Consider the following 72,089-nt stretch of genomic DNA (forward strand, 5'->3'; position numbering starts at 1 on the left):
TGTAGAAAGGATAGTTTAATAAATACTGTTGGATCAACTGTGAAGAACTGAAGTTAAGCAACTTACAACATACAAAAATAAGTTTCAGATGGACTAAGGTATAAGTATAAAAAGCCAATCTATTAGAAAAAAATTCTAGGGAATAGATTTAAAATCATGGTGTGAGGGTATTCCCAAGTCATAAAAATAACATATCCGATTGCCTGAAAATTTTAACATCAGATTAGTGAAATACTGGGTTTCCCTGGTGGCTCAGTTGGTAAAGAATCTGCCTGCAAAGGAGAAGACCCGGGTTGGATCCCTGGGTCAGGAAGATCCCCTGGAGGAGAGCATGTCAACCCTCTCCAGTATTGTTGCCTGGAGAATCTCATGGACAGAGGAGCCTTGTTGGCTACAGTCCAAAGCCAATGGGGTTGCAAAGAGACACAACTGAGCGACTAACGCTAGAGAACACACTATACTGAAAGAAGGTTAAAAAAACAAATGACAGACCGAGAAAAATAGATGCCACACATAAATGAGACCAAGGAAATGACAAAGACACGGAGATAGGACGTAGGTGGAAGGTTAAGGAACATGGTTTACGGTCAACCCACCTATAGGAAACAAGGTTTCACATGTCCTGTTCCAGAATGGGCCAAGTGATGCGATTTAGGTGATTATATTCTCTGTTTTCCTGAAATTTTCCATTTTTAAAATAATGATTGCGTGTTGTTTGTAATTGTTTTTTTGTTTGTTTGTTTAACAACTAAAAAATCTGGCCTGCCTTACATTGTTCCTTGTTTGGCGTGTCAGTGTTCCACCAGCTTGATTTTAGATTTATGACGGGGAGGCACTTCCCTTGTGTCACCACGATACCTATGGTAAATATCTGAAGAGTCTTTACGGAAATTAGAAAAGAAATGCTCACGGGTTAGATAAAACAATGTTGATCCCGCAGGTGTGGGAGACCAGAGGGCCTTGCACTTCCTCATTACACGTCTCCTCATCCTCTATCCCAGTTACAGCCGCATACCTCACTCCATCCTGCCAGTCAATGACACGCAGGAATTCATTCCTGGCGCGCGCGTCAGCGCGACTCCCGCGTCTCCACGTACCTTGCTCGCCTGGGCACGCCCCCGCCCCGCCCCGTCGCTTGTTGTGTTGTCCTCACGTGGTCGGGGCGGGTCCCGACGTCAGCGTGGGGGAGGGACTGCGCAGGCGCGGAAAAGGGGGCGGGGGACTCGGCTTGTTGTGTTGCTGCCCGAGAACCGGAGGCGGTCCTTGCTGCGGGGCTGCAGCTCTTCCAGCCGCCAGACAATGTCGTCTCACTTAGTAGAACAGCCGCCGCCCCTGCACAACAACAACAATAACTGTGAGGAAGGCGAACAGTCTCTGCCACCGCCTGCCGGCCTCAACAGTGAGTGCTGGGCCAGCGGACTCGGTAAAGGAGATGGGGGAGGAGGAGCTGCTCGGGTCGCCGCCGCCAGCTCCGCGCGGGAGGCGGGAGGAGAAGACAGCCCATTGGTCAAGGCCGAGGATGTGCTGATGACTGACAGCTCCCGTCACCGGTCAGGAGGAGTCGCTTCTGTCTTCCTCCTAACCTGGCTCCGCTCTTTCCTGAAGTCTTGGATGGGGAACGGCTTGGGTTCGCGGTTGGGGAGGATAGTTGGGTGGGAAGACGAGGGGTCAAGCAGATCCCACCTGTGGTGGGCCCCAGAGAGGAGCCAATCGGGGCGTGGAGGGGTGGGCCTTGCGGCGCGGGAGGGAGGGTGGGCGGAGCGGGCAGCAAAGGGGACGTGGGCAGAGATGGGGACGTGCGGCTGGGACGCCGGGGGATGGACGCGGGCAGCGGGCCGAGAGGAGGGGGCGGCCGAGGGCGGGCGGGAGGTCAAGGGTGCTGGGAGCTTGGGCCAGGCCCGGCTGACCCCACCTCTCTGGGTCGGCCTTTCCCCTGGGCTCGGAACGTGAGTCCTCTTGTTGCGTTCTTTTGTTAGCAAAGGCTGGCCAGGAAAATTATTTGGTAATTTAGTGGTTACTTGTATCACGTGAGGGTGGGGGTGAGGAGGCTATGCTACTTTTTTTAAAAAAAGATGTTTCAGAGTTGCTCAAGTAATTTTTTTTTTTTTAACGATCGTGTTGTGTGTCCTGTAAACCTGATTATAAACAGCCTCTTGAACCGTCCAAGATTGCACAAATCTTGGTGTCTGGGGCAATGGGTTTTCAGAGACGGGATTAAAAACTCATTCGTTTTTAATGTGTTAAAAGTGGGCTGTTGAAAGTCAATGCCAATATCGAATTCCGACCAAATACAATTGCTTTTCCTAACATTCTGGTGTTTAGACATCTTGTTCTGAGGTTTTTTCCAGTTGCCTTTAAAGGTCGCTGAAAGTCCTGGGAAGGTTCTTGCCTAACCTTCCTGTAATTTACCTTTTGAAAGAGGTAGTTGGGACAGTTAGCATATGGCCACATAAAGTCTTTTAAAAATCAGTTGGATGCTTAAATGACATTTAAAAGCATTGCAAGATCTTTGATCAGGGAGAGGTGTTCAACATGGCCCAACAATTATTTTAAAGAAGAGTTCCTTTCCTCACAATATTGAGATAGAATTTGAGTATTTTAAAAATGTAATGTTGACTTCAAGAATTTGAAGTGTCTTATGTTCTGGAATGTAAGGTTTATGTATTATTTCCCACAGTAAATTAGGATTAATTTCTTTGTCTTTTAATGTTATTTGCCACACATATTAATATGCATTTTAAAATTATTAATTATTTTTTTTAAAAACATACTCTTTTAGAAGCATGTGATTTTAAAACGGGAAGAAACATTAGCAGTAGCTGTCCACTGTTCTTTACTGGTAAAGAAACAGGTCTATTTAAAACGTATGAACAACAAAGTCCTACTGTATAGTACAGGGATCTATATCCAGTTTCCTGGGATAAACCATATTAGAAACAAATGTAAAAAGGAATATATATTTATGTGTGTAACTGAGCCACTTTGGTGTACAGCAGAAATTAGCACACTGTAAGCCAACTCTACTTCCAGTTTAAAAGAGAAACAAGGCTAGAGTCAGGTGTGTTGTCCAAGTTCACCACAGGCTAGATCCTAGAGCTGAGGTTTAACTTTCACCCAATCTAGTGTTCCTTTCAGGACACTTCTCTTCAGTGATCCACAATCCCCTGATCTTGTGTGTTTCTTATTTATTCCCTGTGTTATCCCACCTAATGTACAGAGGTGACCTGCCTATGGATCTCTTTGTAGTATACTGTTTCTTGATTGCACTCCAGTTTTTCTGTGATACAAATTAGCTATTTGGTTAGTATATGTCCCTGACATCACAGAAAGCAAAGGAATTTTTCTTTACCCTTGACCATGTAACAGAAAAATGGGGTTGCACTCCATGTGATGATTTTCCTCCCTGTCCTGACAGACCCTTGAGGTCTTTGATGTCCTTGACCAATCAGGAGCTGATCCATTTGTATTAGCTGTTACAGAAGTGCAAGGATGCTCAGCCTGTGTGTATAGTATCAGAATGTTGTTTCGGGACATCTGCTAGATAGAAAGTATTTTGTTGGAGCTAGGGTGAACTGCTTTGAAATGTTATTGAAAAGCTTTTAGATGGTGCCACATTTCATTATGCTTCTCTTGCCTTTCACTCTTTTTTTTTTTTTTAAGCCTGATACACAAATCTGGACTGAACAAAACAAGAAGGCTTATTGATTCCTTCAAGTGATTTTTGGACACTCTGCAAAACAACTTATTCAGGCATCTAATACTACCCAAATTGCTGATAAGTTGAAGTTCTTTGTTGGGCAAAGTTGCACAAGTCTGAAAAACAGGAGATGAACTCATTGTACAGATAATCTGTAGCTTGGGATTTTATCTTTAGTTCAGGGGTCAAAGCGGAACTTTAATAGCAAATTATTGAAATTTTTGGAATAATGAAACCTTTCACTGAGTTTTTAAAAAAAGTTTATCCGTGTAGAGGGACTGTTTGCTTTCATTACAAATCAGTGGAGAAATATCTGAACTACTTCCAAAGTTAAAAGAATATTTTCCGGTTGCTACTTTTAGTTTAGAGAAAACTATCAATTTACTTAAGAATATTGGACATTTATGTCATAAAATTCAGTAGGTAAGATGAGGAAAATTACAGTAATAATCCAGTTTTTGTTATTGTTTCATGTAGACAGTACAGGTTTTTTTTTGTTTTTTTTTTAAATCTTGTAACCATCTTCAGCTATGGTGTACTTGGTTCCACAGGACTACAAGAAGGCCTTTAAGGCTATGATACATGACACTTCAGTGCTTTATAATACTGTTTTTTTTGTTGTTGTTGTTGCTGTTTTAAAGAAAAATCTCAGTGAATGTTCTCAGCTGGATTCCAGCATCAGGTACTTGAAGTAAAAGAAAGGTTTTGAGGAAAGAAGATAAGACATAATGAAATGTGTTAGAACGAGTTGCACGTGGGATTGGAAAATTGGGGAAAGAATGAGAAAAACTCTTTTTCCTTCTCTCCCTTCCCACATTCTCTCACTTTCCCATTTCCCTTCTTGCAAGAGAATTGAACTGGTGGTTATAAAATTATAAAGAGTAAACACACCATGCAGTCATGAATGTAATCACAATTACCGGACCAGCCTTCACAGTGAACTGTGTTACACACTGTAGAGGCATGCATCTCTGAATCCTCTTAGCAGTTCTCACACTTCAACTAGAAAATAGCTCCTGTAGTGTGTAGATGTGCAACCTGACACAACAGAACCATGGTTAGTTTGTAAGTAGTCTTTTAGCATAATAGAGCCTCCAGTTTTTAATTTTAAAGCTTATTTATTAGGAAGAGAATTCATTGAGGTTTTTCTTTCAACTTTGTGATACTTGGACAGCACAGTGCTCATATCTCGCCATGTTTCCTTTCCAAGAAAAAAGGAACTTGGTAACCTTAGACCAGGCAGGAATTCTGAGGCTGCAAATCAGGCATGAAGTAGGTAAAAAGAAAAAGAAAAAGGCATATGTAGCTCATCTATTGAGAAAGAGAAGTCTGCCTTTTTTCATTTTTACTCAAAAGATAAAGCTACTAAGTAAACATTTAATGAATATCTGTGTCTAACTTGCTCTTCACTGAATATTTCCATAGATGATATTTCTGGAAGAGAATTAAAAGTTAACGGCAGTCTCCTTTTTTAAGGCTTTTACTGGATATTGCCAGATTCCTTGGCAGAATGTTCACGGAAGTCCTGGTTGTAAACAAAATATGAAGAGACAGTCATTTGGGTAGTGATTAACCATTGCCATGTGGATAATGGTTAAAGCATGGTATACCTTTATGATGGGATGCAATGCATAAGAATAAGGTAAAGCAACATATATTGACATTGAAAAACATCACGTTGTTAGGTAAGAAACACTAGTTACAGAAAAGTAGGTGCAGTACAGTTCCTTTTTATTTTTTTTCGTGAAAGCAAAGCACAAAAATTGAAATATTCTCTAGAAGTCCCCATATGAAGTTATTTAGTTTCCTTTAGGAATAGGAATGGGAGGCTGGGAACAGGGGTGAATTTGTCCTTCATGTACTGTTTACATTTTCAAGGAATGAATTAATTTTGTAATAAGTGTTTTTTAAAAGATAATTAGTAGAACTATAATAGTAACTAACACACAGCACTTTATTTTTATTATCCCTGTCATCCTCCCAACAACTCTATGAGGTAGATGTGTTTTGTTCTGTTTTTGCTTTTGCACTGTGTGCAGGCAACCGTTCTGTATTCTTTTAATTTTTTATTTTATGTTTGAACATAGCTGATTAACAGTGTTGTGATAGTTTCACATGGACAGCAAAGGGACTCGTCCATACATACACATGTATGTATTCTCCTCCAAACATCTCCTCCCATCCAGGCTGCCTCTGTGTGTGTGTGTGTGTGTTTTAAATTGAGGTGTAACTGAGATACAACACTGTGAGTTTCATTTGTACAAAATAATGATTTTATTTATTTATTCTGAAGTGACCACTACAGTTGAGTCTAGACAACATTCATCATCACAAAGTTACAAAAAATATTTTTCTTATGGTGGAAACTTCTAAGAGCTACTCTCTTTTCCTTCAGATGCACAATGCAGTTATTAACTATAGTCGTCATACTGTTTATCACATGGTGATATTACCAGGACTTAGGCCAGAGGGTTCTTCTCCCTTTAAGATGATATTCACGCAGTAGAGGTGGTTGCTTCCCAGCTGGTGCTAGTGGTAAAGAACCCGCCTGCCAGTGCTAGAGACAGAAGAGACACAAGATCCCCTGGAGGAGGAAGTGGCAAAACACTCCAGTCTTCCTGCCTGGAGAATCCCATGGACAGAGGAGCCTGGGGGGCCACGACCGAGGGACTGAGCACACACACATTAAGACCGTTGCAGGTCATTTTCACCAAGCCTTTCTAGGTGTGTCTCCTCAAGCTCCTACACTCTGATTATTTACATACGTTTAATGCAGAAAGTGGAATTTACATATGGGTTTGGAAGTCCTTCAAAAAAAAGCAAGGTCTCCAAACACTGATATTGTTAGAGCCTTTTTTCTCCCAATCAGCTGCTTCCAGTGAACGTTAATAATTATTTTAGGGAAGACTGGCTTTCACAGAGACCCTTCTAGAACTCCTGGTTCCTTAGTTCTACTTCTACCAGAGCAGCTCTGGCCTTTTGTTTGTCACATTGGGCTTCTGAACAAGAAGAACTGGTCTTATTGGTGTAAATTAGGTTTTTTCAGTCCTAGAAAAGAGTGGGAGTAGAAAACAAAACAGTTTGTTCATCATACACCTTTCTGTGTCACTCTTTTCAGTTAAAATACTTTCTTGTTCAGCTGCTAAGTCATGTTCGACTTTTGCTACCTGTGGACTATAGCACGCCAAGCTTCTCTGTCTGTCCTCCACTATCTCTCTGAGTTTGTTCAAATTGATGACTCAGTGATGCTATCTAACCATCTCATCCTCTGCTGCCCCCTTCTCCTTTTGCCTTCAGTCTTTCCTAGCATCAGGTGAGTCAGCTTTTTGCATCAGGTGGCCAGAGTGTTGGAGCTTCAGCGTCAGTCCTTCCAGTGAATATTCTGGGTTGATTGCCTTTAGGAAAGGAAATATTTTGACAGAGCTGTAAACTTAAGGATGCTTTTAGTGTATTTCTTGTGCACTCCAGATGCCCTCCAAGCATAAGCATTTAGTTAAATGACCTCCAATGTTAGATCTTTCTTAGCTTTGCTAGTGGAATTTGTTAATCTGTTTTGAGTCCTGTCCAGTCTGTGTACATTTTTGTGTGTGGACAGAAGACGACCTCAGAGATGTCTCACAATTGTGTTGTTTGACAATACGACGCCAAAGACTTGGTGGTGGTGATGGGATTCTGACAGCCACTGGGACTGCCTTGGAGGGAAAGGAAGGAAAAGGGAACTTCATTTTTACGGAGCAAACACTGTACGTTACAAATACCAACTCTTTTAACTAGTGCATAGACAAGCATCTCCTCTTTACGAGACACTTCTCCTGTATTCCTCTATTTACTCCTCACAGCAAGGCTGGGAGGAAGGTACTTTGTTATCATCTATTTTACAAATGAGGCAACTGAAGTCACAGTAAGTGAGAAAGTCAGATTTCCAGCCAGGGTTACCTTTTGAGCTTTTCCTTTGTAGACCGGTCATATTGAGTTCACTTCTGGGTCTGGATTACCCATCACCTCATTTAGGGTGCAGTTTAGGGATTGAGCCTGTTATTCTGACTTACTGATAGGAGACTGTTCAGCCACAGAACTCTCTCCAACACTTCTGCTTGGAGTTTACAGGAACGGTTCCACCAACTTGTGTGATTACCTTTTCTAAAACAAAATTTGTTGTAAGGAATGGAAATTATGAGAAAAAATTCACCACTCTTTCCTTTTGTTGTGAAGTGGCTTTATTGGCTATTGTTGTCAATTCTTACTAAAATTAAAGGACCTTGTGGTCAGCAGACTCATGGAGCCGTGCTTTCAAGACCAACCCAAACGTCCAGGGCCCCGCCCAGTTCCTGTGGCTCCACCCTCTTTTCCATCTGAGGCAGTCGTGTTGCCCATGCGCACTCCCCGTCACTGGCTTGGCTTCATGAAAACCCTAGGCAGTGGGACTTGTGGGAGCGGAGAAAGAAAAGCCAAGTTTGCAAGGTATGTTTAGTGCATAGAGAAAGGAGAAGGAATAGAAAGAATAAGGTATAAAGGAAGGGAAGAAACTAATTTGTGTGACAGGAAAGCGTTTTTTAGAGTTTTAGCATTCTCACCTGATTTAACAAGGAGCCAGCTGCATTCATTTTTATGCTCCAGACTTGCACACAAATTGACATGTTTATGATCAGCTTAAGTTGCCTCTCCAGGAGCTTCTCAGTTGTTTGTACTAATTAGGGCACAGTTGCTAACTACTAAGATAAACTTTATGAAATTTCTAAGTCAGATAGAGACTATACAACTAAATAGATACAGACAGACTATGGAAAATACATATATATGTAACTAAAATATTAAAGGTAAGTAGCCTATCTGCTAATAAAATAGCTATTTATTTTCTGAAAAGCAACCTAAAAGTTCTGCAGTGTTTATTGTACATAAGTTTTAACCAGAGAGAAAACTGGCTGAAAGACATGTTTCTAAGTTCCTCATTTTAGAGTTCCAGCTTCTTCTACGTCGGTGGATTGCACAAGAACCTTCGGGAACAGAGCGGTGTAGATCTTCTGACTTTTATTGCTCTTTATTTATTTTCTTGAGAATACTTGGACCTCTGGTTCCAGGCAAGCCAGAATTCTTATCTGAATTCACCATGGCTGCATGGTACATGCACACTTGAGCCCGCCGTTTGCTGTGGTTGACGGCAGTTATCTGACTTGTCCAACAGGTTCCTGGGTGGAGCTCCCCATGAACAGCAGCAATGGCAATGATAATGGCAATGGGAAGAATGGGGGGCTAGAGCACGTACCCTCCTCATCCTCCATTCACAATGGGGACATGGAGAAGATTCTTTTGGACGCACAGCATGAATCCGGACAGAGCAGTTCAAGAGGCAGTTCTCATTGCGACAGGTGAGTGAGATCCATGTTCTGGTAGAGTTCCAGAACGGGTGGGCTGCCAGGTTAATTCCCATTAGAAAAAATAAATCACTTCCATCCTACTTTGACAAAAATATAGCTCCTGATTTCTTGGCAGCATGTATTTAAATCAGACAGCCAGTTGACAAGGACATGAATTCCCACTTTATTGTATCATTTTCAGATGTTTACCAGGCAGTGATATATATGTTTACTTAGAGAAAGAATCTTTCTCCCATTTTCCTTTGTCCTTTCACAGGTCTCTTTCTGCCTTGAATACAGTTACCTTTGTATGTATCTGTCCTCCCTTACATAGTCTGTGAGGCTTTAAAAGGCAGGGGTCCAGCTTCACTCTTGACAGTCATTGTATTGGCATATAGTAGCCACTCACTAAATGTCTGAGTTGCAGGAACTACAAGCTGATTCAAGTTATACCAGTATTAGTCTGATGGAGGCACCAACCACGGTCTGTAAAGATAGTTAATTTTGAAGGCTATTGAATTTCCTTAAAGCTCGGAAGAAGTTTTATTTCTTGTTTTCCTATATTTGACTTGGGGAGACTAGTTCTGATGAAGGACTGCTTATTGTGAGGGAGTTCAGAATACAAATACATATGAGGAGAATGGAACTGAGTTGTTAGTATACTTCTCAGTACAGCCTTCTCTTTTTTCCAGAGGGACTAGGAATTAAATGACATTAGCGGTATATTGAACAATTCTTAGACTGGTGACTGCTGTAGTATTAGCACTTTGGGGTATTGGATGGTCTTCTGGCTAATGAGAGTTCACTGACACTGGCCATATAGAAAATGCAGACACACAGGACGTGGATTAAGGAGCCGCCTTGAAACGTAAACAGTGATTATCTGTAGGGGATGCAATGCTAACCATCGGTCTTCTTCAGAGTTTTTATACTTTGTAAAAATTGTGCATAGTATATGCTGTTGTTTCTTACCAGAAAAAGTAGAAAAGGAGAATCAAAAGTTAAGTCATATTCAGAGTTCCTGCATGACACGTGATCCACTGCTATTACTGAGGCCACAAAGGACTGGTGTGATGGCCTTGTGGCACGCCCCTCATCCCCAGCACCTCATCACATCGCTCACATGTCCCTGGGCTTCTGAGGAGCCAGGATGGCTCTTGTTCCGAGCAGATGGCGTGCCTCTGAGCAGCTTGCCGCCAGGTATAGGAGCTCCAGCAGAAGTCTGTTTTTGTGAATCCCATTTATGTTATGGTACATTTATGTTGTGGGACTCACTGATGGGCTTCTGAAGTTTTCTGCTGGTTATGGGCCTGCTGATAAGGCTTTTATTATATGTTCAAATATGCGGTCCTGCATCAGGGGAACTGGCGAGTCTTTTAACCTGCCATTCCCTTGGTGATGTCATTGAGCAGAAAAAAGATCACCTGCTCACCCTTCTGGTCATCTTGTGTCATTTATGTGTGTGTTTAGTCAAGAAGTCATGTCTGATCTCGTGCGACCCTGTGGACTGTAGCCCACCAGGCTGCTCTGTTCATGGGATTCTCTAGGCAAGAATACTGGAGTGGGTTGCCATCTCCTCCCCCAGGGGATGTTTCTGACCCCGGGATGGGACACATGTCTCGTGCATTGGCAGGTGGGCTCTTTACCACTGACCACCAGGGGTTGCAGTTATGTTTGTGATCCCGTGAACGTGTTCCAGTTGGGTTTCTAAACATGTTAATTGATGTGTGGTAGGTGCTCTTGGACGCTTTTGTGTTCTCACTGACTCATTTTCAGGCTCTGGGTTACCAGTCACCCCTCAGAGGAGGCCTCGGACTCTAGCTCAATGATGCTTTCTAGGGATATCTAACACCTGAACATTTAAAAACATCTTTACAGCTCATGTCATCAAAATTGCCAATGTGTCTATATTTGAAATTGTTAAGAACTGTTTCTTGTAGGCGGAAGTGTTTTAGGAGTGTTGGCTATTAGTTCCAAAGTTAACTTATGTGTATATTTATTTTAAAATATTTATTTATTTTTAAACATTTATTTATTTATTTGGCTACATCAGGTCACTGCAGAGTGCATAGGCTCAGTAGTTGTGGCACTCAGGTCTAGTTGCCCTGCATCTTGTGGGATCTTAGTTCCCGGATCAGGGATCAAACCCACGTCCCCTGCTTTGCAAGTTGAATTCTTAACCTCTTGACCACCAAGGAAGTACCTATGTATATTTTTAATTTAAAAATTATCCCATAGCTATATGATTGCCACTTGGGGAAGGAAATGGCAGCCCACTCCAGTATCCTTGCCTGGGAAATCCTATAGTCCATAGGGTCACACAGAGTCAGACATGACTTAAACAAACAAACGTGATTGTCACTGCAGTGATTGTTGGAAAATAACCTCCGTGTGTTTTCCTTTGTGTTCCAGCCTCTTGTTGGAGTTTCCAACCTATACACTAGATTCACCCTGGGAGCTTTTAAAACAACTAGCATAGAGACCCTGTCCCTAGAGATTCTCATCCTGTTGTCAAGACAGGAGAAAATTTTAAAAGCTTCCTCAGTTCAGTTCAGTTGCTCAGTCGTGTCTGACTCTTTTCGACCCCACGAATTGCAGCCAGGCCTCCCTGTCCGACACCAACTCCCGGAGTTTACCCAACCTCATGTCCATGAAGTTGGTGATCCCATCCAACCATCTCATCCTCTGTCGTCCCCTTCTCCTCCTGCCCCCAGTCCCTCCCAGCATCAAGGTCTTTTCCAGTGAGTCAACTCTTTGCATGAGGTGGCCAAAGTATTGGAGTTTCAGCCTCAGCATCAGTCCTTCCAATGAACACCCAAAACTGATCTCCTTTAGGATGGACTGGTTGGATCTCCTTGCAGTCCAAGGGACTCTCAAGAGTCTTCTCCAACACCACAGTTCAAAAGCATCAATTCTTCGGCGCTCAGCTTTGTTCACAGTCGCAACTCTCCCATCCATACATGACCACTGGAAAAACCATAGCCTTGACTAGACAGACCTTTGTTGGCAAACTAATGTCTCTGCTTTTTAACATGCTATCCAGGTTGGTCATAACTTCCCCTCCAAGGAGTAAGCGTCTTTTAATTTCATAATAGTCATTATCAATTCCTTTGAGCAAGTTAACCCTGGAGCATCCTTCATGCCCACTTGAGTTTACATGTGGGGAGGTGGGTTGTGTAGTGAAAGATGTAGTGACTCGCTATGGTTACACAAGGAGTCATCAATAGAGCTAAGAGTAGCACTTACCAGGTTGAACTCATGATCATGTATCTTTGTCTAAAAGTTTATAATTCTTGGAATACATCTTGTACTTGTTAAAGGTTATCACTTGGTATAAGCTTTTATAATTCACTCTGAAATGTCTCAAAGAGTTAATATTTCTAAAATCAAGTAAAATAGTGGTTCTCAAACTTTTTGGTCTCACTACTCCTTTACACTCATGAAAACTATTAAGGACCCCAAAGATCTTTTTATTTATGTGGGTTATATGTTTTGATATTTACTGTAGTAGAAAGTAAAACTCAGAGCATTAAAAAAATATGTATTCATTCAGTCAATAATAACAAACCTACCATACCAAACAACAAACATTACTGTAAGTAATTGGAAAAGACTCTGATGCTGGGAGGGATTGGGGGCAGAAGGAGAAGGGGACAACAGGATGAGATGGCTGGATGGCATCACCGACTCGATGGACGTGAGTTTGAGTGAACTCTGGGAGTTGGTGATGGACAGGGAGGCCTGGCGTGCTGCGATTCATGGGGTCGCAAAGAGTCGGACACGACTGAGCGACTGAACTGAACTTTTTTAAACAGAAAGTAACTGTTTTCCATAACCAAGAAATTTGTAAGAATAGTGGTGGTGGTTTATATTTACGCACGTCTCTTTAATATCCGACTTAATAGAAAACAGCTGGATTCTCATGTGCTTTTGCATTCTCTCTGTCATGATATTATACATAATGCAGCCTTTGGAAAATTGCACTAGACTCTCATGAGCAAATGAGCATGAAAGAGGCAAATAAATCCTAATGGTATTGTAAAAACAGTTTTAACCTTGCAGACCTTCTGAAAGAGTCTTTAAAAGCTGCTTTCACACTTTACTGGTGAATTATTTAATGATGAGAGAGTGTTGAGAAAAAGAAGCCCAAACTGGAGTTTCTGAATTTGAAGATCCTTTTACTATTATTGAGAAAAGAAGTGAAAATAAGAAAATGTGACAGGCTTCTGTCTTTAGGTAATATTTCCATCACATGTTTATCATTGTGAAGGAATTTAACACCACTGAAAAATTTTAGATCGTTTGGACAGTAAGAGTGCTCAGTTTTAACTTTTATTACACAGCATTATGGTATACTTACTGATTTGTTGCTTTTTCAAAGCCATACTACTGTAACTTTTAATTTTCTAATATCCAATAGAGGCTAATTTATTTGACAAATTGAAAGAAAACTAATGGCTCAATGTCTTTTTCTTCCAGCCCTTCCCCACAAGAAGATGGGCAGATCATGTTTGATGTGGAAATGCACACCAGCAAGGACCACAGCTCTCAGGTGTGTGTGTGTTTGTTTAATTTTGTGATTAAATAATTAGGAAAATGCAAATCTCTAAGTCTGTTTTGCTAGAATATAGTAAAGAATATGAGTAAAGACTTTAAAAAATAGTTTGAAGCTGTTTTAACTTACTGAGGTTCTGATGTTGAAATTTACTTATGCCTATGGTCATGAATGTGCTCCTTTACAACCAAGAATTTGGGATCTTGTCACCTAAAAGAATTGGGAAATTCTTTTGTCTATATCATTCTGATATTCTAGGCTACTGTCTTGAGTTTATAAATATTTGAAAACTGAGAGTGATGACTTATTTAAGGTCACGGAATAAATGAAAGTTGTTGTAGAACCAGGTGTGAAGCTTTTTTTGCACCTAGAATCAAGTCAATGACTGTTGGCGATGATTTTCAGCAGCAAGAGATAAAACTCACCTAAATTACACACGCCAAGTTCCTTAAGGTGAAGAAGTTAGATATTGTTTCACTAGGAGTTGACACTGTTGGAAATATAGATGGATGTAGTACTGAAAGCTTACAAAGGTTTTTATTATAAACCTTGTGATAAATAAGTATTGATGTTAATGATGTAGAATGTTCATAACCAGCCCTTGACTTTATTGACATGTCAGATCACCTTCCAGTGTCAGAGTGCAAATTCTTGAGAACAGGAAGCATTGTTTTTTTACTCCCACGTTAAGGTACTTGAAGAATGTATGTTAAATGAATGTTTCAGTGAATGCTAACAAAAACTGTTTTGTGGGGTTCTCACTCTGCAGTGTCCTGACTCCCTTTGCACTGGAAATATTTTGCATGTTACCTGGGATCCACTCAGTGTTCTTTCTGTTTGAGAAGCTGCACACTTTCTCCCTTTGTTGACTGTGCTTCATTTGTGCTGTTTTCTGAAACCTAGAAAATCTATGGGACTGACTACTAACGATTTTACAAGGAGCTTTATGTTGTAGAGACGCTTGTAGCAGCAAGGCACTCATGTAGGGAGCTGGCTGCCTGTGATTGTGGAATTGCTTGCCTCTGTCCAGTTTTGTTGTGTGCAGTTAGCTATAGCTAACAACGAGGAGACCATATGATGCTTTCATGGGGGGAGGGGGTGGAAAAAGTGTACTAAGGAATCCCAAGATGGAGAAGTGAAATTAATTGTTTGCTTCAGTCTTTTCCTGAATTAGCTGTCTCCATCCATATAGCCTTTTGTACAGACAAGTTGAAAGTCCAGAGTTAGTGTTTCCTTAAAAACATTTTGAGGAACATTTGCTCAATGGGAGGTTCCATGAGGTAGTTCTGAAGTCAGATATCTGGGAAATACACTGCGATCCCCAGGTTCACTCACCTTCCCTCTCCAGTGGTACCAGGGCATGAGAAACACATTAAAGGCTCTGGAAATTCCTGCAGTAAAGAAGTCTGTTGATGTCCATCAAGTGCTGGCGTTCCTCGGTATTCTCAGGGGACTGGTCCCAGGACCACCACCACCTACCCCCAATACCACAGTCCACGGATGGTCAAGTCCCTTATGTAAACTGGTAGTGCAGTCAGCTTCCACATTCGAGGATGTGTGACCCACCGATACTGAGAGCTGACTGTTTCCCAAACTTATTTGACCTTAGACCTCCTTCCCCCCCACACACCCCTTTTCCCCCTAGTAATCTACCTGATAACTAACAACCACAGAGAAGAACAGTCCTGGCTCATGGGGTGGCAGGTGTACTATTAGGCTCACCTGGGAATTGTATTTTAAGTGGAATTGTGGAGCTGACTGCATCCATCCTAGAATTCCAAAGGAGTTTGTGAAATTCAGGAGAGAAAAGAGTTTGGTCTCCTGTCAGATTGTGATAGGATCGCTGTTGTGATCCCTATTCAGAAACAAGTATCTAAAAGAACACCGGTTATCATCAAGCACTGCGTAAGTGATGCTAACAATCAGATCAATCTCTTTAAGCCAGGCTATGTTTTTCGAAAAGCAGTCTAACTCCTGTAGAAAAACATTATATCCTTCAGAGTAGGACTCTTAGTAAGGCAGAAATCAATAGGTGTAATTTACTTACACTTTCAAAAAGCTTTTTATATTGCTTGTTTTTAATTGAAGAAGTGATCATTTAATTACTTTAGGGTTTAGAAGGATGAATTGTCTTTCATAAATGGGAAAGAAGCTTAGGGTTAGGAAACAGTACAGTTAACAAAGGCCTATTACTGGCTCTTATTAAATATTTTTATATCATCCACATGAAGAATATGACTTTTTAGCCTTTTTAGGAAGACAAAGGAAAGGTGCTCATTTATTAGAATTTTTTAAAAATTTTAATTGTAGGCTAATTGCTTTACAATATTCTCGTGGTTTTTGCCATACATTCACATGAATCAGCCATGGGTGTACATGTGTTCCCCATCCTGACCCTCCTTCCCCATCCCATCCCTCAGGGTCATCCCAGTGCACCAGCCCTGAGCACCCTGCCTCATGCATCGAACCTGGACTGGCGATCTGTTTCACATATGATAATAGACATGTTTCAATGCTATTTTCTCAAATCATCCCACCCTTGCCTTCTCCCACAGAGTCCAACAGTCTGTTCTTACATCTGTGTCTCTTTTGCTATCTCGCATATAGGGTCATTGTTACCATCTTTCTAAATTCCATATATATACGTTAATATACTATATTGGTGTTTTTCTCTCTGACTTACTTCGCTCTGTATAATAGGCTCCAGTTTCATCCGCTTCAATAGAACTGATTCAAATGCATTCTTTTTAATAGCTGAGTAATATTCCATTGTGTATATGTATCACAGCTTTCTTATCCATTCATCTGCCAACGGACATCTAGGTTGCTTCCATGTCCTGGCTATTGTAAACAGTGCTGCAGTGAACATTGGGGTACATGTGTCTCTTTCAGTTCTGGTTTCCTAGGTGTGTGTGGCCAGCAGTGGGATTGCTGGGTCGTATGGCAGTTCTATTTCCAGTTTTTTAAGGAGTCTCCACACTCATTTATTAGAATATTTTTTAAAGCTTTTCCCACATTATTTTCAGTTCAGTGAAAGAGGTGACAGTATCTCCATGAAAAAACTGGAAAAACGAAGCTTTGTCTTAATTAAGTTCCTTACCTAAGATCCCCAAGGAAGTAAGTGATGGAGTAGGGCTGAAACCCCGGCTGTCTGGGCCTGTGGCCCCTGTTGTACTAAAGTAAGCTGATGAATAGGATTGATTCCAGGAGCTCTCACAAGGTCATGAGAATGAACTGAGACATGTCAGGTGAGTTGTTCATGGTACAGGGAAGCCTAAGATGTAATGCGTTTAGGAGAAAGATTGTTCAAACTAGACTTTTAGAATGCTGGTCCCCATGAATCTCACGTTTGTAGCAGAAAACGGACCACAAATTGTCTCTCAGAGGCAATTCTCAATGTGTTTCTGGGACCAAAGAGGCCAGCATGGGTTGGAAGATGATACAAACTGAAAATGCCTTCCTTTTCTCTCCTATAAAACTGTGGTTTATCTGTACCGTGGTATGGAATTTAATATCCATGTTTAGAGACCTCAGAGAGCTTGGGGTGGGCCAGAGAAGGAAAATGTAAGCAATTAGAAAGTGAGGGACTTCCACATGATGACACACTGAAACGATCAGAATCTTCTATCATAATAGACGTAGATGTGGGGCGAAGGGTATTGATTTGGATAAAGGCATGACTCTTACTTCATTAGATGAAGCATATTTTTACAGTATTCTAAAATTCTAAAAATCAGAAGGCAATTTAAAGCCTAAAACTGGTAAATTTAAGGTTAATAAAAGTAAGCGAAGGGTAGTGAATGAGGAGAGGTTACAGCCCTTATTCTTAAGGTCAGCTTTCTAAACTGATCAGGGTTTTGTTTTTTTTTTTCCCCTAAATCATAGTCTGAAGATCATCATCTCTAAAAATTAGCATAAAGTCTTATTATATTTTCATTCTTTTGGAAAGTATGAAATATTACCTTATTCACTAATTTAAATCTAAATCTTTGAGTGGTTTTAAAAGAGGTGATTGAGACCAAGGTTGGAAACTGAAGTGACCCACAGTATGTTGAATGAGACATTGTGACAGGCTGATCTCTAAGTAAATTGCAGCAGTTGATCGCTTTTGATTTAGTGTTTTCAAATTTACTCCAGAGAGCCAACTCATGGTTCCCAGTAATCTCAAAACCCAGTGGGAACAAGCTTAATCCTAACCGCTACATTGTGTCATTCAGTGGAATTTGTCAAGCCCAGCAGAACTAAGAATGATAGTACCAGAGTAGCAAAAATCCACAGGGATTTAATTTCCGTTTGAGAGCAAAATGGGCCATCTATACCTAGAGATTCTCTGAAGTTACCTTCCTGGGGCAACTGTTTCATAGAGAATTTTCATAACTACCTACTGAAAAGAATGAAAGTTTGGGTCAAAAAGTTAACTCTGTCCAAACAAAAGAACATCAAAATAATTGTTAGCCTCGAGATCCTTTGGTTTCAGGTCATTTGAGACCCTTTGGTTTCGGGTCTTAGCTTCATATTCCTGAACACTGAATAAACGAATCTGTCATTTTTCAGAAATTGGTCATCCGTGTGGATTCTGTTGAAAGAGAAGCTATTGGAAATTTTGTGTTCTTACGCCGAAAGTTTAGGTTCTCATTAGCAAGAAAAAAATTTGATATGAAAGATGTCAAATTCTTAGTATTAAATACATTACTTTTTAAAACTTTTGACTTAATGTAGTTTGTTGTTCAGTTGTTCAGTCATGTCTGACTCTGTGACCCCGTGGCCTGTAGCCTGCCAGGCTTCTCTGTCCATGGAGTTTTCCAGGCCAGGATACTGGAGTAGGTTGTCATTTCCTTCCCCAGGGGATCTTCCCGACCTAGGGATTGAACCAGCGTCTCCTGTGCCCTCTCATTGGCAGGCAGATTCTTTACCAGTAGTGCCACCAGTTTTGAATAAACTTTGGGAAATATTTGGATAGCAATTTGTCTAAAAACTATAATCTTCTTCCAGGGAATAAAACAAAACCTAATCCCTAAGAGTAGGGGCTCTAGAGACGGTTTCCTGGGTTTGAATACAGCCCTGCTACTTACTACTCATATAGTCTTAAGCGGTTATTTATGTCTCAGTTTCCTCATCTGTAAAATGGAATAGTAATAGTTCCTGTTTTTAAATAAGGTTGTTTTAAGTAAAGGTTAGTACATGGAAAGTGCTTAGATCAATACTTGTCTCTTGGTAAATGCTTAATAAATACTATTTATTTTAAATTACTTGTTAATAATTATTTAAATTGTTTCTGCAGCACAGCACCTCTCCCAGTTTTTTTCTTTCCTATTTGCTAGCATATACTTTTTGATATGATCCCTTTAGTTTTTAATTGTGAAAATTTTTGAATGCATACAAAAGTAAATAGAGCCTATTATGATGGCCATCCATACATCAGATTCAGCAATTATCAATGCTTTCCACATTTAACATGTCTTAATGTACACTTTTTTCAAATTCATATTATTTTTCTTAAATTGAGATATAATTCAAGTTTCAGGTTCATTTTATGTTTATATAGCCACAGTGAAACTCACTCAAGGTTTTCTTTTTTAAGATATTAAATACTCTGATCTTAGATTATTTTATCAGCCTTTTTAGAAACATAGCATGTTGCTTACATAAAAATTACTGATGCCCAAGTTTATGATTCTTGCATATTTTCTGTCCATATTTGTCTTCTGTAGTAGGAAGGCTCTATCTTCCTTTTCTCCCTTTTTAAAGTGTGCATTCTCCTCTACAGTCAGAAGAAGAAGTTGCAGAAGGAGAGAAAGAAGTGGATGCTCTGAAGAAAAGCGTAGACTGGGTGTCCGACTGGTCCAGTAGACCTGAAAACATTCCACCCAAGTAAGTCGGTACATGTCGCTTTCCAGTGGACGCAGTGCAGTGGCGTGGGCCCGCCAGTGCCCGAGACACATTTATCAGACGTGTGTCTGACACCCTCCTCTGCGTTTCTTCCCCCAGGGAGTTCCACTTCAGGCACCCTAAGCGTTCCGTTTCCTTAAGCATGAGGAAAAGTGGAGCCATGAAGAAAGGGGGGATCTTCTCCGCAGAGTTTCTCAAGGTGTTCATTCCATCTCTCTTCCTCTCCCATGTTTTGGCTTTGGGGCTAGGGTAAGTACTGGTCAATAGCTGAAGTTTTTTTCCATTCGTTTTTTGCCCAGATTTTGTTCTCAGAATGTAAGGAATACATGTGAAACCAGTTTGTGTTGTTTTCCTTTTCATATGTTAGCACAAGTGGAGTGAACTTACAAGAATGAGTCGATACGATACACTATTGATACACACATTCCCCCTACCCTTCCCCCACTCTCTGAAAGTAGAGCATTTCTAGGAAACCTTCCATAGCTGAAATGGTAAAAGGTGAAGCAGCAGTCACCTGAGGACACGTCTTGCTAGCGGGTGCAAGATAAAGCACAGATGTTCACAGACTCGGTTTGAATCTCTGGAGGCTGGGTGCTGAGATGCTGAGTGTGGTCCCTGGGAAGGAGCTTGGCAGGGCAGTTCTCACTGCTTGGGGTGCCCTGTCTGCCTAACAGCTCTCTTCAAAACCAGCCCTAAGTGGTATTTTCACTTTGCCTTTCTTTTTTTTTTTGATACAAGTGAAACTCCTCTTCAGATTTCTTTCAGTGAACAAAAACAAATACTAATGTAGGTCTAACGTAGTGAAGTGACATAAACCAAACTTTTGAAAAGTGGGCTACACCTATCCCAACAAGGATTTGTAATGGTAGAGTTTTTTTCCTCATTTAAAAACAAGTTGTTTCTATGATTTAATCCCTGAAATGATCATTTTTTTAAGTGAACTCTTCTGTATTTGATTTTTCTTTTTGGGTTTTGTTGCTGTTGTCTATAAATTACTCAGGATCAGCTGAGTTTGAAAGTAGATGAACCTTTAGTGTGTAAAGCTGGAGTTGGTGTGAATATTTCTTTTTCCCAGGTGGGAAAGCACACTTCTATTGAATAGTCCTTGAGTGAAACTGGAAAATTGGTTGATACTATTAGTACGATTCTTTTCTCCTTATAGTCTTTTTTTTTTAATTCTTCTAAAATTGACCCCACATTTACCTGTAGTTCATTCATTTTTCTGGCATGTCTTTTAAATTCTTTTTTTTTTTTTAATTTGAACAATTGAGGAAATATATTTTTTAAATACTGGGTTGGCCAGAAAGTTTGTTCTTAACATAACATTTTGTGGACAAAACCCAAACAAACTTTCTGGCCAACCCTATATTTTAGGAGTTAGGCACTTGCTGTTACTTACATTCAGGATGTATCCGGCCTTCTCTTTGAGCATGCCCAGTGGGTCATTTTCTGTGTAGAATGCACAGAAGATATAGCGTCTCTTAACTTCCCTATAAGGAGCTCAGCCTATGGGAGAGATGTTCACAGTCGTGAACTTGGAAACACACCTGACTGTCTCACACACCTCTTCTGTCTTTCTGAGTGCCTGCTCCCATGAGGGTGAGGACAGCCTCAGCACACAGCAAAACAGGGAGTGTGTGAAAGTTATGTGTGGTTGGTGCGGGGGCAGGCTCAGAGCCCAGACTCCCCACCCCCCACCCTGCCCCAGGGTTGACTGCACAGCAGTTCATTTGCCCTCAGGAGGTTGGCTGGCTTTTGTACCTTGAATTATCTTCCTTTTATGAATCTTTGGACTGTTTCTTTTGCTGGTGTAACTACTGATGTAATCAGATGGAGGAAAAAAGGATTTTGAAAAGTATTATTGGGGGACATCCCTGGGGGTCCAGTGTGTAGAACTCTAAGCTTCCGATGCAGGGATCCAGGTTTGGCCCCCAGTTGGGAAACTAGATCTCCCACATGCATGCCACAGCTAATAAGTCAGCATGCCACAAGGAAGATCCCACGAGTTGCAACTGAGACCCAGCGCAGTTAAATGTAGAAAAAATTACAGTTTTATTACATTGGGGTGTGGGCTGGTTCTGTATTTTTCCTTAACTTAACTTCCCTTCTGCTTTTGTTCTATAAGGGTAAAACCCTTGCTTGGCATGGGAAAGTGATATAAGGCCCTTAAGAGTTAAACTGGTATATTGCGAGGGAAGGAGAGGGGTGAGATGAATGAAGAGAGTGGCATGGAAACATACATCACCATATGTAAAGTCAGTAGCCAGTGGGAATTGGCCGGATGATGCAGGGAGCTCAAACCCAGTGCTCTGTGACAGCCTAGATGCGGTGGGCATGGGAGGGGGAGGTTCAGGAAGCAGGGAACATGTGTATACCAATGGCTGATTCATGTTGATGTATGACAGAAACCAACACAATATTGTAAAGCAATTAACCTGCAATTAGAAGTAAATAAATTTAATGAGAAGGAAAGAATCATGGAACAATTTTTTAAAAAAGAATTAAACTGTTAGAACATTTTAAAGCACAGGCAGCTTTGTAGTTGGGTATATTGCTGTATTTCTTAGCTTAAATATCGGTAGAATTTTTTGTCCACCACAGCAGACCACCTCAAAGGAGGTTGGCTCTGCTTATCTCTTCAGAAACATCCGTTCTCTCTGGCTTGACTGTGTCTAATCACTGCCCTGTGCTGTGATTACTCCAGTCCTGCCCCACGAGTAAACATAATCACATAAAACCAGTTTAGCTGGCTGGTGACTAGCTTCAGGTAAGTCAGTGATGATTTCAGGGTGTCCGGGGACTGTGCACGTAGACCTTTAGAAAAGCCCTTTTTCACAAACGGCTGAAGACATTCCTTTGTACAGTGCAGTCTGTGGACAAGTTGGTATAGAGCTGTTGAAACAGATGAAACACGACACACTCTGTTTCCCTTTCAGCATCTACATTGGAAAACGACTGAGCACGCCTTCTGCCAGCACCTACTAAGGGAGGAGAAGAGTCCCTGGGCCAGCGTGTGACTTGTGAAGTGGTGTCTTGTCACAGTAGTTTATTTGAACTTGAGACCATTGTAAGCATGACCCAACCTACACCCTCTTTTTACGTATCCAAGTTCCAGTAACTCTCAAATCCAGTATTTTATTCCAACTCTGTTGAGGCATTTTACTAATACCCTCATTCCCTTTTTGGCCTGTAAAACACTTTAGAATTTCCTAATAAGAGTTTACTGTCGTTTAGAAATTTGCAAGGGCTTCTTTTCCGCAAACGCCACCAGCAGATTGTAATTTTGTCAAGAATGCCATTGTCTTCTCTCAGTACCACCAGACCTAGACCTGCACCATTCGTGGTATAAATCTTACTCTTACAAGATAACCCACCTGTCTCTTCAAATGAGACCAGGTTGCAAATGATATGAAAGCTTCGTTGTTTTGTTTTTCAAGACAAAGGCAAGCTTCCCTAAGCTTGAATTTATAGTTATGAAAAAAGAAAACAAAAATAAAACAGACAAAATATAACACAAGGAAAAAGAAATATCCTGGGCAATAAAAAGTTATTTTAAACCAGCTTTGGAGCCACTCTTTGTCTAAGCCTCTTAATGGCGCCTTTTTAATTTGTCGGAGGCAGGCTACGTAAATGATAGGTATAAAGTACAAGAACTAGAATACATTAGCAGATTTTAATACTAGTAGGTTATAATGCTGTCTTTTCTATAGTGTAGAATCTTTATTTCTGGTAAGGGATGTCTCAGGCCTAGAAATCTATGAAATTGCTTTGGGGGTTTGTGTGTGTGTGTGTGTGTTTGGTATTTTTATGTTTATTAGCTGCATGTGAATTTTTCACGACTTGGAATTTTCTTTCCTTTTTTATTTTTTCCTAAGAGGCTTTGGAATGAGTTCCAATTTGTGGTATAAATACAGGCTTCTTGTTTTAGGAAGCATCACTTACACTCTGAAGCCTTTCAGCTCTGAAGACAGTTGTCTCAGAGTTATTTCAAGCTCTTGGGAAACTTGGAAAACCAGACCTGGGTTGTGGGAACAGTTGACAGAGTTTTGAAGAGAAGCCATCAGTTTTCTTCTGCTCACTCCCTTTCTCATGTTTGCCATACAACCTGCCTGAGACGATTCCTGTGATTCCACAGGCGCTGGCCACTTCCTCCTCCCATAGCCATCTTTCCAGTTCCGCTCTGCAAGTCCCAGAACACTCAACAACTTCCTCTCATGATACACTTTTGTGTTCATTTCTCAAATGTGAAGCTTTAGGACCAAATTGTTAGAAAGCATCAGTTACCATTTATCTCAAGGAGGTTGATTGGCCCTCTGAAAACACAGCATGACTCTGAAGGGATGCTGTTATATGTGTCATATATAAATAATTACTGTTTATGGTATAGACATTGAATATTTGGAGAACCATAGGGAAAACCAGGTCGACTTGAATAAAAGCACTCTGAACCACCAGGTTTGCTAGTTTGCAGAAACTATCTGTCTTCTCTCTCACATCAAGTTTTGTAAAGTTGATGTGTTATAGTGGAAAATAACGTATAGCTTAAACAAAAAAAATTAGTTTCTGACCTCTTTATTCAAGAATACATCTGGATATCTTTAAGGAAAATGGTATATCCAGGTAGTCTTCTGAATTCTTCGACTTTTTCTTTCTAGTTTTTGTTGTCGCAACAGTTTTGGCCATCTTTTTATTATGCCTTGTTTCTGTGTCTTATTCACAAATCTAATAACACCTGATTTGCCTTCTATAACCTATTTATTTCAAGTCTTCATTTTTCTTTGGGAAGAAAGTACATCTGCTGGCTCTTTGGACTTCGAAAAGCCTTGAATAAAATTGGAAAGGCTGGTAAACTTAAGCAAACTAAAGAGCTAAACTGTTCTGATAACACAGTTTGTATTACATTGAGTATCATGGGAGGGAAGAGTAAAATTAGAGAAAAGCAAGTTTATAGAGAACACAGGACTCTCTTTTGAAATTCAGTAGTAATCCTATAAGGAGTGTGATTGAGTACATTTGTGGGGTTTTTTTGTTTGTTTGTTTTCCAACATTGAAAATAAATGTAGTCCTGCCCCTTTTCTTCAAATAGCTGTGAGATTTTGGACTATAACTTAGAACATGAATACACGATCACAGTAGAACTTAATCATAAGATGAAATCATGCAGTATTTATCAGTAACCTTAACGTGTGGGATAAATGTTTATGCTCCTCCCCAGATTTGTTTTGACTGGAGCCAGATTGTGTGATTGGAAAGGAGAATTGGACAATGAACAGTTGACATGTTTTAAGATCAACGTTTAAAAAGCTTTATGCCTGTTCACAATTTGGGGACAAAAGGCAGGCTTCCTTTTCCTATGTTTGATGAAAACTGGCGTAAGATATTTGTAAATATAATCAAGAGCAAAACTGCACAAACTTGCACATTGACAAGTGCAGCAAGTTATGCTGATTGCAGTAAAAACATTGACTATTCTAAACAATGAAAACTGAAGATTTAGCCAGTCAGATGAATCTTCAAGTGAACCAGTTGTTGAAATTATCAGACTTAACTGAGCCAAAGTGATTATGCATTCCTCATCTATTTAGTTAGCACTTTGTATCATTATATACAGTTTACAATCCATGTATAACTTGTAGCAACAAACATTTTGTGCTATTAAAGCTATCACAAAACTCTTTCTGTCAGTATATGATTTTATGTCCCGTGTGTTGCCTGGGAGTTGAGGGGAATACCCGTCTACATACACGTTTTCCATTGAATTGCTCAGATCCTAGAGGACCTGCCAGTGTGCCCAGCATATAGGAGTGGATGATGCCCCTGCCCTCCTGGTACTGCTACTCTGGGGTTGAGGAGACAGCCATCACACGATGTAATCATTTATCATGTATGAGGTATGACGGGGTTTTAAGTTTAGAGCAGGGCTCCCCAACCTCTGGGATCTCATGCCTGATGATCATCTGAGGTGGAGCTGATGTCTTAATAAGAGAAAGTGCGCAATGAATGTATTGCGCTTGAATCATCCCGAAACCATCCCCCCTCCCACCCCTGGCCCTTGGAAAAACTGTCTTTCACGAAACCAATCCCTGGTGCCAAAAAGGTTGGGGACTGCTGGTTTAGAGCATTTGTTCTGCCACAAAGCATCAAGGCATTGCTCACAGAGGAGGGAATCTACTGAAGGATGAGTAAGTGTTCACCAAATACAAAAGGGATTACGCACATGCCTGTAACTGACATGTGAAAATACATTCCGGACATAACCAAGTTCATTGTGGCTGGAAAACATGGTAGGTAGGGAGGACACTAAAAATGTTGTGAAGTGGTGGACCAAAACTGAACTTACCTGAATAGTGAGTTACCTTTCAAGGGGTTATTTAAAGCAGGAAAATGCTTGAAGACAAATTTTAGATGGTTATGAAAGGTGATGAGCACCAAAGTCCAGGAGACCTGTGAACTCTAAGGAAGGAATAACACCGTGCCCTCAGCTGTAACCTAGGCATGGGGAAGGTGGGCTAGGATAGGTTTGAGAGACAAAACCAAGTCAATGATAAGGAGATGGTTGAGAGAGGAAGAAGGCATGTGTGATCTTTTTTTTTTCTTGGCCTGAATGTTTATTGATGCCATTACTTGAGTAAGGGTGGGAAGAAGAATGGAGTGGTAGGGGGAGAGAGAGATGACTTCAATTTTGAATATATTTCGCCTGGTTTGAGCTTACCCAGTAGACACTTGTTTTTAATTTTTTCCTTTTTTGGCCTTGACAAAGCGCCATGTGGGATCCTAGTTCTTCTCTCATTATGCCCCCTGCAGTGGAAGTGTGGCATCCTAACCACTGGACCACCCACCAGTGAAGTGCCTGACACCTTGTATAGAACTAGAACTCAGGAGTCAGGTGTGGAGTGGAAATGAAACAGGCACACTGAGACACACACGTGAGTGTGTTGTATCATATTTGAAGATTTGGACATGAGGACAGATGAGAGAAGTCAGGAAAATAGTAAAGTGCAGCGTTTGAGCAGAAGAGAAGCTCAAAAAGTAAAATAGTGTGGTGGGAGAACCACCTCTCCCCGAAAAGAGATGGTGACCAACCCTGAACAATTTAAGAGGGTGAATTGAAAAGAAGCCTTTGAACTTGGCAATTAAATCACTGCTAATCTTTGCAAGAGCATTTTCTGTCAGAGCAAAAGAGGTCCCACATTAAATTGAATTGGGTCAAAGAATGAATTGCAACTAAGAAAGTGTTGACTTTTCTCAGTCAGTTTGGAGATGAAGGGGAAGATTTCCAAGAGGAGACCAGCTATTAGGATTGTTTGCTTAGGCTGGGGTATAGAAGGTGGGAGGGGTGAATGTAGGGTAGGAGAAAGCACAAAAGGAAATAAGATGCGAGGGAGCAGATAAATAATGGTCCTCTGGGATCTTGACCTGGAGAATTCTGTAGAAAGAGGAGCCTGGCAGGCTACAATTCACAGGGTCACAAAGAGACATGACTGAGTGACTAAGCACGCACAAACAGGACCTTATCCAAGACAAAAATTAAGACTGTATTTAGGACTCAGAGACGAGATTAACCTTGGAAAGGGGGAGAGAAACTGTTGGAACCATTCAAAATTCACTGAACCCAAACATTCACAGTAGGAAATGAGATAGGTGAGAAAAGGTGAAGTGAGATCTGTGAGGAACACAGAACGGAGGAAATTCACACATGATGGGCTCTATTTTTCTCCATGAAGTCTAGGTCTTTAAAGGTGTGGATGGTGGTAGATGCTGAAGGAAGATGGAACTGTTTTTCATCTGTATCTCCTGATCTGAAAACAGCTGGAACTAAGCAGGAGACTCCTGGAGCCTTTTAATTGCTCCTGGTATCTTCCCCAAGCATTCCTTGACGTTGAGTCAGCTGGAAGCCCAGACCAGGTTCTGCCACCTTTCAGCCTAGATGATGCTTTTGTGTTTTCAGCTGTCTCAGATTGGACTAAATGATGTCTTGGGACCTTTTAATTATGTAATTGCTGTCAGTAAATTACAGTTCAGTCTGAAAAGCAGAATTGAGAATAGCAGAATGATGTATAGGCATTATGGACCTCTTATAAGTATTCCTTTATATTTGTTGGTGGAACAAGAAACCATGTTTTTCTGAGTCTCCCTATGTCTCTTGGTAAATGGACAAGGTAATGAACCAGAATGCAGAGGAAAAGCTATATATTCTGGTTGCAGGAAAGCAAGGATTCCAAATAACAAATGATTAATCGTTAGTGAATTAGTAAACCCCATTCCTGATATTTAAATTTTTGTGTATTTTAGCCTGGGATTGTTTATTATAGCTCTGCTCTGTGAGGGGTATGAAGTTCAAAGTCACCACCACTTTTCTAGATTAATTATAAAAGTGGAAACTTTGGAGTGGAGAATTTGTAAAGATTACCATGTCATCTACTTCATTTGTTGTTATTATTTATTTAGAAACACAAATAGGTCATAAAATTCATCAGTTTATAAGTTCAAAGAAAAAGGCCTCATTTCTCCAGCTGAAAAGACAGAAAGCAGCACTCAATCAGAAGTCAGTGGACCATGCTAAGTCCTATAAATAACCAGAAAGAGCATTTGAGCTGTTTCCAAGAGTTTTGAAGTGCAAATGGATAGTTAAGCTGCTGTTCAACTCTTAGACTTGGAAATGCAAACTTGAAGTTTGCTTAAGTGAAATGAGGCTGGAAGCTTGGGGTGAGGGAAGGAGAGCTATAAGTCATGTCAGAAATCGTTTGCTTACCACTTAGTAAAAGATACACACATACCCACTGCTGCCCTCCCCACCCTTACCGCCCCCGCCCCCTGCCCCGCGCCGCCAACGCAGCCCACAGGCAGCTCATATCATTTCTTGAAATGCTCAGCAAACAAAATTGTCTTTACTTCTTTAACCTCAATGAATTTGACCTCCACTTAATGTCCTGGCCTCTACTCTCACTCATACAAAGAATATGGAAAAATTGTAGATATATTGCATAAGGAAAAAAAGAACAGGCTTTTCAAAACAAAGAGCTCCAAAAATGATTCTTCTGCACAGCCAAGATTTTGACTCACTGACTCACAGGTACCTGGGAAGGAGGCCCACAGCTGTAATCATGGCAGATCTCTACTGGACTCCAGGTCCACATATCCAGCTACTATTGACATTTTATTTTAAGATTGTTGTTTCTTTTTGAAAATCTTTGGCTGCACCAGGTCTTCGCTACTGCACTCGGACTTTCTCTACTTGCATTCGATGAGCAGGGGTTACTCTTCATTGGGGTGCTTGGGCTTCTCATTGCGGTGGCTTCTCTTCCTGCAAAGCATGGGCTCTAGGGCATGTGGGTTCAGTAGTTGTTGCACACAGCCTTAATTGCCCCGCAGCCTGTGGGATCTTAGTTCCTGAACCAGGGATTGAACCTGTGCCCCTGCGTTGCAAGGTGGATTCTTAACCACTGGACAACCAGGGAAGTCCTACCACTGGCATTTTAAATTTCTTATGTCCTGAACTCTTCTTCATCTTCCCTTCCACATCTTATGTTGTCTGTGAATTACACGAGTATCCTTTCAGTTGCCCAAATCCAAAGTTCACCAGTTATTTTCCTTTCCACTTCTCCAGTCTGTCACCATGGGCTGTTAATTCCACCTTTAAAATAGCTCCACCTAATTCTCCCTACCTTCCCCTACCTTAATCCAGGCCACCTCCCAACCCCCTTTGTTGGGCCCCTGTGAGAGCTTCCTAACTGGTCTCCTTGACAGCCAGAGCAATTGTTCTCAAGTACAACTCTGATCAGATCACGGTGTCACCCTTAAATGGTTCCCTGTTATCTTAAGGGTAAAGTGTCCTAAGTTTGCTGCTGGGATTCCTGGCTGGCTTCGTGGTAAAGAACCTGCCTACCAATGTAGGAAATGTGAGTTTGACCCCTGGGTCAGGAAGATCTCGTAGAGGAGAACATGGCAACCCACTCCAGTACTCTTGCCTGGAAAATTCCCTGGACAGAGGAGCCTGGTGGGCTACAGCCCATGGGGGCTCAAATAGACTGAGCAACTGAGCGGGCGAGTTTGCTGCCAGGCCCTTCCCATCAGGCTCTGCCTGTCTCAGCCTCAACTCTCCAGTGGCTGTTCTCCACTCCCTCCCCAACACAGGTCAGACTGACCAGATCTTCATGCTCTTCTAACTCTTGGCCCTTGTGAATATGGTTTCATCTGCCAGGATAGCCCTTCCCCCTCACATTTGGCATTTACCCCCATTGCAGCACAGTTCACCCTGAAATATGACAGTCTGTTTCCATGCTTCACAGGCCCTGAGGCTCTCTCAGTTAAGTGCTGTATCTGATTTGTTTTCCACAGCGTCCCCAAACTGACAATGCTTGTCACCACATGCGTGCTAAAAATAGTGAAAATTACTGAATTTTGTGTTCAACACATACACACAGAGCTAGTTTCAGGCTAGTTTTACTGAATTTGTTGTTGTTTAGTCGCTAAGTCATGTCCAACTCTTTGTGACCCCATGGACTGTAGCCCACCAGGCTCCTCTATCCATGGGATTTCCCAGGCAAAAATACTGGAGTGGGTTGCCATTTCCTTTTCCAATGGATCTTTCTGACCCAGGGATTGAACCTGTGTCTCTTGCATTGTAAGCAGATTCTTTATCACTGAGCCACCGTGGAAGCCCATTTCTTCCAAGTGAATTTTGTTTTTTTTTTAACACACACACACACACACACACAGCTAGTTTCAGGCCAGTTTTATTGAATTTACCTGAAGTGGAGTAGCAAATATTTCGAGATAACTTAAGAATTAGGGAGGATTGAACTCTAGGGAAATTGTATAGAGTGGCAACAGATTTTTGAAAAGTTTCATTTCGGAGAGAGAAGAGGAAAATGTTTAAGAAACACTTAAGAGAAAGAATAGAGCTTATGGAAATCTCTTGAAGCTGCATGGGTCAAGCTGATTATTTAGCCTTCTAATTAAACCCAGTCCCGGGTGTTCTTTGGAAGGAATGATGCTAAAGCTGAAACTCCAGTACTTTGGCCACCTCATGCGAAGAGTTGACTCATTGGAAAAGACTCTGATGCTGGGAAGTATTGGGGGCAGGAGGAGAAGGGGATGACAGAGGATGAGATGGCTGGATGGCATCACTGACTTGATGGACATGAGTTTGGGTGAACTCTGGGAGTTGATGATGGACAGGGAGGCCTGGCGTGCTGCAATTCATGGGGTCGAAAAGAGTTGGACACGACTGAGCGACTGAACTGAACTGAACTGAACTGAATTAAACCCAGAATCTATTCTCCATGTTGTACAATATATCCTTGTAACTTGTTTTATACTGAACAGTCTGCACCTCGTAGTCCCCCACCCCTATACTGCCCCTCCCATCTATGCCGGTAACTGCTAGTTTGTTCTCTATATCTTCGAGTCTGTTTCTTTTTTTGTTATATTCACTAGTTTGTTGTATTATTTAGATTCCACATATAAGTGATATCGCACAGAATTTGTCTTTCTTTGACTTACTTCACTGAGCATAATGCTCTCCAAATCCATCCATGTTGTTGCAAATGGCAAGATTTTGTGAGAATTTTTAAAGTCAGAGTTTCTAACACATTGTCTTCACTGCCTGCTGAGAAAAACTGCATCTGGTGAGGATTTTCTTTTTGCTGAGCATTGTGGTTGCTGTTGCTTAATAGACTCCTATATTAGGTAATTTTATGGATGAAGGAATCAGGGCTCAGAGGTCTTAAATAATTCACCTATATTACACCATTCATAAATTAGAGTTGAGATGCTAATTTAAAAACAAAAATCACTTTTCATGGCTCTTTTTAAAATCAAGTGTCTGGGGTTTCATAAGTGTCTATTTATATCCTGAAAACTACAGCTTCTAACCCAAACATTAGATTTCTTTAATAACTAATTCTCTTGAAAATACTTGTCAACTGTTCTAATGGTGCATATGGGCTTAGATGCTAAGTTTCATCTGACTCTTTGTGACCTCATGGACTATAGCCCGCCAGGCTCCTCTATCCATGGGATTTCCCAGGCAAGAATACTGGAGTGGGTAGCCATTTCCTCCTCCAAGGGATCTGCCCAACCCTGGGGTCAAACCCACGACTCCTACAGGTCCTGTATTGGCAGGTAGATTCTTTACCAACTAGCCGCCTGGGAAGCCCAAATCCAGGAAATAACAGAATTGAATCAAACCCTGGGCAGTATTGTCAGCGTGAGTGGCACATTTTGTTATATTGGCAACATTAACATGCCTTGTGCAAAGATAGATTTTTTTGAAGCTTCAAGCCATCCATGTGGGCATCGCCAAGTTCAGCATTGGGAATAAATCTGAAAAAGAAAGCCTATACACATTTTAACGATTTCTGAAAGTTAATTTTCATATCATCTGTGCCTTTATCCGTGTTATAACGTTCCTGCCAAAGAATCTGTATTTTGGGTGGAGTGTAATTCAGGCTGAGAACAGCATGAAGAAACTGTCAGTATCACTGGCTTCTTAAACATTGCCGTGTTAGCCATGTGATTTAATAAATACATTGCTTTTTGAGATGAAGAGTGAGGGGCAAGAGAAGGAAGACAATATGAGTGAGGGAGGAAGGAAATATGAAAACACTAGGGGACCATTTAGCACTGACCAGAAATTGAATCTTATATTCTTTTTAAAAAAAAATGTTATTGGAGCATAGTTGCTTTACAATGCTGTGTCAGTTTCTACTGTACAACAAAGTGAATCAGCTGCATGTATACATGTATCCCCTCTTTTTGGATTTCCTTCCCATTCAGGTCACCACAGAGCACTTAGTAGATTTGAGCTCTTACATTCTTTAATCCTCACAACAGCCTATATTGTTGCTCTTGAGATTTTGCAGAAGAGAAAATCTAGGTTCAATAAATGACCCAGATCTCACCCTCGTTCTTGCTCATAGAGCAACTTCTGAATTCCTTTGGGTTTTAGTCTATAAGCCTGTGAGCCTTAGCTCCAGGTGAACTGCCCTTGCTATAATGCAAACTCCCTGGTTGCTGGGTCAACTTTTTATTCTTTGGTGGATGTGATTTTTTAAAAATATTTATTTTTTTATTTGGCCGCATCGGGTCTTAATTGCAGCATGCAGTAGCTTCATTTTGGCACACAGACTTTAGTTGTCCCACGCGTGCTTAGTTGCCCTCTAGCATGTGGGATCTTAGTTCCAGACCAGGGATCAAACCCTCAGCCCCTGCATTGCAAGGCGAATTCTTAACCACTGGACCACCAAGGAAGTCCCTTTTTTTTTTCCTAGTGGGAAAAGAAATCAGGTATTAATGCAGTGAGCACAGTCTTAAATGAATTTCCAATATCAACAAATGCAGTGTTTCCAAACTTTGGTTTAACTTTGGTAACTTTTGCCATTTAAATGTGAATGAAAGTGAGTCACTCAGTTGTGTCTAACTCTTTGAGACCCTGTGGACTGTAGCCCCCCCAGACTCCTCTGTCCATGGAATTTCTCAGGCAAGAGTACTGGAGTGGGTTGTCATTCCCTTCACCAGGGGATCTTCCCAATTCAGGAATTGAACCCAGGTCTCTTGCGCTGCAAGTAGATTCTTTACCATCTGAGCCACCAGGGAAGCCCCGTTTAAATGTAAGGTAGATGTGAAGTTTGAAAATTGTCCTCTGTAAGTATATACAGGCTCTTCAGTCCACAAAGACATCTATGATCCTTTTGTTTCATGCTTTCCTTTAACCAGCGAATATTAATAGTGTATGTGTTTCATGTCAGTAACTCCTCCGAGATGCTGCTGCATTCATTAGTCACCTCTGACTAGTGGATTGTGGTCTAGTCTGATGCATGTAGGGCCTATTAAAAAATTATTTACAAGTGACAGAACCATGGAGAAGGCTGGAAAGCCACACCTCTGAACCAGTGAAGTTCCTAAATCCTAGGACTACATTTTTCTCTCTATTTTTTTTGTAACTGATGGTCATTTTATTTTTTTTAGTTTTATTGGAGTACAGTTGACTTTCAGTGTTGTGTTAGTTCTGCTGTACAGCAAGGACACTTTTCAATCCTATGCCAGGACCTCACTTGGCAGCCCCTGTCACTGCCAGAACCAAAGCTGTTTCTGTCCCAGTCACTCCTCTTGGAGCCACCGCCGCTGCTTCTGCCAGAAGGAGAGGAATGATCCTTCCAACTCTTCAGTTCTTCCTGTGTGATCAGTTCTTGATCCCAAATCCTCTGTTGATGTTCCTGATGGGGGCATGCTCATGTCTCAGGTGCAGTGGAGCCTCGAAAGGCAAATGGGTGGTCTTTGGCCTTCCCGCCTCTCCCACCAGGATTCACTGAATTGTTGGCTCTTTATGTTTTTTACTGTATCTTGAGGTATGTGGGATCTTAGTTCCCCAACCAGGGATTGAACCTGTGCCTCCTGCAGTGGAAATGCAAAGTCTTGGACCACCAATGCATAGTATATCAGTATGCTCAGTATATCAGACCCTTTGAGACCCCAGGAGCTTTAGCCTGCCAGGCTCCCCTGTCCATGGAATTTTCCAGTGGAGAATAGCTCAGATGGTAAACCATCTGCCTGCAATGCAGGAAACCTGGGTTTGATCCCTGGGTTGGGAAGATCCTCTGGAGAAGGAAATGGCACCCCACTCCAGTACTCTTGCCTGGAAAATTCCATGGATGGAGGAGTCTGGTAGGCTACAGTACATGGGGTCGCAAAGAGTCGGACACGACTGAGCAACTTCACTTCACATACTGGAGTGGGTTGCCATTTCCTCCCCCAGGGGATGTTTCTGATGTCTCTTGCATCCCCTGCACTGACAGGTGGATTCTTCACCAAATGTGCCACCTGGAACCACCAGGGAAGTCCCTAAATGGTTAATTCTTTTTTTTTGTTTGTTTGATTGATTCTTCTAAGCTAGAAAGTTTAGGTGCCAGGTCACTAAAAAGAAAGACAAATGGCGTTATGACTGAACAAAACAGACATGGAACTTTCCATCTAGCAGGGAAAGAAATAAATAATCGTACATATCATTGCAATGTGTTAAGAACAGGAAACCTGAAGAACCTATTATGGAGATTTAAATGAATGTGAAGGAGCAGAGGAGGTGGCATTAAACTGAGCCCTGGAAACCGAGAAAAAGCTGTAGGAAGAAAAGGATGGAGGAGATCTTTGTAAACACAGGGAGCAGCATATGCTCTGAAGATAAAAGAAACTGTGTGTGAATAACTGAAAGAAGTCAGAGTGATGTGATTTAGGGTGTTGGAGGGAAACCAGAGAGGCAGATAACAGAACATGCAGAGTCTTGGAGGCCTGGGTAACAACTGTGGACTTCACATTCCAAGAGTTCAGGGATGTCATTGAAGAATTTTAACCAGAAAATCAACAGGCATAGGTTTGCATAATTAAAAGACCACTGTTTCAGACTTAGAGCATGAACTTGAGAAGGACAAGAATGGGTGTGGGTTGACCAGTTAGGACAAAGAGATTATAGTGGTTTAACGTGAAGTTGGGTCAATGGTAAAGAATCCACCAGACAATGCAGGAGAAACGGGTTCAGTCTTTGGGTTGGGAAGATCCCCTGGAGGAAGAAATGGCAACCCATCCAGCATTCTTGCCTGGAGAATCCCATGGACAGAAGAGCCTGGTGGGTTATAGTCTATGGGGCTGCAAAAGAGTTGGACACAACTTAGTGGCTAAACAACAGAAAATCTGTGGTTGAAGAGATGGGAGAATAAAGGGATTTGAGGAATATCTGGGAAATATTGGTTGGAATGAATAATTGGCTGTCATCCAAAGATGAAAAGGGTTACTCTTAGAGTGCCACCAGGTGAGAGTCCAGTTTCCTGAGGGACAGTCAGCCTAGTGGTCCAGAATGAGATGGAGCACTTTTGGATCACCAAACAGACATGCACACCAGGTCACTGGATGGATGAGTCTGGAACTCATAAGAAAGACCAACCTAGAGTTTGGTCTTAATCAGATGAAGCCATGGAGTAGGTGCCACCTCAAACAAGGGTCCCCAGCCTCTGAGCCAAAGACTGATACCCCCTATCAAATCAGCAGCAGCCTTAGACTAGAAGTAAAGTGCACAGTATATGTAATGAACTTGAATCATCCCAAAATCATCCCCCCACCCCCGGTCTGTGGAAAGATTGTCTTCCACAAAATCACTCCCTGGTGCCAAAATGGTTGGGGACTGCTGGTCTAGAGGGAGAGAAGAAAGACAGTCTAGAAAGAGCCCGAGATAAATGGCAACATGGAATGATTTGGACAGGGGAGAAACTGAAAGGAGGTTGAAAAGGAAGAGCCAGGGAGGAGGAGGAAAGCCAGGCGTGGGAACTGAGAGAAGAGTGTATTTATAGAGCAGCGATGCCAAATGTTGTTTCAAGATCAATTTACATGAGAGACTGCAGAGCGTTTGCTGGTTTCATCAACATGGAAACACTGATCGGAACCGTGGCCCAGTTGGAAACTGGCTGGGGGTGGGAGCTGGACTAGAGAGCTTTACTGAGGCGGAGGAACAGGGACAGTCCTTTCTGGAACTCGTGGCCACAGAGGAGAAGAGATAGGATGGTGACTGGGGCATAGGACTTGAGGGAGGATTTTTTTTCTCTTTTAAAGCTGAACAGATTTCAGCATATTTAAATACGTAAGAGAAGGATCTAGTAGAAAAAGAAGATAAAGGAGAGATACAAATGAGCAGGGTTTTGCTTTAGTCCCCTTTTGCTACATAAAGATCACTAGAAAAATGTTACAGATGAACCTATTTGCTAGGCAGGAATAGAGAAGCAGGGATACAGGGCGGGGCAGGGGCTGGGAAGACAATTGAGAGAATAGCATTGATATGTGTACACTACCACATGTAAGATGGAGAGCTAGTGGGAAGCCATTGTACAGCCCAGGGGGCTCAGCTGGGTGCTCTGTGATGACCTAGAGGGGTGGGTTGGGGGGGTGTGGATAGAAGGGAGGTCCACGAGGGAGACTGTTATTTAGTCACTAAGTTATGTCTAACTCTTTGTGACCCCTTCGACTGTAGCACGCCAGGCTATGTGTATACACAGAGCTGATTCACTTCATTGTACAGCAGAAACAACACAACATTGTTAAGTAATTATACTCCAATAATAACAAAAAAAGATCAATGGCCCTGAGAAGGAGGAAGCTGCCTTGAGAAGTCTCACTGGGACTCTCTCCTCTAAGCCCCTGAGTGCTCCATAGCCTAATGCCTGGCATTGGGGCATGGCGGGTAGAGTGCAGTTTTTCTGAGTGCAGTGATGTGGTTACCTTCAATACCATTAAACCACAAAATATTGCTTCTAAAGTGATTTATTTTTTGACTGCCCCTTGAAGCATGCAAGATCTTTATTCCCTGATTAGGGATTGAACCTGTGCTCGCTACAGTGGATGTGCATAGCCCTAACCACTGGGCTACCAGGGAAGTCTCTAAAACGATTTTTAAAGGCATATGTGGACAGAGAAGCCTGGCGCGCTGCAGTCCATAGGGGGTTACAGAGTCAGAAATGACTGAGCGACTGAACAACGAATGTGCAACTACATCCAACCATGCAATCACACCTGGTCTGTCAGTTTGAGAGCACAAGGCAGAAAGCTAAACTGTTCTTCAAAATCCAGGCAGAGGAATTTGGGGTGAGTGTAGAGATCAGGTCCCTAGGGGATGGAGAAGTAGCCCAGAAGAGGAAAGAGGCCATAGATATTCTCTATCTGAGAGGCACTTTGGAATGTAAGTCTCTTTTTCCCCAAACAAAGTCTCCAGTGAAATCTGCCCTGCTTGTCCCAGAGACTAAGTAGATTATTTGGGGGTATTCAAAGGAATATTGTGTTTCACAACTGAGTCAAAACTGTGATTCGGAGAAAGCTGTACTTACCGGATAACTTGTTTTTCTTTATGAAAAAAAGTTAGGTTTCAGTTACACAAAGTAAAGCTTTTTAGTATACAGTTCTTCGAATTTTGACAAATGCATAGAGTTATATAACCACCACCATAATCAAGACACCAACAGCTCTGTCACCCACCCCCAAATCCACACATCCTCATATTGTTCATATTATTCTCATATTAAGAACGAAGTCCTGGGGCTGTCTTCCCTGGTGGCTCAGGGGTAAAGAAGCCGCCTGTCGGGAGACACAGGTTCAATCCCTGATCTGGGAAGATCCCACATGCCTTGGAACAACTAAGCCCACGGGCCACAACTGCTGAGCCTGTGCTCCAGAGCCCGGGAGCCCCAGCAAGAGAAGCCACTACAACAAGAAGCCGGCATGCAGCAACAAAGACCCAGCACAGCCAAAAATAAATAAATAAAATTATACAAAGAAGATATAAAAACAGGGCTTTAGTGTTCGGCACCAGAGGATAGTTGAAATACATCACAGCTGGAGAGCCTGCACACTGCATTCAAGACCCAGTGCAGCCAAGAAAAAAAAGATATGCAAAATAATACAATGACTGCCACCAGCCAACTGAAAAAAGGCAAGCACTATCTGGGAGCTCCTTTACGCCTTTAAGAAACCCATCTTTACTGTCATTTTAATAGGATCTCAGGAGGTAACCCAGGTAGATGAGGGTGTTGGATTTGCCCTCTCCAATCCAAGACCTCTATTTGACTTTGTTGAACGATGTAGATGTAGAACTTTAATAAAAATAAAGCTAAATAAAAGAAAAAGAAGCTCAAATTTATAAGCCATCAGGAAAAATTGCAATTGAAATAAACATGAGTCCCTACTTTATATACAGCAGACTGGCAAAACTTAAAGAGTTCTCTCATGACGGGAGGGGAGGAGAGGATTTCGGGGGCTGTTGGGAAATGATCTGGCAGCATGTACCATTTGATGTATATATAGTTTTTGGTCTTTAAATCTGGCTCTTGAGAATCTTTCCTGTGGGGAAAAAAGTTCCAAGTCTGTAATGACAGGAATACAAGAGTGTTTGCCTGTGGTGTTTGTAGAGACCAGAACTAGAAAAAAGCAAAGGCGGTAAGTGGGGAGGGGCTGCTCCAGTGGCTCAGCAGTAATAGCTCAGTCTGCCTGCAGTGCAGTAGAGGCAGGAGACGCGGATTTGATCCCTGTGAAGATCCCCTGGAGGAGGGCATGACAACCCACTCCACTATCCTTGCCTGTAGAACCCCCACGGACAGAGGAGCCTCTAAGGCTACAGTCCGCGGGGTTGCAAAGAGCTGGACAGAAGTGACTGAGCATGAGCCTGTAAGTGGAGATGGCTGAGCCATGGTTCACCCACATTGTGGAATGTTAGTTAAATAGCCATTAGCTAGACATCAACCACAAGAAAAAAAAAATGCAAAAAAAACACAAATGCATGGAGGTTAAACAACCAGTAGATCACAGAAGATATCAAGGGAGAAATTTTTTTAAAATACCCCAAAATGAATGAAAATGAGAACAACAGTCTGAAATGTATGAGACGCAGCAGAAGCAGTTCTAAGAGGAAAGTTTAGATACAAACCCACCCCAGGAAACAAGACAAATTCTCAAAGAAACAACCTGACCTTGAACATAAAAGAACTAGGAAAAAAAAAGGAGAAGCAAACAAAACCCAAAGTAAGCAGAAGAAAAGAAGTCATAAAGATCAGAGTAGAAATAAATGAAACAGAGGCTAAAAAAAGATTAGTGAGACTAAGAGCTAGTTCTTTGAAAAGATAAACAAAATTGATAAACCTTTATTAAGATTCATCAAGAGAAAAACAGGGTCCAAATAAATAAAATCAGAAATGAAAAAGGAAAGGTTTCAGCCAACAGGACAGAAATATAAAGAATCATCATAAGCTAATACAAATAGTTATACACCAATAAAATGGACAACCTGGAATAAATGGACTAATTCCTAGCAACAATCTCCCAAGACTGAACCAGGAAGAAACAGAAAATATGAACATACCAATTGCTAGTAATAACATTGAATCAGTAATTTAAAAATAAATGCCCAGCAAACAAAAGTTCAGGACCAGACAGCTTTACAAATGAATTCTACCAAACATTTAGAGAAGAGTTAATACCTATCCTTCTCAAACAGACCAGTATCACTGATGAACAGTGGTGATCATCTTGAAATGTATAGAAGTACCAAATCACCATTCTGTGTAAAAGGAAATAACAGCATTGTAGGTCAATTATACTTCCAAAAACAAATTCATAGAAAAAAGATCAGATTTGTGGTTACCAGAGGTGGGGTGTGGGGAGGAGAAATTGGATGATGGTGGTTAAAAGGTACAAACTTCCAGTTATAAAATAAATAAGTACTAGGATGGAATGCACAACATGATAAATATAATTGAAATTGCTGTATGTTATATATGAAAGTTGTTAGGCTAAATCCTAAGAATTCTCATCACAAGGAAAAACTTTTATTTTTTAATATATTTCTTTAATTTTGTATGCATCTGAGATGATGGATGTTCCCTAAACTTATTGGGATAATCATTTCAGTATGTATGTAAGTCAAATCATTATGCTTAAATAATTACACCTTAAACTTCTACAGTGCTGTGTGTCAATTATGTCTCAGTAAAACTAGAAGAAAATAAAGAATAAATTAAGGTCATATCAGTTGTCTTGCAAGGAACTCCTTGAGGTATTGTTCTATGAAAAGAAGTATGATGCAAAACAGTCTGTAAATACCATTATTTTTATGTAATAGTGTCCACTCTCATTTCTATATCAGTGTACATATGTAGATGTGGTGTGTGTGGCACTGTTAGACTTTGGAGAAAAATGATTAATAGGAGGTATGGCAATGGGGGACCTGAAATAGAAGAAGATGAGGGAGAGGGAAGGTCATTGCCTGAAACAGCATGTATGATATAATCCCATTTCCATAAGCCTCTGTGCGTGTGCGTGTTTATTTTTAAAAAATAGAAAAAGAAATTTTGACATAATGGACTTTGACCTATATTGTGTATCTTTTCTGAATCTTTTGAGAGGAGATGATATATTTTACTTTTGTATGTTAACATGGCAAATTGTATTAGGAGATGTAATGCAAAATCACTCTCCCTTTCCTGAGATAAACAAAACTTGGCCATGAGTTTTTTTTTCTACTTTCTTATTTTAAAAAATTTTGGCAGCTCCACAAGGCATACAAGAGCTTAGTTCCCTGACCTGCACCCTCTATGGTGGAAACTCAAGAGTCCTAATCACCGGACCACCAGGTAAGTCCCAATATCCCTTGGCTATGATTTTGTGTTTTTTCCAGTTGGAGGATAGTTGTGATAGCTTACTGTGAACAGAGATTTGCGATCTCCAAAGAAGAAGATTTAGCTTCGGGACCAGGAACCAGCCTTGATCACTCAAGAGCTTTTGTGTAGCAGAGTTTTATTAAAGTCTGAAAAGGGACAGAGAAGGTTTCTGACATAGACATCAGAAGGGGGATGGAGAAAGCCCCCACTCACTAGTCTTATCAAGGCCGTATATACTTTTACCAGACCCACTCCTACAACATACATCCTAAATTAACAAGATTAGAACTAAAAATAGAAAGGTCTTACCAGACCCACTCCCACAATATATGTCTTAAGATAACAAGATTAGTCAGAAGGTTTTTGTTAAGGAGAAGCATGTCTTCGAGCAAAATACGTTGTTATATTGACTAGGACAAAGCAATGAAGAAAACAAGTTTGTCCTTTTCTCCTTGAGAGCCTCAGACCCCTTTCTCCTTCTTGAGGGCTCCAGACCCCTTTCTCCTCCTTGGAGACCTTGAACTTCTTATCAACCTGCCTAGGAATTGACTCTCTCATTCCCCCTCTTTTCTTTTAGAATTATGTTGCCAAAGGAAAAAAGTGTCATTTTCATTCCATAACTACTTCCTGCTGCTGGGGGCGTCATCCCTAAATTGTTGAGGCAACATATTTTCATAATCTTCATATTGAGGGTCTCTGATCCAGGGGCCCCAAGTAATAATTGGAGGAGGTCGTGGCACTCATAGGAGCTAGAACAACCATTTGTAACTTAAAAGCTCTCAGACTGTTAGAAACAAACCTCATTTTACAGTTAGAGATGTTAAGGCAAAATAGTCATTAAACCAAGTTAAAACATAATCAAAATTAAAAGACATCAGTCCCTCTTAGGATTGTTAGATGTCATCACGTCAAGAAGAGGTTGTATATGATTGTTGTTGGTGAAGGTATTCGCAGAGCTGAAGAAAGCCCTTTCCTTGAAGAGGAGAAACTCACCATGGGACGTCTTCAATTGATGAGGAGGTTGAGAAGCTGAAAGCTGAGTCACATAGTTAGATTCTAATGCTTCAGGATCTATGACAATATCTGTGAGCAAAAACAGTCTCTCACAGAGACAGTCCCTTCTTCTTAGGAGCAGTTCAAGCCCTCATTAAAGCCATGGGTGAAACTTTAAACCAACTGTCTTGTGTTTCCTGAGTTAGTTTACACAGATGTCTTTTAATAACGGCATCAGCCTTTTCAACCTTTCCTGAAGATTGGGGTCTCCAGGAACAGTGTAAGTGATATTCTATTCCTAGAACTTTTGACACTCCATGAGTTACAGTAGCTTTAAAGATGGAACACTGTTGCTCTGAACTTAAGATCAGAGTTTAAGATCCCACTTAAATCATGAGAAGTCAGTACAGTAAAATTTCACCCACTCCTTAACCTTAGGCTTTAGTGAATACTGCTTTTGATGTGAAAGTAGGTGAGGGTCTTTGAGCTTGATAACAACATGAACAGTATTTTATGCTCAACCGACAGTTTTTTCATCACCCCACACTCTAGGATTTACATTTTGACAATTAAAAAGAGCGGGTTCCATATTCATGAAAACAGGGGCCTGGACCTTGCTCAGTATATCCCTCCCCAGAAGGGGTGAGGGAGTCTCTGGGATGATTAGAAACTATAGAAAATAGTACAGATCCCAGTCGCAGCATAGAGGACAGCTGAAATAAGAGCATTTGGCCCATCCAGATAATCTCATTATGGTAGTCGATTGGGAGGATCAGGGGCTTCAGTGAGCACTGAGAAAGTTGCCCCAGTGTCCAAAAGGAACCGACTGATTGGCCCTCCACAGTTATTAATACTTGGGGTTCCTTAAGTGTGATTAGGACAGGAGCTTGTGTGGGGACCCCCTAGGCAAATTCAGTCCTGATTGTCCTGAGACTCTGACCCCTGGGGCCTGTGCCTCAGAGGGCAGTCTCTCCTCAGGTGTGGTCCTTTACAGACCCAACAGGTGGCTTAGATACCTGAGGGCAATCCTGCTTGACATGCCCCTCCTTTTCATAGTAATAACAAGTCCCTCTTCACCTGGGTTCCTCTGGGGATTTTTCCACAGGCTGTTTCAGAGCAGATCTAACAGCTGTGCTGGGACTTCAGTCTGTTGCCTGGTTTTTTGTTTTTTTTTTTTTTGCCTCCTATTTTCCTCCTCATATTCTCTACTGTAATATACTGTCTGAACCAGTTGTAACAGTTTTTTAAAGACTGATTTGGTCCCAACATCTGTTTTCATAACTTACGGCAGATATCTGGAGCCAACTGAGTGAGAAATCTATCTTTTAAGATTATTTCTCTCTCTGAACTTTCAGAATCAATGTCAGTAAATTTTCAGAGACCCTCCCGTAGTCTCCTGCTGCTGCTGCCAAGTCACTTCAGTCGTGTCCGACTCTCTGCAACCGCATAGACGGCAGCCCACCAGGCTCCTCCATCCCTGGGATTCCCCAGGCAAGAACACTGGAGTGGGTTGCCATTTCCTTCTCCAATGCATGAAAGTGAAAAGTGAAAGGGAAGTCGCTCAGTCGTGTCCAACTCTTAGCGACCCCATGGACTGCAGCCCACCAGGCTCATCCATCCATGGGATTTTCCAGGCAAGAGTATTAGAGTGGGGTGCCATTGCCTTCTCTGCTCCCAAAGTCTGTCTAGGAATTTATGAGGAGTTTTCTTCTCTCCCTCTTCTATTATGTCAGCCAGGTTGGCATAGTTTAAAGTCTTAGGGTGCACTTGCTTGAGTCCTTCAAGATTACTTCTAGCAAAGTGACTCTGTTATGGGAACTGCTTGGTTCCTGGTTGGGAGGAGGGCTATTTCATGTTCCTCTTTCCCCTTGCCTCACACTCAAGTCATTCATTTCCAAAAGTAGTAGCTTCCCCCAAAACTTGAGCTCTCGAGTTAGCAGTCAGCATCTGTCTGAAGGTGTACATTACATCTCTCCAAGTAAGGTAATAAGTTAGTTCCATAAAGGCATCTTTTTGGATCCTCTAAATAGTCTTGACCACAACTGGGACTGTTTGAAATTCTACCGAGACTGAGGCAACCCCTGCTGGAAGGGTGCCCTGATTCTCAGCCCGTTCATTTGGGAGCCCCAGATAGACACAGGGGCAAAGTAAGAGAACAAGAAGGAGCTGAAGTTTTCACACCCAAATCTGCACCCTTAGGACATAAGTCAGCCATGTCTTGCAGAGAGATAAAGAGCAACATACATGGCACTTCTGCCATTTCTCTTCTTTTCTACAGAACCAGTCTAGTTGTAAAACAGTATTGTAATTAAGAGACCCTTCAACAGGCAAGCGTTCCCCATCTTCTAAAGGATACTGTGGCCATTCAGTATCACAGAAGAAGATCAGGCGTGTCTTTTTTTTTTTTTTTTTCAATTCTGAGGATCCAACTTGTCCCAGTTTATTTTAAATACACTGTAAAGGAGTGGTTCTAGAACTGCTAGCTCCCATCTGTAGGAGAGAAAAAAGCGGCATCCACAGCCATGGGTTCTTTCCACCAGAGGTGTCCCTTCTTGGTCTAGATGGGGGTGTAGACAGATTTTCCACTAAAGCTTTCCTTCCCTGGCTGGACTTAGTCTGTCCCTTACTGACACAGGCACCTTACTTTTCCCTGCTGGTTCTACCACTGAGGCGGGATGGAGATGTCCCAGACGTAGACCTGATGGCATCCCAAATTGATTTCCAGTTCCTTACCACCAAGACCTCTGTTTGATTTGCCCTTTTCTTCTGATGCCACCTGGGGTGGAGCAGAGTAGCTTTCCTGGAATGTTTCCCAAGCTACACCTACGAGGGGACACATCCATGTCCCACGTGCCTACGCACATTCCTGAGTACAGTCCTGGCCACAGTAGAAGCAGTGAGTCATAAAGAGACGGACAATAACTAAGATGTCCCTTCTGAGTGTCACCATACCCGTATACGTGATAGCGAAAGAGGTTGTGGAGGGTTGACCAGAGAGGAAAACGTGATTTTTGTCCTCAAGCTCCCAGGACCAATCCTTCCAGTTCATTTCCACAGATTCCACAAAAGAAATATCTAAGGAGTTGAGACAGAAGCCACTGGAGAGCTTTCTCTGGTCTGCTAAGAGCTATATCTGCAAAGGAAGAACCCCGCTGTGCTTCCAATCTGGGATTTCTGACCTATGTTCTTAGGAACCTCACGCTCACTATCAGTGCTTCCATCCACATAGTTCAGAGGCACGGCAATGACAAGGACGCACTTTTAGGACTCTGGCCCCTGAGGCAGGCAGCCAAGAGAGTGACCTCTAGCCTGAAAGATGTTTCTGGAGCTAGAGCTCTGCCCTGCTCCCAAATGTACTCACGTACCTTTTGGCTTGTAGCAAGGCTAGGCGCTTCCATACATGGGGTCTAAGTAAAAGTACACAGTGACAGCATGGATCACAATCCCTTGAAAGTCTGTGATCCAGCAGATTAGGTAAGTAGTTCTAATTCCCCACACAATTATGAAATGGTCAAAGAGGCCAGGAAAAGCTGACTGAGAAAGGAAAGTTCGGTCCACACGCTTTGCCCATTTCTGGCTGCTCCACTGGGTGTCTCTTGGCATTGGCAGGTCGGTATAAACCCTGATAAGGCTCCCTTTTTGGGGGCTGCCTTCAGTCATTACGAGGCACCTCAAAACTGCAGAGCAGGGCTCATCACTTGCTTTGCGTAGGGAGTGTCATTCATTCACACAAGCACAGCATAGAGTTAGTAAAGTAAGCAGAAAATGTGTATACTGAGAAAGCAGAGAGGCTAGAGCTCTGAGTGTCCTTACCTTGTCCTGAAGATCCCGGACAAGCCCCCAAGATGATAGCTTACGGTGAAGGTTCCCATTTGCCATCTATTTTACACACGGTAGTGTATATATGTCATGCTGCTTTCTGAAGACTGTTGACACACATAACTGGATTCATTTGTACATGAGTGGGACTCAGATCACTGACCTTCTCCTGAATCGCTAGCCTTTCCTCCTTCAGACTCAGTGAGTCCACTTTGCCTGAAGTTGGGTCACTTCCCTCTTCCACCAAAGGACTGACCTCTGCCACCTCATGGACCATCTACCCTAATCACCTGGGTAGGTCTCCACCTTTGAAACACGGAGATCTCTCAATGGCTTCCAGGGTGATTTACTTGCCTGCCAAATTCTACTCTTATCCTAAAATGTATGCATGTGTACACACACTGATAAAAGAGAATTTCATATATTGAGGTCTGGGGAAGTCATTCTGGCTTATACAGGAATTAACTTGAAATGTTTGCTGACTACAACAGCCTTTTGGTAGCCTATCAAGCATACGTTGTACATCTGTTTTAATTTTAAAACATTTTACATCTGGGCATTGTACATCTGGGCTTCCCTGGTGGCTCAGACCATAAAGGATCTGTCTGCAATCCTGCCGGGTTTGACCCTTGGGTTGGGAAGATCCCCTGGGAAAGGGAATAGCAACCCACTCCTGTATTCTTGGAGAAGGTGATGGCACCCCACTCCAGTACTCTTGCCTGGAAAATCCCATGGACAGAGGAGCCTGGTAGGCTGTGGTCCATGGGGTCGCGAAGAGTCGGACACGACTGAGCGACTTCACTTTCACTTTTCACTTTCATGCACTGGAGAAGGAAGTGGCAACCCACTCCAGTGTTCTTGCCTGGAAAATCCCAGGGAAGGGGGAGCCTGGTGGGCTGCCGTCTATGGGGTTGCACAGAGTTGGACACGACTGAAGTGACTTAGCAGCAGCAGCCTGTATTCTTGCCTGGAGAAGCCTATGGACAGAGGAGCCTGACTGGCTACAGTTCATAGGGTTGCAAAGAGTTGGACACAACTGAGCAACTAACATTTCACTTTTCTGTTTTAACTAACAAAGAAAAGGGCACATTGACCAGAAGTAAAGAATAGCCATGTTAAAAATATAGGTCAAATGCCTGTCCTCCTGGGATCCCTGTGTGGGTCTCCTTCAATAAGATTTCCTTCCCGGGGGCTGAACTGGTACTGACAAACTGTGTGTGTGCTGATCTGATTTTGTTTTGTTTTGTTCAAGCCTTGAAAGAATGTGCCCCTGGCTTGTTTGATGCTTTGTTTTGACAAGAGATTAAACTGTGCTGAAAAACATGCTTCTCCAGAGCAATTCCTCAGAGTTACCTGGGAGGCTATCATCCCGGCTATAGTCCTCAGTTTGGCTCAGATAAAACTTTTCTATTCCTATTGTAGATTTCAAGCATGCAAGCAAAGTCACTTCAGTTGTGTTCAACTCTTTGTGACCCCACGGACTGTATGTACCCCATCAGGCTCCTCTGTCCATGGGATTTTCCAGGCAAGAATACTGGAGTGAGTTGCCATGCCCTCCTCCAGGGAATCTTCCTAACCAGATCGAATCCAAGTCTCCTGCATTGCAGGCAGATTCTTTATTATTGAACCATCGGGGAAGGAGCCCCAGGTGCCTCATGGCACAGCCAAAAAAATAAAATAACTTAAAATAAAGATGGGCAAGGGGAGAGGGGAGGGGAGGGAAAGGCACTTCATGATGGTGGTGGTTTGGGGGCGTGGAGAGGGAAGGAGAAAGAAGCATGTGTGTGGGGTGGGGAGATGTGAATAAGACAAATGAACATTTCAGAGCTTAAAGTCTTAGACAAATGGATAAATCTCCTGAATAAAGCCCTTCCAACTTTTTGAGACTAATCAGGGTTTAATGCTTAAATTAAAATAGGTGGTTTTCTTGATATGAATAATTACATTTGCAAACATGAATTTATCAGTCTTTTCTCATTAAAGTCAAATTCTGAGCCTGTCCAACTGATAGACATTGATTAGTCCCTTTGAAACCAAAGGAGTTTTCTTTTCTAATTGCAGTTAAACACATATCAGCTTCCCTGGTAGCTCAGCATTAAGAATCAGCCTGCAATGCAGGAGACATGGGTTCGATCCCTGGGTCAGGAAGATCCCCTGGAAGAGGAAATGGCAACCCACTCCAGTATTCTTGCCTGGAAAATACCATGGGCAGAGGAGACTGGAGGGCTACAGCCCAGGGGGTCACAAAAGAGTTGCACAACTGGGCAACTAAACAATAAGACACATAACATAAAATTTTACCATTGGAACCATTTTAAAAATTATTATTTTTAAATAGACTTTACATTTTTAGAGCAGTTCTATGTTCACAGAAAAATTGAGTGTAAAGTACAGACTTCTCTATGCCCGCTGCACTCCGCCCCCAGTCCTCAGGCAAGCCTCCCACACTAAAACCATCTCCCACCAGAGTGATAAGTTTGTTACAGTTGATGGAACTACACTGATACATAGGGATCACTTAGAGTCCATTGTGTACTCTTAGATTTGAGTTTGAATAAATAGATAATGATATGTCTCTGTAATTACAATTTCTTTTTTTTTTTAATACTTATTTATTTGGTTGCACCAAGTCTTAGTTACCATATTCAGGATCTTTAGTTACAACATGTGGGATCTAGTTCCCTGACCAGGAATCGAACCGGGTCTCCATGCATTGAGAGCAAAGAATCTCAGCCTCTAGACCACCAGGAAAGTCCCTACAGTTTCATATAGAATAGTTTCACTGCCCTAAAAGTTCTCTGTGCGCCACCTGCTCTCTCCATCTTCCCTAACCTCTGGTAACCAGCAGTCTTTTTACCCTGTTTGTAATTTTGTCTTTCCAGAATGTCATATAATTGGAATTCTACCAAATGCAACTTTTTCAGATTGATTTTTATCATTTAGTAGTATGCATGTAAGTCTCCTCAGGTCTTTTCATGATTTGATGCTTCATTCTTTTTTAGCACCAAATCATATTTCATTGTCTGGGTCTGACAGAGTTTACTTGTCCAGTCATTTACTGAAGGACATATGGGTTGCTTCCAAGTTTTGGCAATGATGAATAAAGCTGCTATAAACATGTGTGTGCAGGTTTTTTTGTAGACATAAGTTTTGAACTCCTTTGTGTAAATACCAGGGGCACAACTGCTGGGTCATATGTTAACAGTATGTTTAGTTTTGTAAGAAACTGCCAACCTGTCTTCCAAAGTGGTTATCCCCCTAGCAATGAATGAGAGTTCTTATTGCTGCATACCCTCTCCAGCATTTTGGAATTTGGCCATTCTAACTGTTGGGCTGTGGTATCTCATTGTTGCTTTTTTCCTTTAAAATATTTATTTATTTGGCTGCAACAGGTCTTAGTTGCACCATGAAGGATCTTTTGTTGTGGCACATGGACTCCAGTTGTGAAACAAGGGCTCAGTAGTTGCAGCTCGCAGGCTTAGTTGCTCTGAGGCTTGTGGAATCTTAGTTCTCAACTAGGGATTGAACTTGAGTTCCCTGCGTTGCATGGTGTATTCTCAACCACTAGGCCACCAGGAAAGTCCCTCATCATTGTTTTAATTTGCATTTCCCTGATGACATGTGATGCAGAACATTTTTACATATGTTTATTTGTCGTCTGCTCTTCTTCCATGGTGATGTGTCTGGTAAGGTCTTTGGCCCATTTTTAAACTGGGCCATAAGTCACAAGGGAAAAGGGTGTTATCGAAGTTAAATAGTTCCCCAGTGGCTCAGCGGTAAAGAATCTGCCTGCGGTGCCAGAAACACAGGAGATGTAGGTTTGATCCCTGGGTCGAGAAGATCCCCTGGAGAAGGAAATAGCCACTCCAGTATTCTTGCCTGGAAAATCCCATGGACAAAGGAGTTTGGCGGGCTACAATTCAGGGGGCCACAAAGAGTCAGACACAACTGAATGGCTGAGGCCACACAACCATTTTCAAGTGTCTGTTCAGTAGTGCTATGTGTGAGTTGTTGTGTAACAGTTCTAGAAACTGCATGCATTAAACTACATCACATTTCCTCGTTTCCTCCAAACCCCAGCCCCCGTCAACCTTGCTTTTGTTTTCTGTCTTTATGAATTTGACTGCTCTAGATACCTTAGCTTAGTAGAGCCACGCAGTGTTTGTCTCTTGCTGACTGGCTTATTTTCCTTAGCATGGTGTCCTCAAGGTTCATCCAAGCTGTAGCATGTGACAGAATTTCCTTCTTTAAAAAGGTCTGATAATATTCAGTTGTGTACATATCACATTTTCCATTAAAATGTCAATGGATCCTTGACCTGCTACCATCTCTTTGCTATTATGAATAATGCTGCTATGAACATGGGTGTACAAATATCTCTTTGAGGCCTCACTTTCAATTCCTTCGGATATATACCCAGAAGCGGAATTGCTGGATCATATGGTAATTCTATTTCTAACCTTTTCTGCGGAACCTCCGTACTATTTTCCACAGCAGCTGCACCAATTTGCACTTCCACTAGCAGTGTACAAGGGTTCCAGTTTCTCCACCTCCTCCCCACTCCCCAGCAGGTGTTATTTTCTGCTGTTGTTTTTTTTTTTTCCCTCTCTTTTTTTTTTTGACAATAGCCATCCTAAATCTGTGTAAGGTGATCAGGACTTAAATTTTCAATTTTTATCCAGAAATGATTTACATTAAGTTAGATATACAACATAGTTAGCAGACACTTATATGTGTGTGAGTGTAAGAGAGGGAGGGAGAGAGAGAATGCGTAGGTATGAACTGCCTATTTTTGCTAATTAGCATGGAGAATATAATTGGAATTATTTGAGAATGGATACAGGTGATCTGGTGGCAAAAACCCAGGCAGAGGAGAAAGGAATTCTTGTCTTTTTGCCATTGACTTGAGTTTTTGTGAGTGATCTTGTGAATTCTCAGCCTCTTCATGTGTTTGTGTGCTCAATCGTGTCTGACTCTTGATGACACTTTGGACTGCAACCTACTAGGCTCCTCTGTCCATGGTATTTTTCAGGGAATAATATTGGAGTGGGTTGCCATTTCCTACTCCAGGGGATCTTCTTGATCCAGGTATTGAACCTTCATCTCCTCTGTCCCTTGCATTGCAGGGGGATTCTTTACCACTTTGCCGACAGGAAGCCCCTCAGTCTCTTCATAATGAGCATTAGAAGAAATATACGGGCTGACATGTATCAAACACTTAATAATAAGGCCAGCTAGAGTAAATAAAGGGAAACACCCAAAGGGAGCTGGGTAGATAATAGTCAAGTTCAGCCCATAGCTGAGTTTTCCATGTTACAGTTTTTGCTCAATATGGGTGGTTTTCTCAATTTTGAAATACAGATAAAGTTCACTTTATACAGCAGACATGTTGAAAAGATACTGTGCTTATCAGGGGTGGATTTTTAATAAAGCAAATGAAAATGTAAATGTTTTCAGAGAACTTTACAAGAAAGAATCCCATGGTGAAGTTAAATGTAATTTGGTAATATAAATAGTTAATGCACTTGCTAAATATGTGCTTTGAGAAAGTTTTCTTTGTCTTGCTCTTCCATTTCTCTCTCTTCTGCATTCTTTTCTTTCTCACCCCTTTAAAAAAAGTGCTTGGTATACCATATCAAAGATGAGTATAAAAGAGAAATTGGAGGGAAGAAAAGAAAAGATAGAGGAAAACTCTAAAGTTAGAGCAAATATGAACACATGCTTTGGGAAGATATATTTTTTTATTAAAGGAAAATTGGATCTGACCATCCCAGCATCCAGTGCAAAGGGGGAAACATAATCCAAGAGATCATTCACACAGTACAAAAAATTAAAACAAGCCAATTGCATAGTTCTTTTTTTTTTAATTGCGCAGTTCTGATCAATGATGCCTGAAAGATGTTTTTCCCCTGAGACGTATTTTAAAAGGACACAGTGTCCTGTCAGTACTTGCATGCTCACCAGTTATCTCCAGAATAAAATACAGTACTAAATTTTTTAGAAAGTCAGTGGGGCAGCAAACCATACCTTGGCTTGTGTGGAAGAGCCCTTTGCCTAAGATATCGCTGATCTTGTCTTTGTGAGCTCTTAGTTTTTTTATAAGTTTCCAAATTGATTCATGAAAAACAAAGAGAGGACTTCCCTGGCAGTGCAGTGGTTAAGACTCCCTGCCTCTAAGGCAGGGGCCATGGATCCGATCCTTAGCAAAGAAACAAGATCCACACACCGTGGGGTCAGAAAAAGAAGCACAAAAACAAAGAAAAAGGAGGTTTATCAGACATTTGGAGCCCCAGACTTGAGCTCAAAAGTCCTAAGGAAAATATTTGAAGACTGAAATTTTATTATCGAAAAAATGTAAACTCATATGTGAAAGATATCATAAACAAAGTCAACAGATAAATGATAAACAGGGAAAAGGTCATTGAACAAATATGACAAAAGAAAAATTGCTTCTTTTTCTAAGGGACCCCCTTGCTCCCCATTCCCATTTACATGTGAGTAGATGAAGTGGGGAGAAGGGAGAAGGTTGTGATTCAGGAAAGGCCTTTAGAGGAGATGCTGTATGATAATTTTTGGAGTTCATAAAATCTGTGAAACCCTTCTGTCAGAATCAGCCTTCTCCAACACATTATAGAGCAATTATCCTCCAATTAAAAAAAAAATCCTATTTTTTTAAAAATAAAAAAAGAATCCGCCTTCTGTGGGGACAGTGCTCAGCTCCCACGGTTCTCCATCAAGCAATGTGTAATACCCCCCGGTCCTGGCAGTCCCCTGACCCCACTTGGATTTCTTGTTCTTGACCCTAGAGGTGGAGATGGGTGGACAGGTCCTGGGGAGTCTTAGCATCCAACCTGGAGGATCTCATCCCAGCTGTGGGTTTTGACTTCCGGTTTGACGTTATTCCTTAAAAAAAAAAGTATTTTTTTCCTTTATTTAAAAATATTTGTTTATTTATTTTTGGCTGTGCTGGGTCTTTGTTGCTGTAGGCAGGCTTTCTCTAGTTGCGGCGCACGGCCTTCTTGTGACGGCTCCTCTGCTTGTGGAACAGTCTCTCGGTGCACAGGCTCAGTAGTTGTGGCCCTCAGGCTTAGTTGCTCTGAGGCATGTGGGCCTGGACCAGGGATCGAACCCGTTTCCCCTGGCAGGCAGATTCTTAACCACTGGACCACCAGGGAAGCCCCCGACTTTACTTAGACAATATCTTTATACATGCATTGCCTCCTGGGACTTCTCCAGTGAGATCTCCTAGTACTTCATTATATCAAAGACAGAACTTAACCCATTCCCCTCAAACTCCTTCTCCTGTTCTTTGTCTCTCCCGGGGAAGTGTTGCCAGCACTTAGCAGCTCAGTTCTAAACCTGAGTGGCACCTATATTCCTTCTCTGCCTGCCTCCCCTGGTCAAACGTATCACAAGTCCATTGGCCCTGACTCCCGTATTTCTCGTCAATCTGCTTCTCCATACTGCCTCGCCTGTGGTTTGCTCATTCTAAACTTTGGTCTGGATTATGGCGTGGACTCCTGATAAGCCTCCCTGCCTCCATGTTACCAGCCTTCAGAGGATTCTGCAGGTGGTAGCCGGAGTGGTTTTCTAAAATGCAAATCTGGTCAGACAGTCTTCTGTTCAAATCTCTTCAGTTGCTTACAGTGGCCGCTGTTGTAAAGGTCAAACTCCTGTTCTTGTCAAGCGGGGAAAGATAAAAATAAACAAATAGACATTTAAATATATTTTATTTAAAAGCCTATTTTAGGGACTTCCCTGGTGGTCCAGCAGCTAAGACTCCGTGCTCCCAGTGCAGGAAGCCTAGGTTCTATTTCTGGTCAAGGAACTAGATCTTGCATGTCGCAACTAAGACTTGGCTCAGCCAAATAAATAAATACATATTTTTAAAATAAAGTTGCATTCCCCATGACAATGGAAGTCCCCCAAGGTAGGTACCTTCCCTGGTTTGTTCGCCATCAGATTCCTAGAATCTAGACATTGTTAACTATAGAGAAACATTTTAAAAAAGAAAAAGAAAGAGAAGAAAAGAGTAATGAGCCAGATGTGAGTGTAGATGTTGGAATAGGTGTGATCTGGGGATTAGGGTGACCTTGGTGTTGACCTTGGTCTATGAGGGACAGCATAATTGGGCACCTTCCCTTTCCACTGTCTCAGGTGTTTGAAGGCACCATGCTTCCTGGCTTCTGGGCCTTCACACAGACTGTTATTTCTGCCTCATTTGCTCCCTTCTCCCCCTTCATTTGATGCAGACCTACCCTTTGGGTCACTTCTTTAAGGAAGTCCGCTCACCCTTCAGAACACTGTGCTTTGCAAAGTACGTCCTGCTAAGCTGCTTGGCAGAAGGTGTGTTCCAAGTACACCCTCACCAGCGTAACATCAAAGGGCTGGTTCCCCGTGTTCCCATACCTACAGATGGCCGTTGTCTATTCTCTTTGCTTCGTTTGCTTGATCTACTTTTTTGTGGCTATTGTGGGTCTCTTAGTGCTGCTCGGGCTTTCTCTAGTTGCGAGTTGAGGCTACTCTGGTTGCGGTGGCTTCTCTCGTGGAGCACAGGCTGTAGACACCCAGGCTTCAGTAGCTGCAGCTCCCGGGCTCTAGAGCACAGGCCCAGTAGTTGTGGTGGGCTGGCTTAGTCGCTCCGTGGCGTGTGGGATCTTCCTGGGTCAGGGATCAAACCCGTGTCTCCTGCTTGGCAGGTGGATTCTTTACCACTGAGCCACCAGGGAAGCCCCTCATTGTCTATTCTTAACCTTGGCCATTTTGCTATCCATTCTTTTTAACCTTGGCTGTCTTGATAGGCAAATGATAATATCTCCTTTTTCTCTTAATTTTTGTCTCTTTGACTCTAGCGAGATCAGACATATTTTTATGTGTTTACTGTCCATTTGGGGCTTCCCTGGTGGCTCAGATGGTAAAGAATCTGTCTGCAGTGCAGGAAACCTGGGTTTGATCCCTGGGTCAGGAAGAACCCCTGGAGAAGGGAATGGTAATGCACTCCAATATTCTTGTCTGGAGAACCCCATGGACAGAGGAGACTAGTGGGCTACAGTCCATGGGGTCACAAAGAGTCAGATACTACTGAGCGACTAATACTTTCACTCTTCATTTGAGTTTTCTTTTTGATTTTCCAACTTATCACATTCATTTGTTTTTCACAGCTATTCTTATAGTTCTGTCATTCACCCAAGAGCACACGTGTTGCTTGCCTACTCTATGTTAAGCAGATATTATGGGCAATTTTGTCTTCTAAAAATCCACATATTGAATCCCCCAGTATCTCAGAAATGGACTGGAGATAGGCCCTTGGAAGAAATAATTAAGGTGAAATGAAGTTGTATGGGTGGACCCTACTCCAGTGTGTCTGGTGTCCCTGTAAGAAGAAAGGATTAGGACAGACGCACAGAGGGAAGACCACGTGAGGACGCTGGGAGAAGGTAGCATATACGAGCCAAGAAAAGAGGGCTCAGAACAAACTAAACCTGCCTACACCTTGATCTTGGACTTGCAGCCTCCAAAACTGTGAGTAAAATAAATGTCTACTGTTTAAGCCCCTGAGTCTGTGGTATTTTGTTACAGCCATCTTAAGAAACACAGCAGTGTTCTGGGCACTGGTGTTTAAACATTTGAATAAGATAGATAAAGTCCTTGCTCTTACGAATTGGGTCATGGAGAAATAAATAAGATGCAGAAATTCATTCACATTTTATTATATTTGTGGCTTGTTCGTGCATGCCCATGCTCCATGCTCAGTCATGTCTGACTCTTTGTGACCCCATGGCCTGTACCCCACCAGGCTCTGTCCATGGGATTCTCCTGGCAAGAATACTGGAGTCAGTTGCCATTTCCTCCTCCAGGGGATCTTCCCAACTCAGGGATCAAACCCACATCTCCTGTGTCTCCTGAATGCTCGGGTGGATTCTTTACCACTGAGCCACTTGGTAAGTGGCTTGTTATAACTGCCTTATTTACAATAAGTTACAAACAATAACATCAGTGACAAGTGCTATGGAGACAAAAAACAGGATGACGTAATAGAGAATGCTGAGGGCCCATCAGGAGAGGTTGTGGGGTTGAGGAGGGTCTCTCTGAGAAGGTAAGACCTAAACTTGTGCTGAGATCTGAAGACAGGAAAGAGCTGGCCGCTTGAACTTCAGCCAGACCAGATGGAATACACATGTGGCGTGACAACCCGGAGGCACCCATGAGTTGGGTTGTGTATTAGTTTCCTGTGACTGATGTAACAATTCACCACAAATGTAAAGGCTTAAAACCACAGAGTTTAGAGTCTAGATTTGCAGTCTAGAGTCTGCAATCAAGTTGTTGGCAGGGGGAGGAGCTCTCCTCACCTCTTCCAATTTCTGGAGGCTCCAGGCGTTCTGTGATTGCTTCACTCCAGCCTCTGACTTCATCTCCACAGACCTTCACCCCTGTGTGTTCACCTAATCTCCTCTGATTCTCTCTTATAAGGACACTCATGATGGCCACTAGGGCCTACTGGATAATCCAAGACAAGAGCTTCATCTCAAACATTTTCTTTTTTTTTTCTGTCCACACCAAGCGGCACATGGGATCCTAATTCCCCAACCAGGGATTGACCATGTACCCCCTGCATGGGAAGTACAGAATCTTTTTTTTTAATTTAATTTAATTTTTAATTGGAGGATAATTACAATATTGTGATGGTTTCTGCCATGCATTAACATGAATCAGCCATAGCCAGTATAAAATCTGCCTGCAATGCAGGAGACCCAAGACATGCGTGTTCGATCCCTGAGTCAGGAAGATCCCTTGGAGAAGAGAATGGCTATCCACTCTGGTGTTCTTGCCTGGAGAATTCCATGGACAGAGGAGCATGGAGGGCTATAGTCCATGGGGTCACAAAGAGTCAGACACAACTGAGTGACTAAGCACAGCATAGCATAGTTGTTATAAAATATTGACCCTATTCCCCATGGCGTACAGTATTTCCTTTTATACATAATGGTTTGTTCCTCTTCATCCCCTACCTCTATCTTGCCCCTCTTCCCTCCCCTCTCCCCAGTGGTAATCAGTAGTTTGTTCTCTAGATCGTGAGTCTGCTTCTTTTGGGGTTATATTCACTAGTTTGTTGTATTTATAAGACCCCACATAATATGTGCCTGGCAGGTTTTCTGGGAGGCCTAGATGGGTTCATGCATGTAAAGAGTGTGGAGCCAGGCCCAGTGAATGGCAGTTACTGTTATTTTGTGAACAGATTCTCCTTAAAAAGATGCTCATTTTTATGGACAGCTGTTCTCAAGAGTCTGCTGTCTGGACACATCTCCTACATGACCCCCATGTGGCCCTCCAATTGCTACTGTAAATACTGCTGAAGTGTCTCATTCTTGGGAGAACGGGAAGAACTGGTCAACATGAGCTCAGCAATTGTAACCGTAGTTGTAAATCCATCAGTTTTGTTGACAGAACTTGAGTCAGGACACAGCTGACCATGCTTGGAAGTGCCCTGGCTGCTTGTTTATTTTTATGGTCTGAGGAAGCTGGGTCATCTAGGTCTCCCTGGATGTCAGTTGGCCTTGAGAGGGTGGAGCCTGGGAGACAAGGCCTGCCGGGCCTTCAAGGTGCCCCTCTTCCTGGTTCTCACATCCTCTTGTAAGGACCCCAGTAGTGCTGTTCATCAGACCATCACAGACACACCCAGCCTCAGGTTTAACCAAATATCCAGGCCCAGTCAAGCTGACACACAAAGTCATCCATCGAAAATCTCATATGGGAACATGACTAGGACTCCGCACCCCCAAGGCAGGGGGCCTGGGTTCCATCCCTGGTCAGGAAACTGGATCCCACATGACGCAACTAAGAGTTAGCATGCCGCAATTAAAGATCCTGAGACAAAGATTGAAGATTCCGTGTGCTATAACTAAGCCATGGTGCAGCAAAATAAGTAAATAAAATGAACATTAAAAAAAAAAAAGTCTCATATGAATCAATGAGGAATATGTCCTGGTTATAACTGTAGCTCAGGACCTGGAATAGGAACCAGGCTGAGCTCTATTTTAGGTCTGGAAAGGAATTCAGAAGGCATAGGGCTGAACCTAGTGTTTACAAGCTTGAAACACTTTAAGTGTTTTGCTCAGATATGTAGAGCTATTTAGTGGGGGACCCACATGCCCTTAAATGAATGAGCAATTGCTTATTATGATAATAACAAGTTAACTTACTAAACTGCATCATGGAATGTACATGGGTTTCTGCTCAACTCCTGTATTAATGCATTTAATAATACAGGAGCCCCTAATTTAACTGACAGGGATGTTGAGGTTGGGCCATTCACCCACCAAGGGACAGAGCCAAGAATCAAACACACACAGGCTAGTTCCAGAGCTTGTGTCAATAACCACTGTGCTGGAAGATATAATAGATTTGCCTGAGAGCAGGGCATGGACCCAGGAGAGTTTTTTATTATATATTGTATTTATATATATTTATATTATATTTTGCTTTTGTTTAGTCCGTCGGTCATGTCCGACTCTTTGCAACCCCATGGACTGCAGCATGCCAGACTTCACTGTCCCTCACTGTCTCCCAGAGTTTACCAAGTTCATGCCCATTGCATCAGTGATGCTATCCAACCGTTTCATCCTCTGTTGCCCACTTCTCCTCCTGCTTTCAATCTTTCCCAGGATTGGGGTCTTTTCCAATGAGTTGGGTCTTTGCATCAGGTGGCCAAAGTATTGGAGCATCAGCTTCAACATCATTTCTTCCAGTGAATAGTCCTTCCAGTGAATGACCATTTTTATTAAGCATGATCTTCTCAGTTGGAACCTGAGTGGCTACTGTAGGCTTGTGACTTTGGCCAGTTTGGGCCTTTGTGGCTTTTTTGAATTGGACTCAATAGATCAATCTGTTTAGTAAAAGGAAAAGGACCACATTCACACTAGAGTTTCATTCAAAGCAGTTTCTGGTCCCTTTAGTATATCTTCAAAGAGGATGGACTTTCTTGCATGATCAACACTGCTTTTCAAGAACATGGGACTGATCCTTATTTTGGAAGCTGTCAGCTTCCCTGTGATGTGGGAAATGAATCAGGAGAAAATAGGGTTTTGATACGAGGAAAGTGCTCAGTTTATTGTACTCCAAGGACAAACAGGAAGCTGTGCTTCCTTCCCCTACAAATGGACACACACCTTTTCCTTTTCAGAATGAATCTGGAGTTTCATCCCCACTCTCCCATATGTGTTTTACCCATTCATGGTATTTTACTTTTATTTATTTATTTATTAAAAGGGCCTGTTTTAGATCAAGTCCCCAGAAGCAGACCCTGAGAGGGATATTCTTGTGAAAGTCACTGATTTTTTAAATTTTTTTTCAATTTTGGTTGAGCTGGGTCTTCATTGCAGCACGTAGACTTCCCTAGTTGAGGCATTCAGGCTTAGATGTCCTGTGACATGTGGGTTCTTAGTTCTCTGATCAGGGATCAAACCTGAGTCTCCTGCATTGTAAGGAGGATTCTTCTTTTTTTTTTTTAAAGCAGGGTAGCTTCTAGTTTATTTTTATTTTTTTATTTGGCTGTACCAGGACTATAAAGAAAGCTGAGTGCAGAAGAATTGATGCTTTTGAACTGTGGCATTGGAGAAGACTCTTGAGAGTCCCTTGAACTGCAAGGATATCCAACCAGTCCATCCTAAAGGAGATCAGTCCTGGGTGTTCATTGAAAGGACTGATGCTGAAACTGAAACTCCAATACTTTGGCCACCTGAAAAGACCCTGATGCTAGGAAAGATTGAGGGCAGGAGGAGAAGGGGATGACAGAGGATGAAATAGTTGGATGGCATCACCGACTTGATGGACATGGGTTTGGGTGAACTCCGAGAGTTGGTGATAGACAGGGAGGTCTGGCGTGCTGTGGTTCATGGGGTCACAAAGAGTCGGACACAACTGAGCAACTGAACTGAACTGAACTGAACTGAACCGGGTCTTAGATGTGACATATGGGATCAAGTTCCAAGACCAGAGATTGATCCCAGGCCCCCTGCATTGGGAGCACAGAATCTTAAGCACTGAACCACCAGGGAAGTCCTGGATTTTTTTTTTAACTTTTTTTTTTGTATTGAAATATAGTTAATTAACAATGTTGTTTGACTTCCCTGGGGGTCCAGTGGTTAAGGCTTCATTGGTACAGGTTCTGATTGGGAAGCTAAGAACCTGATTGGGAAGCTAAGAACCCACATACCTTGAGGCCCAAAAACCAAAACATAGAACAATATTGTAAAAAATTCAAAAAAACAATGTTGTGATGGTTTCAGGTGAACAGCAAAGGGACTCAGCCATACATATACAAACTCCCCTCCCATTCAGGCCACCATATAACATCCAGCAGAGTTCCACATGCTCTGCAGTAGGTTGCAAGGTGGACTCTTTCCCACTGGACCCCCAGGGAAGTTCTGAACATAATTCAGACAGTGCTCTGGGGTCACAAACAGACACAACTGAGTGACTTTCACTTTCACGCCACTTTCTCAGAAAAAACCTAAGAGAGAGAGGGAAGCAGGATCAAGAAGGGCCAGGGTCCAGCCAGGATGCAGTCTCAAGTCACACGTAGCTTTGGGTTAACCATTTGGGGAAGGTTCTGGGACATAAACCACATTGCAGAGCTGATCCCCCTTGAGGTAAGGGGTAAGCTGTGTACCCTGTACCCATCAGTTTATGGCCGAGGGATCTCCCGTCAGTATAAGCAAAGGGTTGTCCTCCAGACCTGGGGGGGGCTGTGGCCAGAGGTGGTTCTGGGAGCTGCATCACAGCTTCTGTTTCACGATGTGGTTTGATCGCCCAGCATCTGACCCCATTTCTCCATAACTTCCCTCCTCCTCCCCCTCCTCCTGTGTGTTACACAGCACAGTCACCAAAGCAGCACGGGCAGAAGCAGCAACATGGAGAGGTGGGCGAGACAGCGGAGGTGGTGGCTGTTAGCGAACAAACTCCCAGTGGCCATTTGCCCTTTCTTAACTCATCATACATCTGGCCTGGTGTTCAGTCTGCTCATGTGAAAAGTCAGAGTCAGAAACGGGATGGGAACTTGACACAAATCTGGTTTGCAGGTGAGTGAGATGCCAGCCCTGTGTCTGGAATCCTCATGGTGTGCATTGAATCGGAGACAAAAATCAAGACCGCAGCTTGGGTCTTCTGACTTGAGGATGGGGCCATCGAGGATGAAGGCCTTCTCAGACTGTCTGCTGATGCTGTCTGCCCCCTGGAGCTACTGTTTTCTATATGACAACTCCAGAGACAGTAATACATTTAGTGTCATCAAGGTATAGGGCACATGGCTAGGGAAGGAGGGCAGACAGGATAGAGATGAGTTGTGATGAAATTACTCAGATTTTCCAATCACACGTTAAAGACCTTGGGATTTTTCTGTCAGGCCTGGGTAACCAATGGAGATTTTTACCGTTTTTTTTTTTGGTTACACTGGGTCTTCAGTGCAGGGTGCAGCCTGAGCTCCTTGTGGCATTTGGCATCTTAGTTCTCTGACCAGGGATCAGACCCGAGTCCCCAGAACTGGAAGGAGGATTCTTAACCACTGAATCTACAGGGAAGTCTCTCAATGGAGATTTTTCACAAGAGGAATGATGAAACCCATTAGTTTGAGGGGACTTGGCAAGCTAGGCAAGATATGGTGAGGGCTTCCACTAAGATGTCTGATAGCATAGGCACTGGGGGAGGAGTTGAGCAGGATAGCCAACAAGCTGGGATCTGATGAAAACAACTGCCAAAACTACATCTCTAGGCAAGATATGGTGTACCACTGATTGCTGCTGTTGTTTAGTTGCTAGGTTGTGTCCTGCTGTTTGTGACTCCATGGACTGTAGCCCTGCCAGGCTTCTCTGTCCATGGGATTCTCCAGGCAAGAACATTGGAGTGGGTTGCCATGTCCTTCTCCAAGGGATTTTCCCAACCTAAGCATCACTATGAACAAAGCTAGTAGAGGTAATGGAATTCCAGTTGAGCTATTTCAAATTCTGATAGATGATTCTGTGAAAGTGCTGCACTCAATCTATCAGCAAATTTGGAAAACTCAGCGGTGGCCACAGGACTGGAAAATGTCAATTTTCATTCCAATCCCAAAGAAAAGCAATGCCAAAGAATGCTCAAACTACCACACAGTTGCACTCATCTCACACGCTAGTAAAGTAATGCTCAAAATTCTCCAAGCCAGACTTCAGCAATATGTGAACCGTGAACTTCCAGATGTTCAAGCTGGTTTTAGAAAAGGCAGAGGAACCAGAGATCAAATTGCCAACATCTGCTGGATCATCAGAAAAACAAGACAGTTCCAGAAAAAACATCTATTTCTGCCTTATTGACTATGCCAAAGCCTTTAACTGCGTGGATCACAATAAACTGTGGAAAATTCTGAAAGAGATGGGAATACCAGACCACCTGACCTGCCTCTTGAGAAATCTGTATGCCGATCAGAAAGCAACAGTTAGAACTGGACATGGAACAACAGACTGGTTCCAAATAGGAAAAGGAGTACTTCAAGGCTGTATATTGTCACTACTCTGCTTATTTAACTTATATGCAGAGTACATCAGGAGAAACGCTAGGCTGGAGGAAGCACAAGCTGGAATCAAGATTGCCAGGAGAAATATCAATAACCTCAGATATGCAGATGACACCACCCTTATGGCAGAAAGTGAAGAAAAACTAAAAAGCCTCTTGATGAAAGTGAAAGAATAGAGTGGAAAAAGTTGCTTAAAGCTCAACATTCAAAAAACTAAGATCATGGCATCTGGTCCCATCACTTCATGGGAAATAGATGGGGAAACAGTGGCTGACTTTATTTTTCTGGGCTCCAAAATCATTGCAGATGGTGATTGCAGCCATGAAATTAAGACGCTTACTCTTTGGAAGGAAAGTTATGACCAGCCTAGACAGCATATTAAAAAGCAGAGACATTACTTTGCCAACAAAGGTCCATCTAGTCAAGGGTATGGTTTTTCCAGTGGTCATGTATGGATGTGAGAGTTGGACTATAAAGAAAGCTGAGTGCCAAAGAATTGATGCTTTTGAGCTGTGGTGTTGGAGAAGACTCTTGAGAGTCGCTTAGACTGCAGGGAGATCCAACCAGTCTATCCTAAAGGAGATCAGTCCTGGGATTTCTTTGGAAGGACTGATGTTGAAGCTGAAACTCCAATACTTTGGCTACCTGATGGGAAGAGCTGACTCACTGGAAAAGACTTTGATGCTGGGAAAGATTGAGGGCAGGAGGAGAAGGGGATGACAGAGGATGAGATGGTGGGATGGCATCACTGACTCAATGGACATGGGTTTGGGTGGACTCCGGGAGTTGGTGATGGACAGGGAGGCCTGGTATGCTGCAGTTCACGGGGTGGCAAAGAGTCGGACACAACTGAGCGACTGAACTGAAATGAACCGAAGGATAGAACCTGTGTCTCCTGCATTGATAGGTGGATACTTTACCACTGAGCCACCTAGAAAGCCCTGTACCACTGATAACACTTCCTAAAAGTCTCTTGCATGTGTTTCTTAGAGGGAAGGGGTAGAACATGATACCATACCCAGCACCATCTGTGAGGGGTTGAATTAGGTTCTTGGGCTGCTGTAGCAAAGCACTGCTAAGTAGATGATTCCAAACAACAGAAATTTATTCTCTTGGGATTCTGGAAGCTACAAAGTAAAAATTCAGGTGTCAGGACTTCCCTGGTGGTTCAGTGGCTAAGACTCCACAGTCCCAATGCAGGGGGCCTGGGTTCGATGCCTGATCAGGGAACTAGATCCCACATGCCATAAGTGAGAGTTTACATGCTGCAACTAAAGATCTTGCATGGCCCAACTAAAAAGGATCCTGCATGCCTCAATGAAGACTGAAGATCCCACGTGCTGCAACTAAGACCTGGTGCAGACAAATAAATATTTAAAAAACTTAGGTATCAACAGCATTAGCGCCTTCTGCAAGTTCTGAGAGAGAATCTGAGGGAATTTTCACACCTCTCTCCTAGCTCCTGGTGGCTCCTGGCATCCCTTGGCTTAATGATACATAGTCTCTGCCCCCATTACACGGTGCTCCCTCCTGTGGGTGTTTGTGTCTTGCCCTAGTCTAATATGGCCTCATCTTAGCCCAGTCACATCTGCAAAGAACCTAATTCCAAAAGCTCACACTCCCAGATACCAGGACTTCCCTGATAGTTTCAGATGGTAAAGAATCTGCCTGCAATGTAGGAGACCTGGATTTGATTCCTGCGTCAGAAAGATCCCCTGGAGAAGAGAATGGCTACCCACTCCAGTATTCTTGCCTGTAGAATTCCATGGACAGAGGAGCCCGGCAGTGTACAGTCCATGGGGTTGCAAAGAGTTGGACATGACTGAACGACTAACACACAGACACACGCACACACGCACATGCAGGTACCAGCAATTAAGAGTTGAACACATCTTTTCAGGCTATGAGATTCAACCCATACAGGTATATTAAGCCAACTCCAGTTGAAAGTTTCAGACAAACTCTAGTTTAAGGGGAAGAAAGATACTTTACCTACTTGCATAATTGAAGCATGCAGGCATGGCTCTGCTCTCCACAAGCTGGCTTCATTGTCAGGAAGGAGCTCTCCATGGGTGGCTAAAATTGCCCTCCACCCACCTTGATCATATCCACATTTACAAAGGTAATCTCAGAAAAAAAGATCCCCCCTACATCCATGGCCACTGGATATAAAGAGCCAACTCTTTGGAAAAGACCCTGATGCTGGGAAATATTGAAAGCAGGAGGAGAGATAGACAACAGTGGATGAGATAGTTGAATGGAATCATTGACTCAATGGACATGAGTTTGAGTAATCTCTGGGAGACGGTGAAAGACAGGGAAGCCTGGTGTGCTGCAGTCCATGGGGTTGCAAAGAGCCAGACACGACCGAGCAACTGAACAACAGCAACATCCATCGCAATCTCTCCACAGGAGTCATGGGTCACATGCCCATCCTTGGAGGCAACTGGCTCAGATCACAACAAGAGAGGCAGATTATTATAGAGTGTGGGTGGGGGGAATTCCCTAAAGTGCTGCCGGGCAATGTTCTTTGGCTGCCTCTGCCCAAGTGAGGGCCAGGGGAGAGTCTCGGCTGTAAATACCAGCTGCTTCCTGGTCATCTTGATTTTCTGGGCAGCTTATATGATGGACAGGCACTGTATCCACTGACTTCTGTTCGTGTGGTTTTGATGGATGCATCTTTGTCCAGCTTTTTTTTTTTTTTTAGTATTTTTTAAATTGGAATATGATTGCTTTACAATGTTGTGTTTGCTGTACAACAATGTGAGTCAGCTGATGTATACATACATCCCCTCCCTCTTGAGCCTCTTTCCCACTCCCTCATCCTGCCCCCACCCCTCTAGGTCATCATAGAGCACCTAGCTGAGCTTCCTGTGCTCTGTGGCAGGTTCCCACTAACTATTTTCTGTCTGGCCTTTACTTTACTCTGCTCAGTTCAGTTCAGTTCAGTTCAGCTGCTCAGTCGTGTCTGACTCTTTGTGACCCCATGAATCGCAGCACGCCAGGCCTCCCTGTCCATCACCATCTCCTGGAGTTCACTCAGACTCACGTCCATCGAGTCCGTGATGCCATCCAGCCATCTCATCCTCTGTCATCCCCTTCTCCTCCTGCCCCTAATCTCTCCCAGCATCAGAGTCTTTTCCAATGAATCAACACTTCGCATGAGGTGGCCAAAGTACTGGAGCTTCAGCTTTAGCATCATTCCTTCCAAAGAAATCCCAGGGTTGATCTCCTTCAGAATGGACTGGTTGGATCTCCTTGCAGTCCAAGGGACCCTCAAGAGTCTTCTCCAACACCACAGTTCAAACGCATCAATTCTTCGGCGCTCAGCCTTCTTCACAGTCCAACTCTCACATCCATACATGACCACTGGAAAAACCATAGCCTTGACTAGGCGGACCTTAGTCGGCAAAGTAATGTCTCTCCTTTTGAATATGCTATCTAGGTTGGTCATAACTTTCCTTCCAAGGAGTAAGCGTCTTTTAATTTCATGGCTGCAATCACCATCTGCAGTGATTTTGGAGGCCAAAAAAAAAAAGTCTGACACTGTTTCTACTGTTTCCCCATCTATTTCCCATGAAGTGATGGGACCAGATGCCATGATCTTCGTTTTCTGAATGTTGAGCTTTAAGCCAACTTTTTCACTCTCCTCTTTCACTTTCATCAAGAGGCTTTTTAGTTCCTCTTCACTTTGTGCCATAAGGGTGGTGTCATCTGCATATCTGAGGTTATTGATATTTCTCCCGGCAATCTTGATTCCAGCTTGTGTTTCTTCCAGTCCAGCGTTTCTCCTGATGTACTCTGCATATAAGTTAAATAAGCAGGGCGACAATATACAGCCTTGAGTACTCCTTTTCCTATTTGGAACCAGTCTGTTGTTCCATGTCCAGTTCTAACTGTTGCTTCCTGACCTGCATACAGATTTCTCAAGAGGCAGGTCAGGTGGTCTGGTATTCCCATCTCTCTCAGAAGTTTCCACAGTGGATTGTGATCCACACTTTATTCTGCTCAAGAATCTGGCATTTCCCCATTGCCTCACCAGCCCAGAGGGGATAAGACCCAGTGGGAGGGGTTACCCAATGAATGAGCTGTGCTTAGAGCATAGAGGCTCTCTGCTGTCTGTGCCTCTGGGGCCATGACACTGGGTGTGGCTGGCAGCTGGGTGCTGTTCCTTGCATCATGCCCTTTGGGACTGCCTGCCACCCATCAGGTTCTCCCAGAACTCCTCGGAGTGCAGGGAACCTATTCTGCCGAGTGCTTCATACTGGCCTGCTCCTATCTCTCCTAGCTTAGACTAGTGAGAAGCTAAAGACATTTTGAAGTCCATACCTGGGTCATGGTTCTGTAAGCATGCTGCTACCACCAGCATCACAATCAGCATGTGAGCTGGAAACCTGCCCTATTTTCCTCTGTCCAGCTTCTCTTCTGTGTTGCTCAGCCTGAGTTCCCTGAACAGAGGCCAGCAGAGCTAGGAAAAGCCTCAGGGACCACTAGGCCTTTCCCAGTATAGATGGTGACATGTTCATTTTTATGCTCGTTTGCCTGTGGGGCAATGGAGGAAGAGAGGGCATGTCATGCCTTGCCCAGCATGAGCCTCCTGGACCGTGCTGACCTGCTGTGCCCCTTGGATGCCTGTCTTGCTTTTGACCCAGGTGAACAGCCCCCACTCACACCCTCTACTGGGCACTTGCTTTTTTTTTTTTTTTCAAACATGTTGCCAGCCTGATTATTTATTGAGCTGTCTTCATCAACATACCCAAAAGGGTAAGTCAGTTTGTTTTGTAAAAACTTAATTTTTATAATTTTTATTTACAATTTTGTGTTAGTTTCAGATGCACAGCAAAGTGAATCAGCTACACATATACATATATCCCCTCTCTTTTGGATTTCCTTCCTTTCCTTTAGGTCACCACAGAGCACTGAGTAGAATTCCCTGTGCTATATGGTAGGTTCTCATCAGATATCTATTTGATACATAGCATTGAATCTGTGTCAATCCCAGTCTCTCAATTCATCCCCCTTTCCCATTTGGTGGTCACGTGTTTGTTCTCTACGTCTGTGTCTCTATTTCTGCTTTACAAATAGGTTCGTGGGTATCATTTTTCTAGATTCCATAAATATGCGTTAACGTATGATATTTGTTTTTCTCTTTTTGATTAACTTCACTCTATGCGACAGTCTCTAGGTCCACGTCTCTGCAAGTGGCTCAATTTCATTCTTTGTTATGGGTGAGTAATATTCCATTGTATATATATACTACATTTTCCTTATCCAGTCCTCCGTTGATGGACATTCAGGTTGCTTCCCTGTCCTGACTATTGTAAATAGAGCTGCAGTGAGCGTTAGGATACATGTATCTTTTGGAATTATGGTTTTCTCCGGGTATATACCCAGTTGGGGGATTGCTGGCATGAAAATAAACAAAGGAAACCTCATTTAAAATGGAATTGGGCAGTCCCGAGGGGGAGCTCTCACACACTCAGCCCAGGACACCAGCAGGGAGAAAACTGATGAGAATTATTCTGAAAGGGAAGGCATTTTCCACTGCGGGATTTTATCTCCTGTTTTTAAGATTAAGAAGGAAGATCTCTCCTTGCCCTAGAGACAACAGTCTAACCACCTCTGGTAGCTGATAAGAAACTGCCTCTTGTTCTCCTCCAATCAACTTTTGTTTAAAATGACCCTCCCCAATTTCCTCCTAAAACCTAATAAAAGCTGACCTTCCTTTTGTCTTTTCCATCTTGCCTGTTAGGTCACCATAGCCTGCTTTTCCTGACAGGCTATTCCTCAGCTCTTCTGAATAAGCTCCATTTTGCTTTTTCTAATTTGTCAATGATATTTTTTTAAGGTTTACACTACTCACATTCTCCTCTTGATGACCTCTCTTAGGGGGAAACAAAATATAAATATTCTCATGAACAATATCATCATCAACAAAATTAATAGCAATAAGTCTCCCTGTGTGCCAAGCCCTGTATTTAGTCCTTTCTGGTCAGTAGCTCACTTACTTCTCCCTCCTAAAAAGTAGGTGACAGTCACTCAGTCATGTCCAACTCGGCAACCGCATGGACTACAGTCCTGCCAGGCTCCTCTGTCCATGGGATTCTCCAGGCAAGAATACTGGAGTGGGTGCCATTCCCTTCTCCAGGGGATACTCCCAAACTTGGGATCGAACCTGGGTCTCCCACATTACAGACAGATTCTTTACCATATCAGCCACCAGGGAAGCCTCTACAAGTACATAGATGTATGTCTACTTTTCAGATAAATGCACTGAAGTTCAGAGAGTATTCAATACAATAGTATTCAGACCTATTGAATAATAGGTCCACATTCACAAACCTAGTATGTGAAAGGACTGTCAGACTTGAGCTCTGAATAGGTCAGCCTCAGGCCGTGGAGCAGGAAGCAAATACGCCGATGGTTCCTTTTCTCTCTTCTTAGCACCACCTGCATTTATCTCCTATTTCCGGCCATCTCCTATAGCATTTTCTTTATGAAAACATTTTATTTTTTATTTATTTTTTGGCCGTGCCCTGTGGCATGCGAGATCTTAGTTCTCCAACAAGGGATTGAACCTGAAGCCTCTGCATTGAAAGCATGGAGTCCCAACCACTGCACCATCACGGAAGTCTTAGCCGTTTTTCGTAATTAGAAAAAAATCTTTATTTTTTTAAAATTTGTTCACTGCTTTTTAAATTTTTTATAATAACTAATATTTGCCTTAATCTCTGTTTTGATTCCTTAAATTTATTTTTCAAATATTAAATATTCTCAGTCTTTATTTTCTAAAGACTCTTTCATTTCTTCTTGAGTTTCTCTTTGATCCAAGAGTTAAAGAGCAGCATTATCACAGTAAACAAAAGATGGGAACAACCTAAGTGTCGATTAACAGGTGAATGAATAAACAAAATGTCATATACACGTAAAATGGAATATTATTCAATTTTAACTAAGAAGGAAATTCTGACACATGTCACAACATGGATGCCTTGAAAACGAAGTAATAAGCCTGACATGGAAGGACAAATATTGTAGATTCCACTTATGTGAGGTACCTGGAGCAGTCAGATACAGATAGAAATTGGGATGTGGGCTGCCTAGGGCTGAGGAGGACAGGGGAATGATGGAGATAGAGTTTAGTGGGTACAGAGTTGCAGTTTGAGAAAATGAAAAATTTCTGTGGGTGGTGATATTGCACAACAGTGTGAACGTACTTAATGTCATCGAATCACACATACAAAAATTCAAAATTTTATGTTACATTTTAACACAATAAAATGGTAACTACAGAACTCTTAAATCAAGTTAATTTTGTTTTTAGGTCTTCTATGTCACCATTTTCCTATGAGATGTGACCAAGACAGAGGAGTTAAGGTTTCTAAACTCAATGTGATATTTGTGATTCTCCTTGTTATTTGGGTGATTTTTACTTGTGATTGTTATTTCCTCCCATATAAAATGTAAATACCAAAAATGTATTTTTTTCTCATCTCCTTTGTTCCATTTACAGATTTCACCTTGAATTCTACTTTGTAGGACATTGGATTTATCACTGCTGCTTTCTTCCCTCCTTTCACCCTTCCGTGAATAACCACAAGTCCACACTGTGTGCCAAGTACCCTTCTAGGTGCTGAAGACAGACTAGACAAGAAATTAAACCAAATCTTTACTTCCTGGAACTTATATTCTAGTGTGGGAGAAAGTAAAACAAGATAAATATGAAAAATATGATCTATTTTTTCCAATTTTTAATGTTTTATTTTATTAAAAATTTTTTTCATGATTTATTAACATTTTGTTCATTGAGAAAATGGTTATTTTGTTAAAGAAACCTTTTCTTCTGTATTTCCTTTGTTTTAATTTTGCTAAATTTACATATAATGCTGCAATAAGCAGCCTTAAATATCTATGCTTACATACTGTTATTTTATTCTTAGAGATATATTGACAGAATAAGGTTATTGGGTAAATGGGTGTATGGCTATATGCCTATATAATTATTATTAAAAAATATACGATATGGTCTAATGCTTTAAGTCCTTTCTATTTAAAGGGTTGCTCACAGATCCAAAGACACAAGATGGGAACAGGTTAGAAACATGAGGATCCACCTTGGACCAACGGAGTGTGTGTCTTTGTTGTTGGTACGGAATCCAAGCTTGCTCTGCTTGCCCCATGCCAAGCCAGTAAGACAGGAGACAGGTATTGAGGCAAAGAATAGTGACTTCATTCGGAAAGCTGGCAGAGAAGATGGTAGGCTAGTGTCTCAAAATCACCTTGGGGTCTGGATGCCAGTGTCTTTATATAGAAGTGGCGGGTCGGTAGGAAATAAAGTAAAAAGACCATTAATCTTGGCAGGTATCTCCGGAATGGTTAGCTTCAGCGAGGGAATGTGTTAATTTCTTCTGTCCTGCGGCCATTCACAGCGGGACTGGGTCAGGATGTCTCTCAAACCCAAGGCACTAGATCTAAATTCAGGCAGAGGGGCAGGGCTCCCCAAGGCAGGTGATTATGTATACAGACCTATCCTTCTAAAGAACAAAAGCAAGGGGAAGCAACGTAAAGCAGATAGTCTTCCCTGTAACACTGTAACAAGTTTTCCAGGTGGATCCGCAGGCACTTTCGCGTTTGCGGAGCACTGCTTAGACCCTGCTAAATGCTGAGGAGAAAAGTAGACAGTCAAAAGGGAAGGGGGCCCTCGCTGGGAAGGGGGCCTTGGAGTACACGCCCTGAGCTCCGGTAGATACCCGGAGGAAGAAGCTGCCGCAAACGATAAGGCAGAGTGAGCGGGTGAAGGAGGCTGCGCAAGACGGCCGACTTATCCTCACTGGGCCGCGATCCCAGGCCTTTTGTTTTAGCTGAGCCCGGGCCGCGCGGCTTCCGAGCGCAGCGCTGTAAGATCTCCGCGCGCCGGGATGTTAAGGAGCGTCGTGCGCTACGCTGACACGGGGGCACTGGCGAGTGAAGCTCTCCTGCCTAGGGTTTCTGCCGCTCCATCACAGCTCCCAAGACTTTTAAAAATACAGTTCCCTGCCCCCGCCTTACACCACCCAGGCTAGCAGCGGAAGAAATCCTAAGGCAAACCTTAGAGTCTACCCTTTTCTCTCCACTTCTACCTAAACGTCCCGGCCTCAGCTCCTCCTCGCACCCCTGCTCTCATCCCCCTGTTTTTCCACGCCTGCACCCTCGAAACTCTTAAGAGAGGAATCCAGGCAAGAGGCTCTCAAACGGGGCCGGCCTAGCACATCACCCGTGTTTCCAGCGGTCTTTGGTTTCTGGGCAAGAGGACGTGGAGTCCGGCTTGGCTCCGCGTCTGATCCAGCCGGGCTCCGCTACCCAGCCTGGGACCTTGTGGGCAGTGACTCGATTTCCCCACGCGGTGCTTTCCTCGGCTTTGAGAAGGAGATAACACCCGCCTCCCCGGGTTGTTCTGAGGTTCGAGAGAGCATTTGAAGGAAAGCACTTTTGTTAAGTGACAGAGTGCTAAATACACGGGGCCAACTTCAGCTCGCTGATCTTGGCTGAAGGATGGATGTCTGCTCCTTCCGCCCCCGCCAACCACCCCAGCCGTCTTCCTGTTTCTTCTGCACTTGGCAGTGCCCTCTCGCCCGGTTATTGCACTCGGCGTGCTCGGCTTGTCTCCGGCCTCTGGTCTCCTCGGGGAGGGCAGGCCGGGTAAGGAGAAGAGGACTGATTGGCTGGGTGGGAGGTGGGACGAGCAGTGACGCTCCTAGCCCGGGAGGCTGCGCCGCGGGGTGCGCGGGGCGCCGGGGGCGGGGCGGAAGGGGAGCCGAACCGGAGAGGGGCGGGGTGGGGGGAGATGGGGACAGGGACAGGATGGAGAAGAGGCGAGACAGGGGCGGAGGGAAGAGGAGAGCAGGTGGGGGTGAGATTGGGTGGAGGGTGGAGGAGAGCAGGGGAACCAGGTGGGGAGGGGACAGAGTGACGGGGTGGGCGGGCAGGGGAGGGAAGGAGGGGCGGGTGCGAAGAGGGAGGAGGGCCTAGGTGGGGATGGGGGGCGCCTTCCTGGGGCCGTGGCGGAGCCCTGATC

At 42.7% G+C, this 72,089-nt stretch overlaps 1 protein-coding gene across 2 annotated transcripts; it reads left to right on the forward strand.

The window, feature by feature from the left end:
- The first annotated feature begins 1,227 nt into the window (after window positions 1-1,227).
- Window positions 1,228-25,120, forward strand: BNIP3L (BCL2 interacting protein 3 like). Of its 2 annotated transcripts, none has more exons than XM_068973777.1 (6): window positions 1,228-1,423; window positions 8,880-9,063; window positions 13,531-13,603; window positions 19,374-19,477; window positions 19,595-19,744; window positions 22,432-25,120. In XM_068973777.1, exons 1-6 carry the CDS (start codon window positions 1,300-1,302, stop codon window positions 22,478-22,480), a joined length of 684 nt encoding a protein of 227 aa, XP_068829878.1. In that variant the 5' UTR covers window positions 1,228-1,299; the 3' UTR covers window positions 22,481-25,120. The 2 variants fall into 2 exon arrangements, with proteins under 2 accessions (XP_068829878.1, XP_068829879.1); XM_068973778.1 differs by having other exon boundaries at window positions 1,228-1,399.
- Window positions 25,121-72,089: the final 46,969 nt, after the last annotated feature.

This window comes from Capricornis sumatraensis, chromosome 6, assembly GCF_032405125.1.
Source record: "Capricornis sumatraensis isolate serow.1 chromosome 6, serow.2, whole genome shotgun sequence".
Classification (NCBI taxonomy): domain Eukaryota; kingdom Metazoa; phylum Chordata; class Mammalia; order Artiodactyla; family Bovidae; genus Capricornis; species Capricornis sumatraensis.

What these genes read in the sequence shown, in the direction of transcription:
- BNIP3L (XM_068973777.1), top strand. Translation starts at nt 1,300, where the DNA reads ATGTCGTCTCACTTAGTAGAACAGCCGCCGCCCCTGCACAACAACAAC. An exon ending in GTGCTGGGCCAGCGGACTCG is followed by an intron (nt 1,424 to 8,879) that starts GTAAAGGAGATG and finishes CTTGTCCAACAG; the next exon opens with GTTCCTGGGTGGAGCTCCCC. An exon ending in GGCAGTTCTCATTGCGACAG is followed by an intron (nt 9,064 to 13,530) that starts GTGAGTGAGATC and finishes TTTTTCTTCCAG; the next exon opens with CCCTTCCCCACAAGAAGATG.